Below are 60,605 nucleotides of genomic sequence, written 5' to 3'. Positions count from 1 at the left end.
ATCCTATTATTTCGATCTCACCAAAGCTTGATCCCTATAATATAGTTAGCTTCGCCCAAGTCCTTCATATCAAATTGGCTTGACAACTAAACTTTAACCGATGACATTACTCCTACATCATTTCCAATGAGTAGAATGTCATCAACATAAAGCACTAGGAATATTACTACTTTATCTTGATGTCTCTTGTACACACATGGTTCATCAAGATTTTGTTCAAAATCAAATGATTTGATTGCCTGACCAAATCTGATGTTTCATGACCTAGATGCTTGTTTAAGTCCATAAATGGACCTTTTCAATTTGCATACCATATGCTCTTGGTTCTTTGCTATGAAACATTCCGGTTGCAACATGTAAATTTCTTTTTCAAGATTGCCATTAAGAAATGTAGTCTTGACATCTATTTGTCAAATCTCATAATCATAATGAGCAGCAATGGATAAGAGAATTCTAATAGATTTAAGCATGGTTATTGGTGAAAAAGTTTCATCATAGTCAATGTCTTCTTTTTGTGTATACTCTTTCGCCACTAGTCTTGCTTTAAAAGTTTCAACCTTTCCATCTATCCATCTCTTCCTCTTGTAAATCCATTTGCAACCAACAGGTTTAATGTCATTAGACGCCTCTACAAGATCTCAAACTTGATTGGAATACATAGAGTCTAATTCAAATTTCATAACTTGGACCCAATGATGTGCATCTATATCATTTATTGCTTCATTATAAGTGTAGGGATTCGATTCAGCCTCTTCTAAGATAGCTTCATAAATTTCTCCCAAACCTATAAATCTTACAGGAGGCCGAACAATTTTCCCACTACGACGAAGCACATGTGTACTAGACATATCATGAGTAGTATCTTGTGATGTATCCAATACATCCACATCATCCCTAATTTCATCCATTGGTTGTTTAGCTACAGGTTCATTCATTTCAGCTAAGACAACTCTACTTCTATAAGTAAAATTATTCATATAGTCATTTTTCAAGAATTTGGCATTTGTGCTAACAAACACTTTATTATCCTTATAACTATAGAATAAACCTCCAACTGTTCCTTTTGGATACCCTACAAAGAAAACCACTTCTGTTTTAGACTTTAACTTGTCAGACTTTCCTTTTAACACATGTACTGGACAATCCCAAATATGGAGATGTCTCATACTAGGCTTACGCCCATTCCACAACTCTACAGGTGTTTTAGGAACAGACTTCAAATGTACTAAATTCAGAAGATATATTACAGTACTTAAAACATATCCCCAAAAAGAAATTGGTAGAGTCAAATAACTCATCATGGATCTAACCATATCTAAAAAAGTCATATTCCTTCTTTCTGCTACACCATTTTGTTGTAGAGTTCCAGGTGCAGTCAACTGGGATATTATCCCATTTTCAGTCAAGTAATCCTTAAAATCCCCAAGAAGGTATTCGTCACCTCAATCAGATCGAATGACTTTTATCCATTTACCTAATTGATTCTCAACTTCAGCCCTAAACTCTTTGAAGTTGTCAAAAGTTTTGGACTTCCATTTCATTAGGTACACATAACCAAATTTAGAATAATCATTAGTGAAAGTAATGAAATACTCATAACCACCTCTTGCTTGGATTGACATAGGATCACATACATCTGAATGTACTAATTCTAACAAATCTTGAGCTCTTCTACCTTTTGCATTAAAAGGTCGTTTGGTCATTTTACCTTCCAAACAAGATTCACAAACTGGAAATTCATCAAAGTCCATGGGCCCTAAGAGTCCATCTTTGATAAGTCTTTGAATTCTATTTGAATTAATATGACCCAAACGCAAGTGCCAAATATATGCTTTACTAGTAGAAGGAAATTTTCTCTTTAATGATTTCACATGTGAATTATTATCTAATTTAGAATTGTATAATTCATGCCTATCAGGAGTTAAAATATAAAGACTATCCACAATATTGCCAGAACAGATAAACATCTTATCCTTCTTTATTACAACATTGTCTTTCAGGATAATACAATACCCTTGTTTACCTAAATAAGTTGCAGAAATTAAATTCCTACGAACATTAGGTATAAATAGATAGTCTTCCAATATTAAAACCCTAGACTCAAAGCATAAATTAACAAAACCAACAGCTACAACTGGAACTCTACTCCCATCCGCTAAGGTAAGAAACAATTCTCCTTTATTCAACTTTCGGGTCTCTTGGAACCCCTGTAAAGAATTGCAGATATGATTAGTACAACCTGAATCCACACACCAGGTATCCATGGGATTCTGTACCAAACATATTTCAAGAAGAAAAGAACTTTTCATACCCTTATTCTTGGCAGCTTTAAAATTTGGACAATTCCTCTTCCAATGTCCTTTCTCACCATAATGAAAAAAATAAACATAAATATAATAAGTAAACTAGACATTAAAATTTAGCATATAAACATATAGTATGGAACCTTAATAAAACTATAATATAAAATATGCAACGACAATCCAATCCCATATTCAATATCCCTCAGCATAGAGTGAACATTAAATATTATAATTGATTGAAAATTATTCTCATTATTAGTGCTATCATGATAACTCTTATCAAACACTAATAATATACCGTTGAACATTTAGCCTCTAAGTAATAATAGTAAGAATTCAGCATAAAGGATACTATAATACTTAGTCTAGTGTATACCATTGTCTAGAATCATGTGTAGCCACATTTCATTCCTTTAACAGGCTCATTTTGTAGTACCATGATACAAAATACCCTTCGCATGGAATGCAAAACTCAAGACTAAGACAAGGTGTTTGATCAAACCACTATAAACCAGGAAATTCAATCTTGTAGGACTATGAAATAAATACTCTCCGCATGGAATACTAAGCTCAAGACAAAGACAAAGTATGTATTTCACAATACTATGAACTGATAATGGAGGCCGTGAGATGCAACCCTTGTATCTCTCTTCCACTAGATATTTTAAATTAAAGGTTTTTAAGATCAAGAACCATAATAATGCTAGAAACCCTTGAAAAATATAATCCTAATCTCATTAGGAATAAATTTCATCAAACAAGTATTAACATATATAAATATATATAATGTAATGAAAACCCATATTACATTTAAAAATCTATATTATATTATATATAATATAATATAAGGATTAATATATGTAATATATAATTATTACATTATATATTATTATTATATGTAAACTTATATACGGATTATACATGCAAGTTGAATCCTTGCTTATACATGCAAGTTGAATCCTTTATATTAATGCATGCAAGTTGGTCATCAAGGCAATTAACATTAAATGGTCTTTCTATAGCCAAGAGGTGCAAGAAAGTCCAACCAATGCAATTAATGGCTCACGCACTTGACAGTTATATTAAATACTCATATAGCCGTACAATAAGCCAAGTGATACATTAATAGTCCAAGCAATGCAATGACCGAAATCACGCACCTTGCAGTTATTGAAATTCAATAACTATATCCTTGGTAATGATAAGACATGGCACAATTCAATCCCATTTGCAATATATATATATATATATATATATACACGGATTCAATATGGCGTAAAGTGCTGAAACTTTAATGCATACGAACTCCATGAATATTAAAATCATGACACAGCACCATAACTTGATGCAGAAAATTGAAACACAAAGATAACAGTTTTCTTAAATTCTAAAATTCAATAACACGTTATACAATCATGAGATGAAAACCTGGCTCTGATACCAATTGTTGGAAAATCTGGTTTTGTATCTTATACAAAACTCACAGCGAAAGCAATAAACATGGATCTATTTCATTCATGACTGATAACATGCACTATGTAAATTTCAGAATTTAAGAACAAGATAGTGTATCTTGGTATGGTGAAATTCAAAACAAAATATTAGAAGTATTCGGGAACACTTTTAATCTTCACTCCAATTCCACTTTACGCCCAAGATGTGTGGTCTCTCAATCAGTTTTCAAAGGAGAATGATAGAGTGTCTCACTCTCACATACACACAATTTCACAATGATGTCTCTCTTTTTTTTCTCTAATAAAAAATTCTGTATGTTTCTCCCTTTATAACTAACTGATTATCTAATTGGGCTGGCTTATTGGGTCTTTTCAATTGAGCTTTAGTGTGTGGCTTGGAGTGGGACTAGCAGGGACCAAAAAGACACTAACTCCAATGGGCTTTGGGCTTTTCTGTCAACTCTTGACAAGTCCAAAGTTACCATTAACTATATTTAATACCACTCTATAAATATAGTTGCAGTCTAGGTCTTATTTATAAATTATATCCCAAGACTTTATTGTACATACAACTCTTTCATAAAATATTTGTAGTAACACAAAATCATGAATGTAGACTGCCACTTTGTAAATTACTACATCTTATCCTTGAGTACCCAGTTTAATCCTTTAAGTTATTCATCATATATTTAAAAATCCAATTTCATAAATATATACTCTAGTAACTTCTTACCAAAGTGGCTAAGCCTAACTCTCTGAATAATTGAACCCATTAAACTTATCTCAAGGGAATATTTTATATCTTCATCAAGAGACTATAAATTCCATCTTGAGAATATATGTTTCATCAATATTAAATGTGGCTGCTCAACATACTGAGGTTTCGACCGTTACTTTAGATCTCACTCCTGATATATCAAAACAACTTACACTTCATGATCAGGTCCATTATCCTCTCAAGATTAAGAGTTCATGTAAATAGAAGTCGTGAGATTTATTATTCATTTGACAGTCGTTAGAAGAATAATAAACTCAGAATTGTAGTTTGTAGTCGGTGATAAAATTGGGCATTTCATCGGAAAAGTCACAGAAAATATAAATCACATACTATGCATCTCATGGCCTATATGATAATGTCTAAATATTCATATTACCATTATTTTAGATAATAATAAAAAAACTTTATTAAACACAACATTAAGTCATACATAATGTCATACATAGCATCATACAATAGGATTTAAGGGCACACATCCTAACAACTGTCATCTCACCCCTCATTTTATCTACAAACTGGCATTGCCTTTCTCTTCTCTTCTTTCTCTTACTTCTCCTTCTATTTATTACTCTCCTTAGCCCTTCAGCCGAAACAACACTTCTCTCTTTTTCTCTCTTTTTACCTCACTCAAGTTAGTCCTTTGCTCATTTTAATGGATAATTCTGGTGCCACAACTTGTGGCATCAACATTGCTCCATTTTAATTCTTTGTTTGTTATGTTTGGCTAACATATTGTTGGAGCATTTTAATATTAAATAATTAAAATGAATAAATTTTATAACATAAATGTAAAGATGTGGGAGTGAATGTGGAAGATGAGAAGTTAGTAAAAATGTTTAATCCCACATTGAAAAGGAGATAAACTATTTTGTTCTTTTTAATTGTGGTGATTAATGGGCTAACATGAATTGTCTCAAATATTGGGCCAGATACGTGCGCAAGGGGGAGGTGAATGGTGGAGGTATCAAATTTGGAAATGAATCAGCACCTTGGATCCTCCTACTTGACAGCCCATTCAGAGTAGTTACCATATCCGTTGGTGAGTAAATGATCCGAATTAATATTCCATTTTTATTATGGAAAATAATGAGCCATTAACCCACTTAATGGATTATCCGTTTGGGCCTTTTCATTATTCAGAAAACTCCTTATCTCACAATTTATTATGTAACTTTAACCCATCAGAATAATATCCAATAATTAATCTTGTAACACCCACTATATCAGAATAATGGACTTAATTAATCAGATTAACTTGGGTAGTAATTTCGTGAGGCCCATTGAGCCTATAAATAGACACAATCCAAGTTACTGCAATATACACTAAAAAAATAGAGAGATTCTTGGCAAGGAAGGGTGTTCTTTCTGGTGGAGCTTTGGGCTTGAACACTTTGTGCAGAGGTTGTTCTAGCCATACGACACTTGTTGGGCTATTGTATCCTAGGGGAGACAAGTCAGAAACGGTCTGTACCGGTTACAAAGTTTAGCCAACCAAGGGCTTGAATCTCTTTAAAGAGAGCGAGTACCGCGCCTCAGTCCCAATAGTGTTGTGTAATCTCTTTCTTTAAACTAATAAAAAAATTCTGAAGTATTATTCAGTTTCTCTTCGTGTTATTTCCATTATCATTGTGTTTGCACCAACAATTTTAAGGAGATTGAACACATGGATTCTACACAAGAGAAACCAAATGAGCCTGTTGGAGATCTTAATAAGCCATTGCGCTTTAAGGGACCCCACTTCAAGAAGTGGAAAGGAAAGGTCCTCTTCTACTTGAGCCTTCTCAAAGTTGCCTACATCCTCACTGAGAAGAATCCGTCAAAGGTTCCTACCGATGAGATGAGTGACGAAGAATATATTTTCCATCAAGAAAAAATAGATAAGTATACAAAAGATGAATATAATTGTCGCTCTTATCTATTGAATTGTCTTGCCGATCATTTCTATGATTATTATGATACAACTTACAAGTCTGCTAAAAAAATTTGGAAAGCTTTACAAAGCAAGTATGATACCAAGGAGGCAGGTGCAAAGAAGTATGCTGCTAGTAGATTTTTCCGTTACCAAATGGTGGATGGAAAATCAGTGGTGGATCAAGCACAAGACTTCCAAATAATTGTAGCAGAGTTGAGATCCGAAGGCATAAAGATCGGAGACAATTTGGTGGTAGCTGGCATAATTGACGAACTACCACAATCTTGGAGGGAGTTCCAAAAGACTTTGCGGCACAAACAAAAGGAGACATCCTTGGAGACCTTGATCACACGCATCCGTGTGGAGGAGGAGGCTAGAGGACAAGATGCACTCATGACACAAGAGAGCAATGGTAATTCCACCACAAAGGTAAACCTTATTTCATCTAATAATAATATGCCCAAAAATCATTTTCCTAGAAATGGTCAATTGAAGCCAAAAAAGAAAGCCTTTAAAAATAATAATAGATCACCTCAAGGAAGGGGAAACCAGAATAAAAATTACAATAAGAATCAAGGACCCCCTTCACAAGATCAATTTAATAGATCTTGTTTTGTCTGTGGCAAGAGTGAGCATATTGCTCGATTTTGCAAATTTTGGAAACGTGAATCTATCCCACAGGCTAACGTAACCGAAGAGCCTTTAGTGGCTATGATTACAAATATCAATATGGTGCAATATGTTGAAGGGTGGTGGGCAGATTCTGGTGCTAATAGGCATGTCTGCTATGACAAAAATTGGTTCAAATTGTACACTCCTTTTGAAGAAGAAAAAACTGTTATGCTTGGTGACTCTAGCAAAACCAAGGTTCTTGGGAATGGTGAGGTTGAATTGAAATTCACTTCTAGACGTGTGCTGATATTGAAAGATGTACTTTACACTCCGTCCATGAGGAAGAATTTGATGTCAAGTTTTTTGCTTAATAAGGCTGGCTTCAAGCAAACTATGAAATTTGATAATTATGTAATCACTAAAAATAGATTATTTGTGGGCAAGGGTTATGCTTGTGATGGAATGTTTAAATTGAATGTTGAGAATAATAAAGCATCTACCAGTTCAGTTTATATGTTTTCTTCTATTAATTTTTGGCATGCTCGTTTGTGTCATATAAATAGTAAATATGTGGGAATCATGAGTAGTTTAGGATTAATTCCAAGACTGTCAAAAGATTTTGAAAAATGTGAAACTTGTAGCCAAACTAAGATTACAAAAAAGCCTTATAAAAGTGTTGTAAGAAATACCGAATTGCTTGAGTTAATTCACTCCGTTTTATGTGAATTTGAGGAAATTTTAACTCGTGGAGGAAATAGATATATTATCACTTTTATTGATGATTTCTCAAAATATACAACTATTTATTTGTTGAAAAATAAAAGTGATGCTTTTGAAAAATTTCAAGATTTAAGAAGTTGAAAATCAATTCGGTAGGAAAATAAAAAGAATAAGAAGTGATAGAGGCCGTGAGTATGAATCAAGTGCATTCAACTCATTTGTTCAGTCTTTGGAAATTATCCATGAAACTACTGCACCATATTCACCTGCTTCTAATGGTGTGGCTGAAAGAAAAAATAGAACTTTAATTGAGTTAACAAATGCCATGTTAATTGAATTTGGTGCACCTTTACATTTTTTGGGGTGAAGCTATTTTAACTGCATGTCATGTTTTAAATAGGGTGCCACATAAAAAGTCGCACACCACACCTTTTGAGATGTGGAAAGGACATAAGCCAAATTTGAGATATTTGAGAGTATGAGGTTGTCTTGCTTATGTAAGGCTTACTGACCCTAGAATACCTAAATTAGGTATAAGAGCTACAACATGTGCTTTTCTTGGTTATGCATTTAATAGTGTAGCCTATAGATTTTTTGATCTTGAGAACAAAATAATTTTTGAATCCGGTGATGCAATTTTTCATGAAGAAAAATTTCCTTTTAAATTGAAAAATAGTGGAAGTGAAGAAAATATTTTGTCACAACCTAGTTCTTTTACTGCACATTTACAAAATCAAGAAAATTTTGAAATGGAACCTAGAAGGAGTAAAAGAGCTAGAGTTGAAAAGGATTTTGGTCCTGATTATTATGTTTTTAACATTGAGGAAAATCCCCAAAAGTTAAAAGAGGCTTTAACATCACTTGATGCTATATTTTGGAAAGAGGCTGTAAATGATGAGATAGAATCTCTAATTTCTAATAAAACTTGGAATTAGTAGATCTTTCACCGGGTTGTAAAACCATAGGTTGTAAATGGGTCCTTAGAAAAAAGTTGAAACCGGATGGATCAATAGATAAGTTTAAAGTTAGACTTGTTGCAAAAGGCTTTAAACAAAAAGTTGATCTTGATTTATTTGATATTTTTTCTCCGGTAACGAAAATTACATCTATTACATTGTTAATTGCTATTGCTGCAATTTTTTATTTGAAAATTCATCAAATGGATGTAAAAACTGCTTTTCTAAATGGGGATCTAGTGGAAGAGATTTATATGGATCAACTCGAAGGCTTTGTAGAGCCTGGGCAAGAAAGTAAGGTATGTAAGCTAACTAAATCCCTATATGGCTTAAAACAAGCACCTAAACAGTGGCATGAAAAGTTTGATTCTTGCATGATTGAGAATGGTTATAAATCAAATGAATGTGATAAATGTATTTATTCTAAATCATGGAATAATTTACATGTTATTATTAGCCTCTATGTGGATGATATGTTGATTTTTGGCTCAAATATGCATGTTATAAATGAGACAAAAAATATGCTTAAAAGCCATTTTGATATAAAAGATCTTGGTGAGGCTAATTTTATTTTGGGCATGAAAATTACAAAAACATGTGATGGAATATATCTTGATCAATCACATTATGTTGATAAAATATTGAGAAAATATAATTTTCATGATCACAAAAGTGTAGCTACTCCTTTTGATTCTAGTGTTCATTTATTTCCTGTGAATAATGATGATGAGATTTTTAATCAAAATGATTATGCTAGCATCATTGGTAGTTTGCGTTATGTTACTGATTGTACTAGACCTGACATTGCATATGCAGTAGGAGTGCTAAGCAGGTTTACTAACAAGCCTAGTAAAGATCATTGGCTGGCTATTGAGCGAGTCATGAGATATTTAATTGGTACCAAAAGTTATGGCTTGTTTTATAAAAAATACCCTGCTGTGATTGAAGGTTTTAGTGATGCCGATTGAAATACTTTGTTAGGTGATTCTCTCTCTACCACTAGTTATATTTTTACCTTAGGAAGTGGTGCCATTTGTTGGAAATCTAAAAAGCAAACAATAATTGCTAATTCAACAATGGAAGCTGAATTAATAGCATTATCTTCAGCTAGTGAAGAGACAAATTGGCTTAGAAATTTGTTATATAAAATCCTACTTTAGGAAAAGCCAATTCCACCTATATTAATTCATTGTGATAGCACTGCTGCAATTGGTAGAGTTAGAAACCGTTATTACAATGGTAAATCCAGACCTATAAGAAGAAAGCACAGTACCGTGCGATCTTATTTGAGTAGTGGTATCATAATTGTGGATTATATTAAATCTAATAATAATCTTGCAGATCTATTTACCAAGGCCTTGGCAAAAGATAGAGTCTGGAATACATCAAGGGGGATGGGACTAAAGTCCATAGAATCATGAGCCATGTATGAGGATACCCAACCCAAAGACCAGAGATCCTGAGAATTGGATTCAATGGGAAAAACGAATCATACGATGGTCGTAAGAAATGCACAATTAATTTTGTTAATTATTTATTTTGTAAATAATTTTTTAATTGTTCATCCCTATGATGTAAGTGCATTTATCTTGTAATGTGGAGAGGTTGAGTAAAAAACTCTTAATGAAATTTGTAGTTCGTATGAGTGGGGTGTCAGAATTACAGGAGCACCTTTGACAAAATTTCACCTATGTGAGTGTGGGGGTGTGGCCACTCCCTATGAGATTTGGACTTAATCTCAAATACACTCATGAAACCGGGATCAGCATATGGCCGTAAAGTGCTAGCTATAAAAGCTCATGTCAACACCTGGGTTGTTATGTGTAAGCAGTGACGCTTAATTTCTCTAAAGCAGTCCTAGTTCAAGTCGGAGACCACTACGACTCTGGAGTTGAGATCGTTGTTTTACTAAGTGAATGTTCAATGCAGAGCACACCTTCATGATGCATAGTGACCCATCTTTGCCTAGTAATCTCTCTTTAACTAAAAATTTAATATTAAAATGAGTGGGGGATTGTTGGAGCATTTTAATATTAAATAATTAAAATGAATAAATTTTATAACATAAATGTAAAGATATGGGAGTGAATGTGGAAGATGAGAAATTAGTGAAAATGTTTAATCCCACATTGAAAAGGAGAGAGACTATTTTGTTCTTTTTAATTGTGGTGATTAATGGACTAACATGAATTGTCTCAAATATTGGGCCAGATACGTGCGCAAGAGGGAGGTGAAGGGTGGAGGTATCAAATTGGAAATGAATCAACACACTATATCAGAATAATGGACCTAATTAATCAGATTAATTTGGATAGTAATTTCGTGAGGCCCATTGAACCTATAAATAGACCCATTCAGACACAATCCAAGTTACTGCAATATACACTAAAAAAATAGAGAGATTCTTGGCAAGGAAGGATGTTCTTTCTGGTGGAGTTTTGGGCTCGAACACTTTGTGCAGAGGTTGTTCTAGCCATACGACACTTGTTGGGTTGTTGTATCTGGGGGAGACAAGTCAGAGACGGTCTGCAACCAAGGGCTTGAATCTCCTTAAAGAGAGCGAGTGCCGCGCCTCAGTCCAAATAGTGTTGTGTAATCTCTTTCTTTAAACTAATAAAAAAATTCAGAAGTATTATTCAGTTTCTCTTCATATTATTTCTATTATCATTGTGTTTGCACCAACACATATCACATGACAGATCTTTTTGTAGTTAATGGCTTTGAGTGGAATTTAAAAAAAAAAAATATTCTGGTTTTTCTCACTTAGTAGGTATGATATGAAGTTGGGCGGAGAAAGAAAATGAGTCTGAAACAGTTCTTAGGTGCCTGTCTACACACAAGCAGATCATATGTTGGAATGGGTGGACTTGGCAAAAAGGTATAAGAAACTTTCGTGTGCTGTATTTATTCATTTCATCCTGTATTTATTCATTTCATTTCAATTTTTTAGTAAGAATTTTTTTTTTTTTTTAACTTTTGAAATTCTATCTAAACAACTTGTGCTTGTTTGTTCCAGGATTTGATTGATATAAAATCAAGAGTGAAGGAGTAGGGGTTTTGAGAGAAAACTAAACAAGTAATCATCCAAAAGTCATTAGAAAGGAGAGTCTACCAAGGTCAGAGCACAAAGCAAGGTCAACATTGAGATCAAGATGATAACAAAAAAATAAAATAAAATAAATCTACAGTTTTTTATTTTTCATTTGTTGAATACAATAAAATTGTTTGTTATAGCAACCATAACTATATTAACGAGATAAATATCAAACGATTGCATAAATAACACTTAAATGAGTCCATTCACTCTTTCTAAAAAAAATGAGTCCATTCACTCCATTGCCTGACTTTAACGGAATATATTTTTCTAAAAATTTCATATCCAAGCCTTGGACAAAATGATCCTCCTCAATCCCTCCCTTGAAATTGTGTAAGTACGGCAATAATCTCATTCATCAATTACTTACACTTTCTCTCTCACAACATATCTGCCTAACAAGAAGATATATATATATATATAAATATATATATATATATATATATATATTTATATATATATCATATTTAGCTAATATTTTAAAATTTTATTTTTAAAACCATTAAATTTTATCACCTTAAGCCTCAAAATGAATTGAATCAACTTTTACTGCATAATTGTGGTGGCCAACATGTGAGAGAGAAGATATATCCAATTCACAAGATACTTCTGTGTATAAAACAATTTCCCTTGAACATTGTACAAATAAATACAAAAACCTCAATAAAAAAGTTTTCATTTATATAAATGTTTGGAGGGAGTGTTATTTCCAATAACCTCAAAGAGAGTTAAGTATAATATATCCTAAGATTTTTAGGTTCTGTTTGGATTGAGGGGAAAGGGAGGGGGAGTGAGGGGAGTAGAGCAGAGTTAACTGAAAATAAGCTAATTTTGAGTCAATTCTACTTTACTCTAATCACCCTCCCTCTCCTTCAATCCAAATGGACCATTAATTACATTGTTATTATATTTAAAAATGAACATAATTTAGATGTAATTTCTTAGCTAAGGTACTCTAAGTTTAATTATCTTTGTGAGAAGATAAAATTTTTGTATAGTATTGATTAATGTAGCCATTTAGTAGAATTGCTTGAATAACATAAGATACAACATCTAAAATCTAAAAAATTGTATATAAGCTTGCATTTCAATAAATTTATAAACACGATAAACTTTACACCTAATATGACAAATTATAATTAGTGCAATACGACATCACCTTCACATAAGATCACACTTGTAGAGGCACGAATTCTCAGTGGCGTAAGCCCACTTAGAATAGTGAGTTTGATGTTCCCAAACTCGACCCAAATCAATAAATTTTTGTAAAGAAAGTGGGATGAACAAGTTTGGGCTTCGCCCGAGGACACAGATAGAGAATGAGGAATCAAAAGTATAAGATTTAAATGTATATATGGATCTTTACAAACTTGCCCAAGGACAATGTTCTTAGTTGTGACATACACTATTCACTCTCTTTCTCTCAATTACTGTTCTAGCTCTTATCTTTTTTTCTTGATTTTTTCTAGATCCCCCCTTTATCTGAGAATCCATTTCCTTTATATACTCCATGGCTTCTTGCATCCTAGCCCTCCATCTTCAATCCTCCTAAATCTCCTTAGGACACTTGTCCCATTAGACTTTTGGTGAAGATGGTGGAAGGAGCTGCTGAGCTGTGGATCTACTGTTTAGGTCACTTCCTCATTAATGCAACTAATAAAGCTGTTACTAGCCATTTAATACGGAGGAATAGATGAGACTTTACAAGAAACCTCTCACAAATATCTTGCTTATCCCCTGAGGCGCCCATCTTCACCTCTTATTCTCCCCAAGGACACTTTGTCACTTCCCATTCTCTCCTCGGGCCATAAGTGCTTCTTCGTGAGGAACCATTGAAGGCTACAATGATGCTTCCAAACTTCGGTTCTCGATTCCCCACAACACTAATATCACTTCTATTGTAGATCAATAACAACTTTCTATCCTACCAAAAAAAAAAAAAAAAAAAAAAGGAGAAATTTCTTTTGAGAAAAAATTTAGCTCCAAACTTATTTAAAGTTATTTTGCTCCAACTAATGATGTGCAATAAAAAAAGCCATCATATATAATTTTAGTCACTTAACTTTATTACTGATCTACTTATTTTATTTAAATAAACAATTAAATTTCTTATAAAAATAGCTCCAAATTTTAAACTTTGTTTCATATGCAAGAAGGAAAAAAATTGTGAAATTTAATGGACATAAAGACTTTTTTTTTTTCTTTTAATTCTATATAAACTAAAATAAAAATTATTTGTTGCCTTTTAAAAGTTGATGCAACCAAAGTTTATATAATATTATAATTAATGGCTCTAGGTAGTGTATGACCTTAGAGCACCCATAACATAAATAATCTATTTTTTGAAACATTTTTATGAGGGACTAAAAAGACTATAAAAAAAAGTTAGTAAATTTTTTATTTTTTCATAATTTTTTATAAAAATAATTTGTTAATCTGTGCACACATTAATAAAACCCTATTATAATAGAGAAATGAAAAGTTCATAATATTTTCACAACAAATTTTTTGTTGCAATTTGTTACCGTTTGTTATTGGTGAGGTAGAAAATTAATTTCAATGATAGGTTAAAATTAAAACCAATAACAATTAACTACTTTTAATTTATTGTAAAAATATTATAAAAATATTGTGAAAGTAATATCCATCAGCAAGATAGATGTAAAGTGACAACTCATGGGCCCCGTAGATACTGTCTTTGAGTATTGTTGTGCCACACTCTTCTTCTTCTTCTTCTTTTTCTTTTTTTATAACAGTGCCACACTCTTCTTGAATCATCCTTAATATTTTACCATAAAATTGAAAAACTGAGGGTTCGTTTGGATACAGTTGAAAACTGAAAAATGAAAGCTGAAAGCTGAAAACACTGTAAAAAAATAATTTTTAAATGTGTAAATAGTACCGTAGGACTCACTTTTAATTAAAAAAATTTCTAAAAAGTACGTGAATAGTGACTGCACAGTATGTGCACACTAACTGCACAGTCATTTGTCCCCTTGAGATGAGACTTGCAGCAGGGAAAAAAAAGAAAAGAAAGAGAAAAACACTGAACGCGTTCAGCGCAATCCAAACCGCACCTGAGACACAAAAAGCAGAAAGAGATCTGTAGAGAGGGAAAATTCCGAAATTTAGTCGTCTACAATATCGATTACCATGGCAGCATCCAAGCTGCAAGCTTTTTGGAACCACCCTGCTGGCCCCAAAACCAGTTCGTAGCTTCCTCACATTTCCAATTTTACTTTTGGACCCTTTTATTTATTTATTTATTATGTTCAGTTTGTTAATTCAACTTGTATGATTTAAAATGAAGCAAATTTTTTTTTATATTTTGGCATCTGTGTCTTGTGTTACTAGTGCAAATAAATCATTTATTGTCTAATGGTGGAATGAGTCATTTTTAGTGTTTGTCTTTGGCTGAGTAAATTTGCTGAAATTGAGATAATAATATAGTGAGTGTTTAAACTGTTTGAGCTAGTATTTTGTCCTGAAGTCTACTATGTAGGAATTTACTTGCAATCAGTATTCTGATGCAGAATTTGATGAGTCTTAACGAAGAGTGGTGGGTCATTCTATATATGAAACTGTGTATTCATTGACTTCATTGTAAAGGTGGTGAACTTTTTTTTTGCTTGCAGCTGTTGATATAATGCATTGTTTAGGAAAATGTTTGAAGTTATACTCTATAAAGTCTGATTTTACTTTGAATTTTCTTGAGGATAATTCATGACAGTTCTTTTTCAGGCGTTGGTGTTTGTCTTTTTGCATTCTTTAGGCAGATAAAACTCCATTGTTCTGTTAAGGAAAGCACTTTTTCTTCTTAAAAAGATTAACTTCATTCAGAATTATTTCTTATTTCTTCCTGACTCTTGAGTAATCTCTGACAGCGGATAGTGTTGATAGGACTGAATACACATTATAGAGCTATAAGAAGTTTTGAAATATACCAAAGCTTTTGTTTCTTTGAGTTACCCACTTGATCTTGTTGACCAATGTTGAGTTGCTGCCTCTGTATTGCTTGTAGTTTTTGTTCTAATATGTTCTTAAGAGTCTCATAATTAATTGAAGTTCACTTTTGGGCTCCAACTTTTAAATGGGTCATCTCCATAGCAAACGTTGCAGACTTCTCAAAGCCGCCTGAAAAGATTTCTTATCCTCAGCAAATAGGTATGCATCTTATAAACATATGCATTGCAGAATTTTAGCTATCTGGTTTTTAATAAAGGATATGCATCTACTCTTTCTCCTAGTGCTTTTGTGCCTTATTGTCAAATTGATGTGTATACTAACCACAATTGTCATGCAGCTGTTACATGCACTGGACTTATTTGGTCACGCTACAGCATGGTGATTATTCCGGTATGGTTCCTTTCAAGCTTTTGGAGAGACTTAAATGCGGATGAATTTTTAACTGTTAAATCTTTATATATTTTTGCTCTGCAACATAACAATATAAGTTTGTTTTCTGTATACATTTTCAATAATATACCTTCCCTTAATGGTTTGAAGCTGGTTCACTGTTTGATTGTTGTTTCAATGAGATGGGTTAAATTTGCATGACATATATAATTTTATATTCAACTTTGCATTCACCATATTGTAAGCACAAAAAAATGTTGATGACTTTTACCCCAAGCATTCTATGTCTATTTATAAAACCTCCTGTTTCTTTATCATTAAACTTTTGAGCTCGTGTCTATAGGTTGTTAGGCATAATTTATAGGATTTAATGATTAATTTATAGGTGTTAGGTCTGTCTTTATGGAATATCTTACGCTCAAGAAAAATACCACATCTGAATTTAGATCTTACCCTTTGGGAGTGTGATGAGCGGAAGTTTAAGTTTCAAAATGAAGACCTAGGAGTTCAACTATAAGTTAATCAGGACATAGAAGCCCAAGCCTATGCAAATGGAGGTGGCAGTAAACGAGTGAAGCTAAACCGAGTATTAAAAGTTCATGATTGTTCATTAAATTTATTTTGAATACAAGCCAAGTTCGAATTCAGTACCAAATTAGATTACATTTTCTTGTCAAACAAGCTTAAGTTTGTTTACTAGCTACTTGATTAATTTATTATTTTTTTATATATATAATAAAGACTATGTCTAAAAAACTTTAATCCTTCACAAATATATGCTAATAATTAATAAGTATATTATAGTTGAAATTATTTATTATTTGAGTTAGATAGAAATATTTTCCACTTATAAAGTTATGAAGATTAGATTCACCAACCTTGTATTATTAAAAACATATATATTTTTACTACAAAATGGATTATTTATATTATCAATAAATTGCAAATAATAATTTGAAATCTATGAACTCATTTACAAACTTACAAAATCCAACCTCAAGACTATGTAAGTATATTTTAAACATTTATACATATAAACATATGATATTATAAGCCTTATGCTTGCGAGCTTATTCACAAGCACAATATTATGTTTGAGCTTGGTTTGTTTAATTTCTAGTCCAAACTTAGACTTGAATTTGACTTATTTGCTAAATGAATGAACATAAATGAACTTTTTTTCTTGAGCTGAGCCCAAGTTGTTTTTTTTTATAAACAACTCAGTTCATTTATAGCCCTAGATGGAGGTTCCTGCAGCTTCATTTTGTATTGCATATCATACTCAAAGTCATTGTGATGTTGCCAAGTCATCTTAAAGAAAAATTAATCATAAGGAAAGATGCTTGCGCATATAATCACTCGTGTAGTAGTGCTATTGCCTTTGTAATTCAGAAGTCTTTTATATATGAATCGGTGCATTATGGTTCTTATATTCTGATGCATATGTTTCTGAAGAAAAGTTTTCATTTATCATTATACAGTCCTTCCAAAATCTGAAGTCTATTTGGACTAAGTCTTGCAGTTGATTCTGAATTATTTAACTCCCCCCCCCCCCCCCCCACCTTTTTTTCTCTGGGTTAGCAATAAAAATTTCTTGATATTGCAGAAAAACTGGAATCTTTTTAGTGTTAATGTTGCAATGGCAGGGACAGGCTTGTATCAGCTAACACGCAAAATTAAGTAAGTAGTTATTCAGCCCAAAACTTCCTTTTGAGTTGGTGTCTGAGCCTGAGCTTGGCCAGCCCTGGGTCAGCTCTGGGTTGAAACAGAAAGGAGCTTGCTACAGCCACTGAAGTTTCAGTCACACCTACAAGTCTTTAGTGGTTCAATTTAATAACTCATGTCAACCTATCAAAAAAAAAAAAAAGTTTATAACTCATGTCTATGTTAACCAAAAACAAATATATCTATGCTTTTAGTAACTCTATCTTAATTTTTCAGGCATGATTACTTTTCTGAGACGGAAGCAGCTGTTGCAAAAGAATGATAACAAAAATTGTTGGAAATAAAACAAAATACTGATGGGCCTTTCCTCAGTTACTCTCACAAATATCCACACACTACTTAGTGTGTAGAAGAGACTCACACTAACAAATTAAATAAATAGAGAGAGAGTGGAGAGGGAAGAGTTAGAACTCTTTAAGGTTTTGTATTTCTCTTCAACTCTTTAAGGTTTTGTATTTCTCAACTCTTGCTTAGAACTTGACGGATGAATGGGTTTATATAGTACACCATCCAACCTTTAACTCTCACTACATTTATTTTCTAACTCTTACATTCATAAATCTCACACATAACTTAAATAAACTTCCCACTACATTAACTTATGAAACTCACTTATTTATGAAGGATTAATTACAAACAAGTTTAACTTCTAACATCCCCCCTTAAACTTGTTTTCTTGATTACTCCAAGTAAGGCTCGCAGCTTGTTGAATGTGTCATACTTGAGTGGTTTAGTGAGTATATCTGCAACCTGATCATGTGACTTCACGAACTCAAGATGAACTTCTTTTCTTGCAATACATTCTCGAATAAAATGATACCTTGTGTCAATGTGCTTGCTTCGGTCATGAAAGACTGGATTCTTTGCAAGAGCTAGTGCAGACTTATTGTCCACAAATATCTTCGTAGCTTCTTCTTGAAACATTTGCAACTCTTTCAATAAACTTCTAAGCCACTTTGCATGACAAACACTGGAGGTAGCTGCAACGTACTCAGCTTCACAAGTGGAAAGCGTCACGATTGGCTGCTTTTTGGACATCCATGTAAATGCAGTATTACCCATATAGAATACAAAACCAGTAGTACTCTTTCTATCATCCGTATCTCCGGCCCAATCACTATCACTGTAGCCAACAAGTTTAAAATCTTTAGAGGGTGAATACAACAATCCATAATCCAGTGTACCTTTTAAATAGCGAAGAATTCTCTTGGCAGTCTTCAAATGAGTCATCTTCGGTGCTTCCATGTAACGACTAACTAGTCCAACGCCAAAAAGAATGTCTGGTCTTGTGCATGTTAGATACCTCAGACTTCCGATCAAACTTTTGAAGAATGTTGGATTAACCTTCTCTTCATCAACATGCTTTGACAACTTCACTCCACATTCTACAGGGGTGCTAACTGGATTGGAATTTAGCATCTCAAACTTCTCGAGAATATCCTTTGCATAACCTTCTTGGGAAATAAAAATCCCATCCTCCATCTGCTTCACTTCAATGCCAAGATAATAGGCCATAAGTCCAATATCTGTCATTTCAAACTCCTTAGTCATTGATTTCTTGAAGTCTTCAAACATACTTGGATTGTTGCCTGTAAAAATCAAATCATCTACATACAGACAAACAATTAAGATATCTCCATTTGTATGCACCTTATAATAAAGCGCATGTTCATGTGAGCATTTAGAAAACCCATTAACTTGGAAGTATTTGTCAATTCTACTATTCCAAGCTCTTGGTGCCTGTTTTAGGCCATATAGAGCTTTCTTTAACTTCAAAACTTTATCTTCCTGCCCCTCTACAACATAGCCTATAGGCTGCTCAACATAAAGTTCTTCCTCAAGGTAGCCATTCAAAAATGCGGATTTTACATCCATTTGAAAAATTCTCCATTGATTCTGAGCTGCTAAAGAAATTAGCAATCGTATAGTTTCCAAACGAGCAACTGGGGCAAATACCTCATCATAATCAACACCTTGCTGTTGACTATACCCTTTCACCACCAATCTTGCTTTGTATCTCTCTACCTCTCCTTTTGCATTCTTTTTCAACTTGTACAACCATTTTACACCAATTGTCTTCTTTCCAGTTGGAAGAGTTGCAAGCTCCCATGTATCATTCTTCTTTATTGCCTTTATCTCTTCATCCATAGCATTTCTCCATTTTTTGTCTCGCATTGCTTCTTCAAATCCTGTAGGTTCACAATCAGCAAACAGCCAAAAAAGTGTTACATCATCAGTAATCTCTGTTGAATCATAAAGATCCTGGATACTTCTCATTTTTCTTGGTCTTTCACTAGAACTTCCTTCTAGTAAAGATGATGATGATGGACTTTCATGAATGGGAGATGATGCTGCTGGTGATGGAGGTGGAGTGGTAGGCTCTTCCTGAACTTCATTCCCTTGATCTTCCTCTTCAGATAGAGGAAAGAAATCATACTTCTCCTCTTCTTGGGTACTCCAATCCCATGTGCCTTCTTCGTCGAATTCCACATCTCGACTAACAATGACTTTTCCAGTACTCGGATTATAGAGCTTATAGCCCTTAGAGCTTGGATCATAGCCAATGAACACATACTTCTTGCTTTTATCATCTAGCTTGGATCTCTCTTGATCTGGTACATGTGCATATGCAATGCTCCCAAACACACGAAGATGGGAAACTGTAGGCTTCTTCCTACTCCAAGCTTGTTGTGGGGTTTTTCCTTGTACACTTCTTGTGGGGCAACGATTGGACAAATAGATTGCACAATCTATAGCTTCAGCCCAAAATTCTTTAGGCATTTTCTTGCTCTTCAACATGCTTCTAGCCATATTAAGAATTGAGCGATTCTTTCTTTCTGCTACACCATTCTGTTGTGGTGACCTTGGAACTGTTAGAGGGCGGCAAATCCCATTTGCTTCACAAAATTCTTTGAATTCATTTGATGTGAATTCGCCTCCTCTATCAGATCTTAAGGCCTTAATTTCATGACCACTCTGCTTTTCTACAAATGCCTTAAATTTCTTAAATGCACCAAATGCTTCAGATTTCTGCTTCAAAAAATAAACCCATGTTTTTCTACTAAAATCATCAATAAAGAGAAGAAAGTAGTTACTTTTACCAAGTGATGATGGCTTGATAGGTCCACACACATCAGTATGAACAAGTTGCAATGGCTTGGTTGATCTTGTACTAGCTTCTTTTGGAAAGCTTTTCCTTGATTGCTTGCCAAGGAGACATCCTTCACAAAGCTGGTTAGGATGCTCAATGTAAGGCAATCCTCTCACCATCTTCATCTTTGTCAACAACCGTAGTCCTCCAAAGTTTAAATGCCCAAATCTTAGATGCCAAAGCCAAGAAGAATCTTTAAAACAAGCCTTCAGACATCTAATAGCATCAGTTTGAATATTTAACAAGAACATTCTATTTCTTGTCATAGGCACATTAGCTATCACATTATTTCGATGATCCCTTATTAAGCAACTACGATCTTTCAACTGGATATCATAGTTTTTCTCAAGAAGTTGTCCTAAGCTCAAAATATTAGTTTTCATGCTTGGCACATAATATACATCAGAAATAAATTGATGATCTCCATTCTTTAAACGGATAAGAATTTTACCTATCCCCTTCACTGAAACTTTGGATGAGTCACCAAAGGTAACACTCCCGACTACCGATTCATCAATCTCCATAAACATCCTTTTATTCCCACACATATGGTTGCTAGCACCAGAGTCAAGATACCACGCACCATTTTCTTCTTTGCCTTCTCCTTTGTATGCCAACAACAAAGTCGGCTCCACTTCTTCATTTTTATCTTCAACATAGTTAGCTTTCTCCTCAATAGTGTTAGCGGCATTTTTACATTCAGAAGCATAATGCCCATACTTTTGACAATTATAACATTTGATATTAGACTTATCATACCTTCTTTTATATGGTCTTGAGAAACTTCCTCTTCCATGATCTCTTGTGGATTTTGAACTTTGACCCCTCTCTTCATAATTGGGAGAGTTTTGACCATTTCTTCCTCCAGATCCTCTCCCTCTACCACGTCCATGTCCTCGGCCTCTTTGGCTACTTTCACGCCAACCTTTCTCATTCAAGGTGAGCTTTGCTTGTAGGACTTGCTCCAAAGGCTCTTGCTTCTTCTTATTAAGCCTTTCTTCATGGGCTTGTAATGATCCCATGAGTTGATCAATGGTCACTGACTCCAAGTCTTTTGATTCCTCAATCGCCACAACGATATAGTCCAACTTAGAAGTTAATGACCGTAGAATTTTTTCTACCACACGGACATCATCCAAGTTCTCACCATATCTCTTCAATTGATTTACAATTGCCAACACCCTTGAAAAATAATCTGAAATAGATTCAGATTCTTTCATGTGCAAACCTTCAAACTCACCTCTCAATGTTTGAAGGCGAACTTTCTTCACTTTATCAACTCCCGTTAGAGAGTTTTTAAGAATCTCCCATGCTTGCTTGGATGAAGTTGCATTTGCAACTTTCTCGAACATAGTTTCATCCAAGCCTTGATAGATCAACGTAAGTGCTTGTTGATCTTTCTTTCGAGCTTTTTACAAGGCTTCCTTTTGGTTTGGGGTTAAAGATTCTTCATCTTGTGACTCCACATAACCTTTCTCCACAATCTCCCACACATCTTGGGATCCGAGCAACGCCTTCATTCGGATACTCCAATTTTCAAAGTTTTGTTTGGTAAGTCGAGGAAATTGGAATGACACCATCCCATTAGCAATAGCCATTCTCACCACGAACCAATTGGCTCTGATACCACTTTGTTGGAAATAAAACAAAATACTGATGGGCCTTTCCTCAGTTACTCTCACAAATATCCACACACTACTTAGTGTGTAGAAGAGACTCACACTAACAAATTAAATAAATAGAGAGAGAGTGGAGAGGGAAGAGTTAGAACTCTTTAAGGTTTTGTATTTCTCTTCAACTCTTTAAGGTTTTGTATTTCTCAACTCTTGCTTAGAACTTGACGGATGAATGGGTTTATATAGTACACCATCCAACCTTTAACTCTCACTACATTTATTTTCTAACTCTTACATTCATAAATCTCACACATAACTTAAATAAACTTCCCACTACATTAACTTATGAAACTCACTTATTTATGAAGGATTAATTACAAACAAGTTTAACTTCTAACAAAAATCTCCGATACATATATTAAGATGTTTTTGTGTTGCCAGCATTTGTATATTTTCAACTCAATTTCATGTTACATTCTCAACGGGCCACTGTTTTTTTTTTTTTGGGTGTCTTTCTGGTAATTCTTAGCTGTAATTGTAGTTAATTAGTGCTCCAGTTGGGCTAGCATGGAGGAATAGTCAACGATCTGATGTTGTAGATGCCTTGTTCTGTGTATTGTTTGTTGTAATTGAATTGGGTAGACAGGTTCCTAAATGTCTTGGTAAGCTTTGTATAGATTTGAGATGATGTTGAAAGATTTCCTATTCAAACTTGTAGTTTTTCATTTAATTGTGTTCTTTCTTCCCCCTTCCACCTAAATTTTTTCTTCTTGAAGGTTGAATTGTGGATGATAAAGGTCCAGATAGATTCTTTTTCTTTTATACATTTGCCATTGTGGATCAGCCATTTTGGGAAGTATTCTGATGTGCAACTTGATTGGAAATCAACAAGAGATGATTCATTAAATAACTTTTTCTGTTATACATTTGGCATTGTGGATCAGCCATTTTGGTAGTTTTCTGATGTGCAACTTGATTCGAAGTCAACAATAGATGATTCATTATGATAATCTTTTTTATTGGTAAGTTACCTATGTATGTAACATTGGTGGTTTTGTCCAAGACTCCCAAGATAAGCAACCTTCCTGATTGGTAGTGTTGTACCATCAAGGCTCCCCTAAATAATATATTCAATGACAATTTGTTTTCTTGGTCGTATAGACTATAGAGTTGCACCCTTTTCTTGAATCAGTCAGTTCCAATTGTTTTTTTTTTTTAAGGTCATTGTGAGTTAAAGTCGCTCTCCTTTCCCATAGTACCTGAGAAGCCACAAAAGGAAGAGAGATTGATCCCAATGGCGGGGTCCAAGCTACAATCTTTCTGGAATCACCCTGCTGGCCCCAAGACCAGTTTGTTCCCTCTTTTCTTTCTTATTCATTGAGTTCTGTCATTTTTCTTCATATACTTTCATAGATCAGTCACCAAATCCTCCGTGATGATTTTAATCATAATATTATTCAAGACTGGCCAAAAAATGTTACATTTTGGCAACTGGGTTTTGTGTGTAATTCATGCAAATAATCAAGGGTCCGGTTAATGTATGTCTTTAAGCCATACATTAACAAATCCGTTTTTGGAAAGTGTTTATCAGGAATTGAAAAAGCTGTCAGAAAGTTCGACAGTTTTTTCAACTTCCTATAAAATTTTTCCAAAAATGATTTACTAAGATATGCCCTAAAGGTATACGTTAGTAAAATCCAATAATCAAAATATCTAATGGTTGATAAGCCATTTTTACTGTAAAACTGGTTTTTGCATGAAGTTCTTGATATAATATTAAAGAGGATTTCTTCCTGTCACTCTCCCTGGAAACATGCAGTAAAATATATGAAATTATACGCTGTACTAATGTTACCAGAATGGTTGGAAAGCGTGTTAGTTCTCTTTTAGGTCATTATGGTAGTTAATTCTCTGTATTCTTTAGGCAGATAATACCACCATGTTCTAAACAGCAAAGCATTTTTTTTCGTATACAAGCAATTCTTTCCATTGAAAATAATTTCTAGTTCTTTCTAGGGGCAATTTGTTGAGAGTGTTGGAAAGGACTGAAGCACAGAGTTATTGTAGTTAACTACTAGCCTAATGAATTTCAATCTCAAGTTCGATTGCAATTTCTTTGATTCAAAACGCAGAACAATTTCATTACAAAATGCTAATAATAATGCAAAATGTCTGTTCTCTTTCTTCCTTTATATACCATTTCCCATTTTCAAAAAGGCAAAAAGAAATATTAGAATCTTATATATAGAGATAATAAACTTTTTCAGAAAAACTCAGCTACACTGTTAAGTCTTAGAGCAGCCTACACTGTTAACTTAAAACCTATTATCCCTTCATTACTACTGATTGCTGTCAATCCTACACTAATTATTCATTGATGCCTTATCCCAACCGTTTGATCAAGTTGCCTACTTAATAATGCTGACTGATGCTGAGATAGCTAGTTCAACAAAATAGAACTTCTGCCCTTCTCATTTGCCTTATACAGTGATTCTTGTCTAGTATGGTATAATACAGAGTCATTGCTTGTAATTTTAGTGTATCCATTCTTAAGAATATGTCATAACGATTGCAGTTTTCTTCTGGGCTCCAACTGTTAAATGGGGCATCAGTATTGCAAACATTGTTGACTTCTCAGAGCCACCTGAAAGGATCTCTTATCCTCAGCAAGTTGGTATGCACCTTATAATGTTGAATTAGCATATGCTGCATTGACTGATTTCTAATTTCATTTTTTTAAAAGATCTGGCCTTGTCCCAGACTTTTTGTGCCATATCACTAAATTGATGGCATATCACAACTCTTCTGCAGCTCTTATGTGTACTGGACTTATTTATTCACGCTACAGCATGGTGATTACTCCAGTATGGTTACCTCTTAGCTTTGAAGATACTGGATTCAAATACTGATCAATGTTTGAAAAGTTTTTCTCTTAAAATTGCAAAACTTTTTATTTGTATATTCTTGTTCTATAACATAACAATACAGCTTGTTTTCTAAGCAATTTTTTTGTAATATCCCTGTTCATAATGGCATGAAGGTGCTTTGCTCCTCAATTATAATAGCTGCTTCATGATATGGGTTTATACTTGATTAAGTTCAATTCAATCATATACTACCAGTAACCATTTGCCATATTCTGTGCAAATTGTGTCATTATCACTTTTCCCCCCAGGCATTCTATCACTTTAACAAGTTCTAGAAAACTTTTGTTTTGTTATCATGCATATTAATTGTTAAGCATAATATTTATTGGCCTCTAGGTTGTTTTGATTACTCTGAAATTGTTGGGCTGCATCTTTACAGACTAATTAATGTTTAAGATTCAAGAAAGTTACTGTTTTGGTTAAGATCTTACCCTTGTGTGTGTGATTGTCAGAATTTTGAAGTTCTTAAATAAGACCAGGAGGTTGAATCCAAAGCTATATGAGGACCTTGAAGCCCAAGTTTTTATACAGAGAGAGAAGCATTGGGAGGGAAAATTGGAAGGGGAGGGGGTGAGAGTAAGAAGAGATGAGTGATGGTTGTTCTGCATTGGCATTCTTACAAAAGTGAATAGATGCGGTACATTGAACCCAATCCAGATTTTCCCATCTTGAAGGAGGATTCAATTAGAATCTTCCGCTTGACATATATTGGGAACCAAAAGAGACTTTAGTAAGAAGGCTGTAATAATGATATCCCTAAAGATTGGAAATTAATCGGTTTACACTATGTATCATATTTCTCCACCGGTTTGATCTTCCTTTCAAATTTAAAAGATCTTTTTGACCCCAAAAATTAGAAGTTCAGACTTGCAGGCAAAAACATGGATTAATATCGATGTTCAAATGTCAGTGTGATAAAAAAATTCATCTTAGAATTTAGAAAGAAGACAGAACAACAATAGGAAAATGTTATATTTGTTAGATTTTTTTTTTTTTAAAGGTTTCTGAGGTTTTATTTTATCTTGAATATCATCCTTAAAAAATCATTTTCTTGTTGTTAAGTCATCTTTATAAAAAATGTGAGGGAGGAACAGGGATAATTACACAGGCAGTAATGCTTTAGCCTTGATCATTGGGAACATAGTGGTACTTATATTCTCATGCTAATTCTGCTGAAGACAACCCTTCATTTGATGCTTTTCTTTGTACTTTTTTTTCCATTAAGTTTTCCTTTCCCAATCCATATATAATTTGGACTAGCTCGTTCTAATTTATTCATTATACTGCTCTGATGTTACAGAAAAACTGGAATCTTTTTGGTAATAGTATTTTTATGGCGGGGACAGGATTGTATCAAGTAACACGCAAGATTAGGTAAGTATTTCAGTTTTCACATGTCAATTTTTCTATATATGGTTTAGCATTCTACTGTTATTCCAACGGTACTAGAATAAGTCATTTGAGTATGGTTCCTCTTAGAAGGCATTATATTAAAACAATCTTGGCACCCAAGAAGATTAAGAGCCTCATCTTGCTGAGACAATACAACCATATGGCCTAGTCAATGAAATTCTTTCAAAATATTTTGGAAGGCAAAATAACAGAAGATTAAGATCAATTGTTGCTTGGGTTCAGTGCTTGGAACTAATATTATGGAATAATTGGATGAAAATTTGGTACTGCCAATTTTATTCTGTCCAAGTTTAGTTCCTAGAGTGAAGTCAGGTATGAGACGGAACTCAGCCAGCTGCATCCATGACTTAGCTCCAGGTTGAACCAGAAAGAAGCTTGCTATAGCTGCTTATATTGAAGTTAATTAATCCTACGGCTACGAGTTTAATAATGGGTTTCAATATTTTATGTATTATATCTATGCTGTTGATGACCTCTTCTTATTTTTATTTGTATTCCTCAGGCATGATTACATGGCAGAAGTAACCGAGGCAAAAGAATGATGACAAAAATCGCTCTGGAGTCAGGACCTACATTGAAAATGGCTTGATTTTGCTAGCTTTCATATTTTCTCAACTCATTGTCAATCTCAATCAACCGAATGTGACAGAAGGGACTTGTTCTGTTAGAGTTCTAATAAGTTAATTAATCAAATGAATTGTAGCATCTCAAATGTAATTCTTCATTGTTTGTAATTCATTGGAGATTTTTTTTTTTTTTTTTTTTTGGTGAAATGGAAGTTTAAATTAAGATAAAAAAACAAGTACAGAACAATTTAGTGTAACTAACTAACTACGATACCACGCATCAGCTAGTAATTGGTTTACAATATAGTAGCAGGAGGGTTCAAATGCAACACGCCAGATTTCCTTTAATAACTTCCTACCTTTGCCAAAAGGCCAGAGTAGTGATTTCTTTCTCAGTACGTGTGGGCGGATGGATGGGGATGAAGGGTGTTTGATGCTGTGGCGGCTCCAGGAATTTTGTCCAGAGTGTTCTTATTTCACTTTGAAAAAAATTTGGGTCATTTCGGTCTATTTTGGGTGTTTCGGGACATTTCGATAAATACCGGCCGAAATTCAAAATTTGGCAAGCATTAAGTTTGTACTTAAAAAAAAAATAAAAAAAAAAAACTCTTAAAACCAAAACAAATTTGCATTCTGTACACCGAAAAACCTCAAAAGGAAAAAAAAATTAAAAACATAAAAAGAAAATGAATTAATGAACAAAGGTACCGGCACAATAAACTATAATTTCATTTGAAATATTAATAAAATTATTAATTATTGTTGTTTAGTTGTTTCATAAATTTGTTTGTCTTTTATAAACTATAGTTTGTTGTATTGTTGTTTCATTAATTATTAAATTATTAATTATCGTTTAGCCTAACATAATTTAATTTGTTTGTCTTTTATAATGTATTAGCTAATTAAATTATTAATTATTGGTGTTTAGTTGCTTCATTCATTTTTTTTACTAACTATTAAGAGTCTAGCACACATCTCACTGTGCGTTAGCACACACCTCATGTGTGCACACACCTCTGCCTCTGCATGCCTTTTAGTTCAAAATTTGTTTGGCATAAAATTTTTGAGGGTGTTCCTGATATTGCTTGAGGGTGTTCCTTTTTTTTTTTAAGGGTAAACAAATAAAAATAAATAAATTATTATATATAAAAAAAAAAAATTCAAGCTAGGGTGTTCCTAGGAACACCCTAGCTTCTGAGTGGCGTCGCCACTGGTTTGATGGAAGCTCTAACAAAAGATGGTACCTGCACACGTAGAGCAGGACAAATCTTGTAGGGGGTGGCAATGAGCACTTTGAAGATTAAGTTAGTAGAGGAAATGGATGCTTGAAGAAAGCTGAGATTTTCTAGAGTTTCATAGCTCAATTAAGGATCATTGGGGGTATTTGTTCCCCTGATTGGCACTTGCTTGAGCTTATTTTACCACCATTACATGCCCTTCCTGGCAAGCATGACGTGTCTTTATCGATTTTGCCAAGCTTGGGAATATTTTTAGATGGTGATCAAGACTTGAAACTCTCTCTTGAACCCCGATTCTTACTCCCACACCTCACAAGCATTTATACTTGTAGGGTGACCACCGCACCAAGAGTGCGCGGTGGTTAATCGCATTGAATACTGAGTAAGTGGTTGGGGCATAATTAATGCAATGGTAACTGTTTTGACGTTTTGATCTACCTTGTAAGAGAGATTTATCTAAATAAGCTAATGAGAGTGATATATTGGTAGAGATATGCTAATCCCAAATTGATCTTGGTGCATTCCGATATGTGCAATTACCATTTTACCCTTATTTATCCTTCTAACCTCCCATAGGCCATAGGCACATAGTATGTATGTTGAAGTTGCACCATCTCAAAACATGGGAGGAGCAATATGCAATTAGAAATTAAAGCACTATGCGGATAGGACATAAACTGATTTTTTTAAAAAAATTACTGATTTAAAAAAAAAAACCCAAAAAATTAATTTTTTGAAGAAATTAAAGTATTAGTATCCCAGCTTTTAATTTTTCATTTAAAAGGACAAAAGGTACTAAACATTTAATTTGGTTCAGATCTGGCTTGGAAAAAAATCTCTGTCAACAGATTTTTTTTTTGGTGAAACTTTTGGAAAGGAAGGCAATGCAATTCAGTATAAACAAGGAATTGAGGACATGCATTATATGATTATAAGAGTGCAAACATGGAGAATGGCATGCATGCACATGTAAAACTAAACCCCAGTTTATTCTACGGTGATTGAGGAGGGGGGTTCGAGCCCAATTATTATAAGACTGTAAACATGGAAAATGGCATGCATGTACATGTAAAACTAACCCCTCTAGTTTATTCCATGATTTCTTATTATTATTTACAAAAAATGGGAGAGGCGGATTAAAGCCAAGTTAAACTCTTGTGAGGGGGGTCGAAACAATACCACTGAGAACATTTTCTCTATCATTTTTTTAAATAAGATTTTATTTCTTAAAAAATGAATAGTGAGAATTCATCCTATTTTCTAAAAGGCAAAACTTAGATACTATTTTTTAGGTTTTCCTCTTAAATTTTAGACATCTGTCAAATTAGACAAAACAGATGTTATATCCCTCTGTTTTCTTTACGTTTCTTTCTTCCTAGTCTGCTAGAAAACAAATCCATTCAATCAATCTAGCTTCTTCTTCATTTTTTTTCATTTTCCTTCACAGATCTTAATTGAAGAAGTGCAATATGTTTTGTGCTTTCTCACGGGACAAGGGGAAAAAATTAAGAGAAGAAAACAGAAGACACAAGCATTTTGACGTCCGTTTGCTACTTTATCTTATTTGACAGATGACTAAAATTTAAGAGAAGAAATTAAATAACAGTACTAAGGAACTGTATCTAAGTTGTGCCCTTTCTAAAAATAGGCCATTAGACAATGTTGGTTTTGCTTTAGCAGATATTGGAAAGGGATTTAAATTATGGGTCCTATTAACCTATGTCTTTAGTGCATATATTAGTAAACCATTTTAGGAGATTTCTATATGAAAAAGTGAAAAAAGTGACTACCTTTTTTTTTTCTTTTCTCTTTTTCAATGAATACCTTCTAGTGACTTTCAATTTTTCACATATTGGCTAGCCTAGTATCACAACATTACAACTAGTTCTATTGGAGGTAATTTGTAGAATAGCATGATTTTGCCACACTATGTCATTAGTTAGCATGTGTTAGAAAGAATTGAGGAGAGTAACATCTTGAATCTTTGTGACTCGAGTTTTGACTGTTGAGGTGGAAAACTTTATCCACGTGGAACTTGAGACTCAAGTTCTATAGAAGTAGATCTACAGAAACTAAAAGATGAACAACTAGAGGAAGAGCAGTGGAAGATGATCTGGCTAGAGAAGAGGAATAACAGGGGAAGAAGAAGAAGAAGAAGAAGAACACTGCACGATCTGGTTGGAGAAGAAGAAGAAGAAAAATAGACATTGGGAAAGAAAATGGTGAAACTCGAGTCTCAAAAAGTCGAGTTCCACGTGGATTTTTTTTTTCACGTCAAATGCCACCACTTGCAACTCGAGTTTCAAACACTCAAGATGCTAGTTTGTTGAATGGTTTTGTAAACTAGACATCTAACTAAAATGTTACAAAAAAAACTGTTCTTATTGCCTATCAAATATCTTCCTTTTTTTTTTTCTTTCCTCACAACAAGGTGGGAGATGGTAATTCCAAAGTCTACATGATGATTTTTTTTAATTAGGTCAAGATACCCATTGGTTTTTTATATAACCAAGATTTGAACCTCAAATCTCTTATTTGAGATACAAAAAATTTTACTTGATGAACTAAATGTAACCCACAATGAAAATGTAAATATGATAATGCTTAAAATAAGGAATTGAAATTTTGAAAAGCAAAAATGACCTGCATATGGGGGCAAAAACTCCTCGCCTTTAGCATAGACTTCACCTTGATAAAATTTTATAGGATGGTGGTTGTTATTTTTCTTTTTTCTTTTCCTTTTTTTCTCTTCTTTTCCTTTTTTTTTTTTTTTTTTTTGTTGAAGAGTTTGATAATTAGAAATGAGGATTTGAACTTTAAATATTTTTGTTGAAAATATCAAAATATATCAATTAAGCTATAAGACTTTTGACATGATGCCACTATTATCTTCTTGTTACTAAAATGAGCTTTATTTTATCTTCTTTTCAATTTTAATTATTTACTATGTTATTAGTAAAATGATTTATATAAGAGAAATTATTCCATTCATTAGCGATATATATTATATTTTTCTCTCATATAAATGTGAGTTTTCGTGTGTACACCCACACATGAAACTCACATTTATGTGATAATAAAAATAATAATACTAATAATAATTTGAATAATTTCACCCATGACAAACCATTGTACAAATACCTTAAAAAAATACCTTAAACCATTGTACAAAACCTTTCCTTTCAAAAAAAAAAAATACCTTAAATAAATTAATAATTATAAAAACCCTTTTAAACGGTGCCGTTTGTTCTGTGCTACAAAAAATTGAACCACTTGATCGGACAACCAATATGTCAATGTGGCTATATATATTATCTTGTAACAACACAGACATGGAGTTACGAGTTACGACTTCCGAGTCTATCCTCATGAGCCACTGTTGTTCTGGACTCTGGAGCCTTCTGAAAGCCAAAGTTAAAACCCAATAGGACTTGACCTGCTAATATCCCAAAATGCCCCCCACCCTCGGTTTGCCTAGCAAATAATAATTAAAAACTCACCGTAGCCAAAGCAATATACAATAAAAAGAGTAAACATTCGGTCAGGCTGTGGCGTAAAACCATTGTTTTACGCCAGCCAATAAGAGGCTGTAACGTCATTTATTTTAATTTTTTTTTCTCTCTCATTCAATTCACTCCCTCACTCTCTCTGAACTCTCTCAAAGTCCCTCACTCTCTCTGAACTCTGTCTCTCCATTTCTCAGTCTCTAACTCAAGCTTCTCAATCCGACTTGTCGTGGAGCTGAAGAAGTAAACGAAAACCAAGCCAGCGAGCATGAGCTTCGGATCGTGAAGCAAGGTCTCGCCTTTGACGATCTTCTTGATCACGAAGGGGATCCAAATCAGGGTCGCGACCACGATGAAGCCCAGTTGCCTGGTGGAGAGGAACGGAGGCCAGTGAATCGGACCGACGGCGAGCTTGGTCTTGGCCTGGACGAAATCGGCCATCGACTCGACAAGTCGCGAGAAATCGCCCTGGTCCGATTCAGAGCTGGGTGGCGTCAAAGAAGATGAGGAGGTAGTAGGGTCTTGGGGTTTTCGTGGAGGTGAGGTAGCGAGAGACGGAGTGGTCGTCGAGGTGGATAATGCCCGATTTGGATCGGGATTGGAGCTCGGAGACTCGGTCCGAGTCGGAGGAGCTGGTTGAGGTTGAGATGAGAAGAAGGGAAATGAGGAGAAGGAGGGGGAGAGAGTGAGTGGGAGACATGGTTGTGGGTTTTTTGGGGTTACAGAGAGAATGAGTTTGGTTTGTTTTTGTTTTGGATCTTTGGATTTTTGTTGTGTGGCTTGATGATGGTGGTTGGATGGTTGGATGATGGTGGCTGTGTGGGTTGTCTTGGGTCTGTGAGATTAAAATAGGATATGATTTGCTTTTCAATTTCCCCTTTGGCTATAAATTTTGGCGTTTATGTCCATCCAAGATAAAAAGAAAAGGCACTTTTAAGTTCGCCACGCACAGCTCCAGCAAACTCGGTGTGTGGTGGAGGTTCAGGCAAGCTTCGGTCTGAGCTGTGAGACTAAGAAACAGAGAGAGAGTTCAGAGAGAGTGAGAGACCTTGAGAGAGTTCAGAGAGAGTGAGGGAGTGAATTGCATGAAGGACCCAAAAAAAAAAAAAAAGGATGACGTGGCAGCCTCTTACTGGCTGGCGTAAAACAATGGTTTTACGCCACAGCCTGACTGAATGTTTACTCCAATAAAAAACACAATCTTAATTCTAACCTTTAATAATAGTAATAATAAAAGGAAAAAAAAAATTAAGAATAGTTATACACTTATGCACATAAAATTTGAATCGACTTCTTCTTATCTTCATTCTAAACTTGTTCATTCCATATAACAATTATCAAATTGTCATACTTTATTGTTAAATGATATCACTAAAATGTTATCTTTTTTTAATCATTGATGGGTAAAGTGATTTTTTTTTTTTTTTTTTACCACAAGAGAGTAAAATGTTATGTTTTATTTTTACATGTGTATAAATTTCTAAACTTATATAAGCCGAATCTCATCCCTTTTGGCAAGTTTGAACAAAAATCTTATGTCTCATACTCATTAGAAGTGGTTCACTTGAGAGAGAGAGAGAGAGAGAGAGAGAGAGAGAGAGAGAGAGAGAGAGAGAGAGAGAGAGAGAGAGAGAGAGAGAGAGAGAGAGAGAGAGAGAGAGAGAGGGTTCAAAATTCAAATGAGCCCCCTGCTGGCCAAAAAAATATAAAACTATATATAATATTTTTTTGACCCCCCTTAAAATAAAACTTTGAATATCTTTATCTCGGATTTTTTTTAAGCACAACTAAAATAAGTTTGAATATAATCTTCTTAACAATATCTTAACATTTTTAAACACACAAAAAAACTCAATAACAAGCTAATTTAATTTAAAATTTAGACCACCGCACACTCTTGGTGCGATGGTCACTCCACAAGTACAAGTTGTAAGTGCACAATTGCACCTGGCCCCAAGAACAGTTATGGGCTCAGGCCCAATGAGCCTTAAATAATATGAATTTGTAGAGTGTGGGCTTGAAACCCAGGTTAGAAGTATGTGAGGATTAAATGACAAGCAAAAGACTAGTAATACTTGGAAACAACAAGGAATGTTATGAATCAACCTCCTCGGACGTAAGCCAAGTGCTGTTCTTAAACTATCTCTTTCTTTCTGTTTCTGTTTCTTTTTTTCTTACAAAAGAGTCCGTCCCTGTTTTTGTTCCAGGTTCCTCCTTAAATACTTCTCTTTTTAATACTTTATACACGTGTTGCCCCAACTCCTCCCTTATCCTAGATATTTCTTTTCTTAGTGCCTTTGAACAGTAACTAGAAGTTTCCCTTCTACTGTTCAAGTGTCACTTCCCCATTAATGCGGCCAGGGTGGTTGGTGCAGGGTCTTTAATGTGGAGGTAGCAGCCTTTATCTTTGATATTTCTCCAACATCGGTGCTTATAGGACATTCAAGAGTTCACTCCCTCTAACCATTGGTCTTGACGATGTCATTCCCTAACCTTTACCATGAAGTCCCGGGTTCTCCGGTGTCAGTCCGAGGGGAAAAATATCCTCGGCCGGATCCTCGGATCCTCGGCGTATGGGCCGACCCGTAGTACTAACAAGTCCTAAACCCAAGAGCAGGTCGGCCTTCCTTAGCAAGACCCAACGGCCCATATTCCCATCAAGGTCTTTTTACCCCCCACACAAGTGCTTATGGAGTGTGAGGGCAAGGGCTGGGGTTCAAGTCTCTAGGAGGGAGCTTCACACACATATACATTTAGATTAGGCTAGAGTAGAATTCTATCTTATATAAAAAATAAAAAAATAAAAAAAAATTATTTAGAAAAAAAATTAATAAGTCCAACAACATAAGTAAAAATTTGTTAATCTTAAACCATAGAGAAAACCCATTTAGATCTTAACAAATTTGAAATAAATTAATCAAATGGGAGGTCAATGGATGAATGATTATTTAGTTGTGTACATTGAAAAGATGTAATTCCTAAGATTTAAATGAAGAAATCATATAACGATTTCAAAACATGAAACATCATAAAAAGCAATTGCAAAATTTTATATATTTCGGTTTTTGTTTTTGTTTTGTTTTTTGTGATGTCTATATATTCAAGTTCTCTTTTGTTTTAAATTTTGTATAATTTATATTTCTTATTGATCTCCTAAATAATAATCCTTAAGCCACTACTGAGAGAGAGAGTATTTCACTTAATATATTGTATTGTCTTTTTTTTTTTCTTTTTTCTTTTATAACTTATTGAAACTTGAATTTGAATATGTGTCCTTAGTTTATTATAAACAAAGCATTTTTAGCTTGAAGGGTCATGGTCCAAAGACTTTGAGAAATGAGTTTGAACTAAAAAAAAAATTGTGCATGTGGGTAGTCAGGTTCTCAGACTCATGACTCTCTCGCAAATGACAAAACTTTTGTGCAAGCAAGACATAAATCAAAAAACCGCATTGCAAACTTTGATTAAAAAAAAAAAAGTAATTAGCTTTGATCCAAAAAGCAAGTAATTCATGAAACTAGACTAAATTATCACAACATAGTAGAGCTACTTTTCCAAAATAGCTCCAACCCTCAAAATTTTTCTTTAAAAAAAAAAAAAAAAAAAAAAGATTAAGTGCAAAGTGGATCCAAAATCACAAAATTGAAATTGATCTAAACCATACTATAATTTCTTAGCTACTTTATTTAAGTCATCTTAAAAAATTGTAACTAAGTTTTGCCAATAAATGGATTCTACCAATATATGCTTCTTCTTTTTTTAATGCACAGTGTATGTAATAGTCTTGTGTTACAAGTAAACATACATATAAATTATCCCAAAAAAAATGTAATAGATCTTTTTTTAAAAGCAAAAATTAAATAGATATAGTACATATAAAATAAAAAAACAAAAGTAAATATACAAGTGTCTTTTGTTTTGAACCTTTTGATCATAATAAACCGTTGTTGCAGTAATAACTAATAAGAATGAATTTTATTTCAAAAGATACATAGAATTTTTTTTTAATTGAAAAAAGAAAAATAATAAAAGGGCAATTTAGTCAACCAATAAATCGCACACCAAAACCCCCGGATTTTCCAATCTTGATTGTTTTCTTTCTTTCTCCCCAAGCACTGAACCGCTGTTTTTTCCGATACTTTCCTCTCATAAACCCTTCCCCAACACTCTCTCTCTCTGTTCCTAGAACCTCACCTCTATTTTCGTTTCCCATTTTGCCCTTTCCTCTGATTCATCTTCATCCTCCAGCCATGTTCTCTAGGGTTTTGTCACGCGTGCCCAGGCGCGTCGTCTCACGCGGCTCCCTGCTCGCCCTCTCCTCTGTTCCTCAAAAGCAACAGGCTCCGATCCTCTACAACCAACTCCACTCCCTCGTTCGTGCATCCCCCAACTTGGTACTCAATTCCAAACCTTCCTTTTTTTTTGTGAATAGTTGTAATCAGGGTTTTGCTAGGGTTTTAGGGTTTTTTCTGTAAATTAAGCCATTACAATTTACAACTGCCCCTTTAGATTCAAGTCTCATTTTGATGGTATTTTGTGTTGTTACCTTCTGAAATTTCATTTACCCAGAAATGAAAAACATGTAAATTTGTGATTTTATGTGCCTTATGGATCAAATTAACTGATTGGAGTTTAAAGTAGCGGTTTTTTATTATTTGGATGATTTATTTTTGTGCTAGCATGGTTTATTTTTGGCGTTTTGCTTACAATAGGTATATAGATGCTTGAATTTTATTGTTTATGTGAATCAGGGTTTTATTAGGGTATAAGGGTTCCTGTTATATTAAGGAGTAGCTGTAAACTTCTTTGTTCTTAGCTTTAATGCTAGTCTTTTTTTAGTGCTACTTAAATATTAGATTTAAGGTTTTTTGAGTTTTGGGTATTAAAAAGCTTAAACTTTTGGATCCTTTTTTATTTTATTTATCAGGTTTTAGCATTTGTAGATGTTCGGATTTGGTTTTCTTTATATTTGAAAATTGGTGTTTCGATTTGCTGGTTTGAATGTGTAAAAGACTAATAGTGTGTTTGCATGCCCCCATTGAGTTGGAAACACTTGGTACTGTTCTGCATAATGTTTGAAACGGGTATATTGTGCTTATGGTAGCATTATGTTTCAAGCACATGATTAGAAGCTAAATTTTTTTGGTAAAAATGGTTTAATGTTTGATTTGACTGTCTAATAAAGTAAAACTAGATTTTTTTTTTTGAAGAAATACATCTATTGCATCCTTAGTTACCTCAAATGGCATGGTCCTTAGTTGTTTTGTTGAGATTTCCTTTCATTTTTTGTTGATTTCTGTAACAACACCCACTCCCCCAATCCCCACTTAAAAAAAAATTTTAAAAAAAAATCTGAACACTTGAAGGCATTCCAAAAGCCATTCAGTTTAGGGCTTTGCAGTTTTATTTTTATTATGGGTACTGTGGTAAAAGTTTTCTATTATTTTATAGCCATCTTTACTTGGTTGCTTCTGTAAACTTTTGTTTTCTTATTTATAATAATTTGCGTTTGCAATTTTTTACAATGTAAATGGTATTCTCAGTGAGTTGCTCATATGAATTTTATTTTCCAGTCGGTTCCAGGTCAGGTGGCTTTCTTACATCATTCAGCAACCCGCTCCATCTTCCAAAGATTTGGAGTTTCTTCATCTGCCTCCCCTGAGCCTACTGACAAGGAAAATGGGAGTACTGTAGATAATAATGGTGCTCCTTCTAGTGGAGATGCTAAACTTGCCGATCAAGCTGAAGATTCAGATCCTGGACAGAGCAAAGCTGCTGGGGCAAAAGAATCAGGTCAATCCCAGTCTACAATGTCTGATTCTGTCAAAAGACAGAGAAAAGTTACTAAACGAACTGCATTTTCTGATTCAGATTCAGAGAGCGAGGGTGAGCTGTCCATGGATGATTTGGTTAAACTAGTGACAGAGAAGGAAGAACTTTTGAAGTTGAAGCACAAAGAAATTGAGAAAATGCAAGATAAAGTTCTCCGTACTTATGCAGAAATGGAAAATGTCATGGACAGGACAAGACGTGAAGCAGAGAACACAAAAAAATTTGCCATACAGGTCTGTATTTTTTTTCCAAGTATAATGGCTATGTACTTTCACTTGAAATTCTGGTTCATTATGCAAATTATTTCTTTATTTTTTTATTTTTTTATTTTTTTTATTTTTTATAAGTAAAATTTTATCTAGTTTCTTTGGTAGTCTGAACTCTGACATCCTCAGTAAAAAAAAAATGTCCAGAATTTTGCAAAGAGCTTACTGGATGTTGCAGACAACTTGGGAAGAGCTTCCTCAGTTGTCAAAGAGAGTTTTGCAAAAATTGACACATCCAAAGATCCATCTGGAGCTGTGCCTCTCTTAAAAACACTTCTAGAAGGCGTTGAAATGACTGAGAAACAACTTGTGGAGGTAAGTTTCCTATAAATATTAGTATGTCACCAACACTCACAACTGAGCCATACAGTTTCTTGATTGCACAAGAATTTGTTACTGTCAAACACTTTCAATCTTATGTTTTACCTTTATATATTTCGGAAATAAAAAAGTACAAACAAGAATCAGATTGTCATCTTTTTAAAAAATTTCTAATGCTGTAAATTTTTAGTTAAATATGCATTTCAGAATTTTAAGGACATTGTTATTAATTGTAAATTTCTTCTCTCTCTCTCTCTCTCTCTCTCTCTCTCTCTCTCTCTCTCTCTCTCTCTCTCTCTCTCTCTCTCTCTCTCTCTCTCTCTCAGCAAGCATAGTTTTCTTTACTCAACGTTTGCACTTTTATGCGATGTAGCAAGATAAATAAGAAGTTATATCTAATGCTTTGAGGTTTATGAATGCTTTTGCTTTCAGGTATTTAAAAAATTTGGATTAGAAAAATTTGATCCTACAAATGAGCCATTTGATCCAAATAGTCATAATGCAGTTTTCCAAATGCCAGATGCTTCCAAGCCACCAGGCACTGTTGCTGTAGTTCTTAAGGTATCAATTTAGTAAAGCCATTTATTCATCATGTATTCTTTTCAAAATGAGGAGTTATGCTGCTACATATTTTTGTTCTATTTGCATGTATAAAATTGGCAAAGATCTCTTAGCCACTTGATCTATTTTGATTCATATATCTTTTTGCTGCTTTGCTAAGTGTGACCTATTCCTTGAAAGAATGTTGTAGTTATAGCTTTCTTGTGTTTGAATTGCAGTCAGGGTACATGCTTTATGATCGAGTTATTCGGCCAGCTGAAGTTGGTGTGACTCAAGCAGTGGAGAATGATGCAACTGAGGATTAGTACAGCTCACAAGGGCTCTCAGGCTTGAAGAAATGACTCGGTGGAGTTTTTACTGCATATCATCAAAAATTTTGTGCATGTTTGAGAGAAGGATTAAATATAATGCTGTCTTGTTTGATTAGTTCTAGAAACCGTTTTGAGCACAACATATAGGACTGATTATTTTTTTCTTTCAGCGTAATTTATCCTTGTTATCTATAATTTTGTCAAAAAAAAAAAACCTGTCATTATCCTTTTTATTTTTTAATAATCGATATGGATGGCCATTTATGCTCTATTAGTTTCAGAGTAAAATATTTTCTAATGTAAAATATTTTATACTGAAAATATTTTCATTTTACAGTTTTTGGTTGTGCACTTGAAAATATTCAACGATTTATTTTCCTGTGTTTCTACATGATAAAATAAGAAGGAAAAGGTATTGAACATTGAAGGGCCTCTATGCTGGTAAAGCCTTAGAAGATCGGGAAAGATAAGATAGGTTCTTATGGGTTCTTATCCGTATGATAGAGACTTTGGTATGAGTTTCCATAATCTTCTTCTATCTTGGAGAAATTACCCCACTAGGTGCTGCTGAAGAAGGTGGGGCCAGTAATGCGTGGGAGAGAGGGATATTAGGGCTCTGTGTTGTGGAGAGAAAACTAAGAGCAAGAGAGAGCGTGAGAGGGGTATCGGGACTAAGAGCATTCACATTCATTTTTTCTAATTTTATCTTATTTTACCATCTAAAAATCTACTTTATCAATTATACCATATCATTTTACAATACCCCAACATCAAAATTTTTATTTTTCTATTCTACACATTAAAATAATATATCTTTACAATAAAATATTTTTTTCCTTTTTTTTTTTTTCTCAAATCTATCCTCACTGAACTTTTCACCTCTTCTCTTTCAGACTCCTCCATACAACTACAGATCGGCGAAACTTGAAAAAAAAAACCCACCACCTCCAAAGAAACCCATGCCGATCTGGAGCTTCGATTTATACTAGAAACCCACAACAAAAACCCACACGCCGATCTGGAGCTCCGATTCATACCAGAAACCCACAACAAAAACCCACACCTCCAAAAATCATACCAGAAACCCACAACAAAAAGTTATACCACGTCGATCGGAGCTCCGATTCAAACCATCGGAGCCATCCGCCAACCCATCGGAGCCATGCACTTCCACCGTTGAGCAAACCCACGGGGTTCTTGAGTCTGAACAGTGAGAGAGCAGATGAGAAAGAGAAAAGGAAGAGAAAGAAAAGAAGAGAAATAATGATAAGGAGAGAGAAATTCTCGGGGTAAAAGTGGAGAGAGATAATTAAAAAATATATTTTTTTTATCTCATTAGCTACAGTAGCATCTTACATTTAAGATGGTACTGTAGCTCAATTGTATATTTTTTTACAATTGTTGCAAAATACAACATTCAATGGAGCTGGAACTTTGGGCTAAATTGTAAAAAAAAATTGCAAAGAAGGGCTCCATTTGCCATTTGCCATTTGCCACATTCAATGTGGATGCTCTAAGAGGGAACAGCAAATGTAAAATGTTTTACTGAAATTTCAAGTGTAAAACATTTTACACAAATTTAACTAGGTTGATTTAGTTGATTGAATATATGTTACTGCAAAACAAACACTATAAAATGTGAAAATACTTTTTTTTTATAAATATTTTATGTTAAAACAAACAGTGTTAGATGCTAATGATTTTCACTTATCTATTGTTGCCAAGTCCTCTTACATAGGTTTATAAAAGAAAATTTGGTTTAATTCCATCTTGAAAGATAAAAACCTTGCAATCCTTGATATATTTGAAGCCTCAAGAGCAATAATTTCTTCTATTCTCCATTTAATTTATTCTTGGTGGTCAGTAAAAATATATCACATACAATATCTTTAATAGCAAACTGAGAAATTGAATTTTTTTTAATTTTTTTTAATTCAATAATTGGTAGAGGGAAGATTTGAACACCAACAAATGTCAATTGGTTGAGATATAGGACTCTTAACTGTTTTCTAATTATTTTAAGATTAAATTGCATTTTTTAAATTTATTAAGTCAAATTTAAATCAAATTTCAGATAGTGTTTTTATCTTTTAGGGGGAAAGATGGATAAAAGAAATTAGTGTAGATCCATATATTACATAATTGATATACCATTTCACTAGTGTCATGTTTTTGAAGAGATTGTTATATCAATCCAATTCTTGATGGGGTCTAAAACTGATACCAATTACATACAGTATCATGTTTTTGAAAGAATTGTCATATCTATCCAGTTCTTGATAGGGTCTAAAACTAATACCAATTACATGCAAAGTTGACTTTATTTTTGTGGACCTTATTCGCTTGTAGGATCCACACAATGTGATAGAGATGATACTTGTAACTTATACATGAGATACAACATATATACTACTTAAGATGACCCATCACACTCAAAAGTATGAGAGTCACATGTTCAAGTTGTGACAAGTTCTATTAGTGTTTAAGTGGTCCCACATTATAACAGAGTGTGAAAGTGTTACTGGGACAGTGATCATATCTATGAGTCCCCTTTTTGGGTTATCCAACAAAAAAGAGAGAGAGAGAGAGAGAGAGAGAGATACAGCATCAATCAATCATCAACAGAGTACAACCCACCTTAGCCTTAGTGTTCCCTAACCCTATGTTTGGATAAGGGGAGATGGAAGGAGACATCAATTATAAAGTCTCATTCACTGTAGCCCCACTGTAGAAAAGATGTAAAAATATTATAGGAAAAATTGCCCCAACAATTCATCCGTACTCCACTACCATTTAATGTTTATAACCTTTCACCTTGATGCGCCTCAACCTTGATCTCTCCCTCAAACTAGATTTTTTTTTTTTTTTTTTTGGGGGGTGGGGGGTAGAACTATCCATCAAAGTACACAATGCTACTTATAATGATTCTTCCACCATTGTTGTCTTGCAGACATCCCACAATAACACTAGATTCACAACCATGGCAGCAAAGAGAAAGAGGGGTTTTGTACTTTTTCTGTGGACTAAGGTACTCCATGGCATGAGCATAGAAGTGTTAACTAGCTGCAGAGGTGAACAACATATACAGGCAATAAAACAGTCAAGCCACCATTTGCTTTTCATTACATACTACTAAAACTTACTAGCCTAACTATATATAAGGTGATGCTGGATTTACCAAAGGCTGTGACTTAATTACAAGATTAACCAGTATCACGTTCATAAAGAGATTGTACGATAATAGTGCAGTGGTCACAAAAGTCTCCAAAAGCTGACTTCATGTTATTGCATTAAGCAATTTTTCAGGTCAGTTTTGTCTTCAGAAAATTCTGAACCTCAATGTGCTGAGCAAAACCACTCGAGCTGGCACTCTCCATTTGACTCTCTGTGTTCTGGCCAACAGAATCAACGTTGCTATTGGGGCCTGTTAAGCACAAACCCAAATCCAGATGGCTTATATGTGAATCCTGCAAGCCAAATAGATTCTGGTAAGATTCTTGCATTACAAGACAAAACTATTGAATTTTTGTCGCATGATGTCATGAATAAATACTTAACTAAAATTTTGTATTAAAATTAGTAAACTATCTCCCAGAATCATCAGACTAGCTAGAAAGGGGTGATAATAAGAAGAGTTTTCACTTTCACATTACTGTGGATGAATTTTAGATATCTGCATATTGGCTTCTATATGAGAACCAAAAAACATACCTAAAAGAATTTAATCCCTTTAGATAGTAAGTTCGTAAAATATGTTAACGAATTCAGTGGGGATGCTAGCATATAGGATGATACAGCCTCCAGAACAATTTCCTTGGTACAAAAACTCAAACAACTTGACTATTGCCTAGAGATTTGTAGTGCTATGATCTATAGAAAGAAGTGCCAGAAAGAAAATTGACGTGTAGAGGAATGATGAGTCCTGGTTGTAGGCACAATAGACCACTACACCTTCAAACATCTAGCAGAATTAGTCCTCATATCAATCTGTTGGCATGATGATCTTATCCATGGATCATAGATAAATTCTTTTTTTACACTTTCACTGAGGGGGAGGGGGGAGGGATGCATTTTCAATGAACTTCATGGAACATGCTCCCTCCAGATGTCAAAGGCTGGATGCCATTGCATCATTAGTTGCAGTCATACAATATTTACAATGCAACTACATCAGCAGAACCTCAATTGAGATAGTATAATATCTTCAAGCTAACCTAGAGACGCTATATAGTTGAGTTGTTTTTCAGCCACTTTTATAGTTCTGAGTCGCATTTGATGATCATCGCATAAGACTTGGTTTCTCTATACCAAAATTGTAAAAGAACCAATCTCAATGTTATCTCACAGTTGCTACATTGCCCCATAAAAGTTTTCTCAATAAATATCTCATTTGTCTAACAGGTACTTGAAACACTTGAAGTTGTCAAGTCTGCTGCAAACTTTTGTGGACCATTCTACAGAGCTTAACCCCCTTATGTTTATGAACGTATTACACTGCTCCTAAATTTTATTCTCAAACGAGTTTTGTCAAATGTTGTCGATCGGAAATTATCATATAAATGCATTGTCAAATTCAGAAATCCTAAATCTAACTGTATAAATCCCATGCCGTGTGGTTGTGTAAGAATTTAATATTTCTGCCTAGGATAAAACTTAGGTGCAATACATTAGGTTCCCAATTAAATCCAGAGACATGGTTGCATCGACCAATAAAGCACAAACTGTGTTATCTTTTCCAAGGAAACTTTAATTCAAAAACTTCAAAAAACATATATTTGTATTTTTTTCCCCCCCTCTTATTGTGTACTTTACCCAAAATATTAACAAAGACCAAACCATAATCAGTTATTCATTTCATCACACTTAATAGCTTTTAGTTGAGAATTACTTCCAACTTCCAAAGATGAGCCCTGAACTAGGAGAATATTCTTGACTATAATACAAGAAGAATATATACCTAAAAGCAAAGGAAAGAACTACTTGCACTAATTTTGGGGGGGGGGGGGGGGGGGTGTGGAATAATTGTAGAATAGAAAGAAGAATATGTGGATTTTTTTACCTTTATCCTTTATTCTCCTAAGGAAATGAGATATTAGAGAGACACAAAACTTAAATCAGAGTTTGACAGCATTACCTGAGTTTCTTCCTTCAAAACTTCATCGCTGTTCAGCCTCATAGATTGGTTGATCTCACTTGTGATAGCTTCGTCTTCAGCCTTTTTAACAACTGCCCTTTTCTGCTCTTCTAGCACCGCAATCTGTAAAATTGTCAGTCATTAAACTCTTGTACTAGGGACCCAACAAAGGAAAAGAGACTATGAAAATTTCAACTTTGTTTTTTATTTCAGAATCCCTAATGTCATAATGCAGCAATAGTCCAAATTACTTTTTGTAAGAACAGTCAATAAAGCTATATATATATATGAGTTACTGCTTCCATGATTTTGTTGTTTTGTAAATAATTAAAAACCAAGTAAAAGCATGCATTAGTCGAAATTTCTCATATTATTTTGTAAGCACTCTAAATAAAGCTCTAAAATTGAACAATCTACAAAACAACATCATGGAATTGAAACCACACTAAATGAGCGAAACGTCACAACAACTAAACCAAAGAAAGAATTTCACTTATAAACTCAAAACCCATATTCAAAATCATAACTTTAACTCAAAACCAGGTAAGAGTATTAATCTATGATTCAAAACCAAAGCATTAGACAAAATTTCTCGTACTTTTTTGTAACCACTATCGATGAAGCTCTTAAAACATCCCAGAACACACAAAATGAACAGTCTACAATACAACAAAATCACGAAAATGAAGCCATACTAAAAAGATTGAAACTTTACAACAACCAAAAGAAAAAGGAATTTCACTTATAAACTCAAAACCCATATTCAAAATCATAACTCTTAACTCAAAACCAAGTAAAAGTATGAGCCTATGAATCAAACCCACAGCATTGATTAAAATTTCTCATACTTTTTAGTAAACACTCTCAATGAAACTCGTAAAATTGAACAATGCAAATACCTACAAAATCATGGGAATGAAACTATACTAAAAAAGTGAAACTTTACAGGAACCTAACCCTTCAAAAAAAAATTGCAGATAGGAACTCAATACTCATATTCAAAATCAATACTTTTTTTGCTAAACTAAAACTACTAGCCTAAAGGCCTAAACCACACAACATATAACAAGTCACAGAGTCCACCTTTGCTCAAAAGAATCAAAACCCACTTTTTATTTTCACTGAAGAACCCACAGAAAGTCCTCAAACACAGACACAAACCCAAATCCCCATGTCCACAAACACATGCACAAACATATATACACTTACTGGGGTGTAGCGGAACTTTCTTCTGGGGGGCTCGTCAGCAGAGCCGGCGCCGGAGTCGGCGGTGGCGGCGGCAGCAGCAGCGGGGGTAGGAGAGAGAGGGGTCCACCGGCAGAGGATGAGGCGAGAGCCACCGTTGTTGGTGGTGGTTGTGGTGGTGGATTGGGAGTGTGAGTGGGAGTGAGAGTTGGAGTTGTTTTGGTAAGTGAGGGTGGATTGAGAGACGTGGACCCACTTCTTCTTCCACTTCCTGACTGGGCCGGTGAACACTGCGGTGGCTGTGCCGTACCGGGACGAAGCCCGGCCCAGTCTCGACCCGACTCCCTCCATCACGCAGAGTGAGTGTTTGTGCGTGTGTTTGTGCTTGTGTGTGTGTGTGTGTGTGGTGGGTAACAGCAGAGTGGCAGTAGTGGCAGGGGTACTAATAATGGAGTACCAGGTTTCTCTCTCTCACTCAAGACAAAAAGGTGTCATTGCTAATTGGATTTGGAGACCAAGTGGGCGACACTTAAAGAATTAAAAATTATTATAAACAATAAATCTATTAAAAAGTATTCCTTTGATGACTATGAGTCTATGACCACCGGTAAAATATTTTTAATTATAAAAATATTCTAAAATAATTTATAATTTTAGTATTATTTTTAATAATTTTATAAAAATTAATATTATATGAATGAGGTGTTTATTAGGGAATGCTTATTTTGGGTAGTTTATTAATTTAATGTAAGACAAAAAATTATAAATTAGATTATTATCAAAATGCTGCAAATTTATTTATTTAAAATAAGGTGAGACAAAAAATGACATAAGACCCACAAAAAGTACACAAAGCTAGCTTATAATAATTTCCCAAGTACAAACTAATGGGTGCCACTTATTTGGTAAATAACCCCATCATATTACTAATAAAAATTGATAGTAGAGTTAAATTAAAAATTTTAAAACATAAATAACCAAAATAAAAATAATCTTAAATTTTAAAAGTCAAAACTCAAAAGTGTTCTTTTACCCTAATAATAAAAAATTTTCAACTACTTTTTTTTGAATTGATATTACTAATAAAAATTGATAGTAGAGTTAAATTGAAAATTTTAAAACATAAATAACCAAAATAAAAATAATCTCAAATTTTAAAAGTCAAAACTCAAAAGTGTTCTTTTACCCTAATAATACAAAATTTTCAACTACTTTTTTTTGAATTGATATGGAGTGATGGTTACAGATTAAAATGATAATATAATTTATTCAAATTTAAAATAATGTTATTCTATCTTTTTACAATTTGTTATGCCATCAATTTTATATATATTTATTGAGTAAAGTATAATCTGATCCCTCTCAATTATTTAAGTGTCAATTTTGTGTTTTGATTTTCAAGACTAAATCAATTTCCTACTCTAATCCCTTGACTACTAACCTTAACAGAGAGAAAACTCAGGTATAAATTTGAGTTTATTTGAAAATTGATGGACTAAATAGACAAAACTAATTAAGAACAGTTCAAAATTTTTTTTTTTTTTTTTTTTATTTTGAGAAGAAGCACATATAGTAAAGACGGTAAAGTTCCATATAGCAAAGTTACTAATTTGGTCCATATAGCAAAGTTCAATTTGGTATTTTAAAAATAGTTGTGCTAATGGTTAAACCAGGGTGGTCGATACCGTACCGGTACCAGCCAGTGCACCGGTACCGGGACACTTCTATTTTGTACCGAAAAAAATACCGGCCGTACCAGCCAATTTCGAGCAATACCGGCCGGTATAGAAAAAAGCTTTTTTTTTTTTTTTTTTTTTTATAGTTTTGTAATTTTTGAATTTTTGTAAAGGCATAATGGTAACTTATTTACATTAACTTATTAGTATTATTTGTTTTCTTAGTATGCAATAAACAACTAAGCTCTCTATTTTTTATATTGTGTTTTTTTTTTCCTTTTAATTGATAGTAAAGTCTAAAACTATGAATAATTTGTTCTGAATTGAGGTAATGTTTTATGATAAATTTTTATATTTACTATAATATAAGTGAAATATTATATGTTTATAAACATAGTTATAGAGATTTTGGTGTGTGTATATAATATATATATATATATATAATAGCGGTAAACCCGAAACGGTACACCGGTATTGACCGGTATCCGAAATATATCGTACCAGTGACCAAACCGGTACAGCCTTCTGTACGGTATTGACTCCCTTAGGTTAAACACTTTAACTACTAATTTCGTACATATATTAAGCACGATTCAATTTGATTGCTAACTTTTTGTGGTGGTAGATTGTGATTGATAGTTTGATATAACATTGTTATCATATAACTCTGCCTTAACGTTACACTTATTATGCTCAGAGGCGGCTTAATGCATTTGGGGGCCTAAGGAGAAAATTGATTATCTTGTTTCATATGTAAAATTACCATTAATTAACATGAGCCATGTAAATTTTTTTTTTAAGTTTATAAATACAAAAAAAAAAAATTGCCAAAACTTTTTACATTTATTGATGTGGCAGATTGATAGTAGTGAGTAAAAAAATGATGTTAGTAATGAATCTAGTTGAAATTTAGTAAAAGTTTGGTAACTTGACTATTGTGAAAAATGTTGTGAATAATTTTGTGGATTGTTTTCTTTCTTTTCTTTTTTCTTTTAGAAGTGCTACATTTACAATGTTTTTCATAACAAATCTTAGGCGTTAAGTTATTTCTTGTTTTCTATTTGAACTTACCACTAAAATTATTTTTTTGTTGTCAATAATAGCCCTTAACAATCTACTATTTAAGATTTTTTTGTAAAAATATTGTGAAAAATGTTATGGACATAGCATTTCTTTCTCTTTTTTATTTGTTTTTTATTTGATAAGAAAATATTATTTTATTTATTTGTTAATAGTTTGGCTTAATTAATACTATGGGTTAAAATTTAGGGGCATTTTTTTCACTTGGAACCTTATGCGACGGCATCAATGACTTATACCATTGAACCGGCATTTATGCTTACAAGTTCACACCACACAAAAAAAGTACTACATATTGTTTTATGTATGATAAAAAGAGTCCAAAACCTCCAGAATAACACCCCCCTCCCAACAAAAAAAAAAAAAAAAAGTAGAAGCAAAAGAGCATCATCGAATTGATAATGCCTTATCATTGATTCAGCATTTCTCTGTTCCTGCGTGACTGAGAAGTTATCATTCAATCTAGCAAAAGTTGAGCTATGCCTTCAACCTCCCTGGTCAATCAGGTTTTGATTAAGGCTTTTTGTTAACGAGGTTGACTAAAATAGTAGCACCTTTTGAGCTAAGTGTTGTTCAACATGTAAAAGTCAGTTAATTTTTCTTGTTGAACCGGTCCCCACATGTACAATATATATGATTTCCCATTCTCAATGTTTCATAATGCTAATCAGGTAAACTCACTGGTGAAAGATAAAACAGCAGTTTATGATCAAAGGACCCCAAAGTTTAAAACTGATCACAGGTTTGTGCTTGGTTGGTTATGTATGAACCTGGCTTAAAGCCAGCTCCATCAACTGCTGTAATATCAGTGAGCGATAGGTCTAACTTTCAAGAGGAGCCCGTTTTCAAAATATTTCATGTACTATTGCACCTAAGTAATAATTATCTTAAGCATCCAATATATGCAGCATGTCTTAGCACTATAGCTGTGTATGACCGACATGCGGTGAAAGGCATGCTATATAGGCTGGATGCAGCAAATACCTTCTCCAACTGTAGTGTGTTTCACCGCCCTTTGCTTTAAGCAATTAAGGCTTATGAGAAGACTGATTAATTGAACTTCCTGAACCTGAATTGGTAAATGACTACTAAGTCAGAATGAAAATATGAGAAAGTGTGAGATGCAGGTATCGTAAACATCTTTACTGAATTACAGAATAGAACCCTATAAACTTGATCCCTGTTACCAAAATTTCAAGTGGCCTTCCTCGTCTGGCAAAACACAGCAATGTAGACATAGCATACAGGATAAAAAAAATTTAGGAAAGAGAGTGGACTTCTTCAAGATGGTTCAAAATTTGCCTCTTTGAAAATTTGGCCACGCTTTCTATGAAGGCTCCTCAATATCTACAACATTAAGAAAATCAAGAACTATCCATGGATTCAACAATGACAAGATTTTTGCACTGATCTTCTAAGGACATTTAATACCATGTATGGGAAAAACAAAGTGAAATTCTCTCATTTCCTGTGATGAAAAATGTCTCCGGTAAGCACTGAATGAAAAGTTTACCTGGTCCAAAATCATCTCAACTGAGTAGTCTTGGGGAACAATAAATGACTAAAGATAGATGTAAGCAAATACAGCCATTACCATCTGGAAATATGCATTACACACACAGTGAATAGAATACACACAGCAATAGGTGCACAAAATTCTGGCATCCCTATTGTTCAGATGCAAAACAAGGATGGATCAATGACTTAAAAAGATTTCCATACTTTGGAGTTCATCTGGAAATCCGTTCTGTCAGTAAATCCACCATGTCAAAGTATACTATCACCAAAATCCTGTGTATGAGAAACAATGAGAGTAAGAAGGGCATATAATTGAGTTCCATCAAGCTCAGAGAAATGTCTGTACAATTTTAAGTAGCTGGATAACAAACGAATACACACCTTAATTTTAAAAGCTCACTTAAAGCCACAAGCGAAAAAGCCTCCAAAGGGTGCTATAATTGATTCAAATAAACCCAAGCACAAAGCATGTCACTGCAGTGGCAAAACCGGTGTCTCTTTCCAAAGGAAATACAAGTATTACTAAAAGAAAGTTATTATCTTAAATTCAGCATACTTTAGACAAAATGGTTTACATAAATGACCTACACATGACTACATGTAAAGAAATTAGAGAGATCCGAATAGCTCTTTAATTTTATGTAGAGTTAATAGCATAAGTCTAAAAATATACAGGGATAAGGACATAAGGTGCAAATCTTGTTCCCCTAATGCTTTCCCTGTGGCTTTTGTCCTAATTAATGCTAGTACAGTGACTTTTTTTTTTTTTTCTCTATTTTGTTTTATTTGTTTAGTTTAATGTTTAGAATTTTATTTTTGTGTTTTCTTTCAATGAACATGAGTAGAAAAACTTTTATTTTAAAGTTCAGAATGAAACTTTGTTAAGGATTATTAGTACTATTATGAGATTTATTTTTTTCCCACAATAGTTGTTCTTTAATAATTTAAATTGTTCTTGCTTCATATTAATTGACAAAGATAATATTCTGAATATGAGTTCAATCATGTTTTTCTAATAATTTAGGATTTATCTTAATTGGTTAAATGCTTGGTTTATTATTTCTTGTTTTTAAAATTGGATATCTCTTATGAATTGTTTATTAACAGATACAATTGATGATTTGGTTTTATATTTAGGAAGCATATAAGAGCATGTTTTAGATTTTAAAACAAGGGTTTTAATGTTAATATCTTCCATGATAATAAAATTGATTTCTAGATTATTATGTAGTAATTTTGGAAAAATTAATAATCATGATTATATACTGATATGAATTAATAGGGTGGATTCCTAAACCTTAATTCTTTTATCTAGATTGTTTAAATCTCTTTACCGTCTTTTATTATCTCTTTGCTTAGATTAATTATTTTCTTAGATTTATCTAATTTCAAAATAATCAATTTTTATTAAACTGGATTAGGATTTATTTAGTCAAGGTTTAATTAATTTTTCTACATTTATAGAAGTCCTTGTGGGTTTGACCTTGCGCTTGCCAAGCTATACTTCAGTATGGTTCATGCAATTGCTAGTATTTATAAATTGCACAACAAGTTTTTGGCACTGATGCCAAGGACTTGGTTAGGAAAATAAATTAGATTATAATTGAATTTTTTCTTCTACTAGCTGTAGTTAAAATTACAATTTTCAAAAAATATATATTATTAGGTTTTTTTGTGGTGTATGAGAACTTGGACACATGATCAAAAACATCATCTCATTAGTTGTGATTTTCCATCCAAAATGGGAGATCCTGGGGATGATTTAAAAATTCTTAGAGAACTGTTCTCACCCATATCTACCAATCCTCCATCTTGTATAGTGTTGCATGCAACCATTGCCGCACACTTTGAATTGAAACCACAAATTATCTAACTCCTTCCTACTTTCCATGGGTTAGATAGATAAGATCCTTACATGCATATAAAGGATTTTGTTGATTTGTGTTACATGCAGGTTCTAAAACATCATTAATTATTTTGTTCACTTGCAATTGTTCCCTTTTTCCTTCAAGGATAAGGCAAAAGCATGGCTTAACTCTCTATCACCTAGATCTATCACCTATGGGAGCTTCTAGTCACAAAATTACTTCTAAATTCCCAATGGCCAAAACCAATGTTTTAAGAAAAGAATTTGCAAAATTTTATCAAGAGAAATATTTTGAGAGCTGGGAGCTATTAGGGTCCTATTTTTATGTAGTTAGCATATCCTATAACAAAACGCACTTTACTTGCATTTAGGTAGTTTTAAGTGGATTCAAGAATATCATGAAGTATGTTGAATAAACTTTACAAGTGGTAGTACTGAAGACATGAAGACTACACAAAGAAATAAGTGGTAAAAGCTGAATTTGCAGGTCCTGATACCTCCTCGATACCTGTCAATCTATCAAAAATTAATGAAGCTCAATACCTAGCTCTATACCTCTCGATCTATCAAGGTACGAGATTTAAGAATATAGCCTGCAATGTTTGGATTCTAATTGGCTATTGTTTTTGGGTTTGTGTAAACCTAATAGGAATGGGAGAGCCCATTTAAAATGCCCATTAAGCTCCTATATAAATAAAGTGGTAGAGAAAGAAAACCCTAACCCTAGAATGCTTTATAAGGTTTCTTATTGAAACCCTAATCTCCATCTTTTGAACCTGTGAATTTAGAAAAAAAGAGATTTTGCTATGACTCTTGTGCACCTTTGGGTTCTATACCAAGTCTCTGGCACCAACAATTGAAAATCTTACTGGTGTTTTTATGTGAAACTGTTGTAAATCAACTACAACAATTAAAAGGGTTGTTGCGGAGTTAGTCACGTACTAGGATTTGTGCAAAACTATTAGTCATGTACTGGGATCCATGCCAAGGGAAGAAGTCTCTACAAATCAAGTCCAATTAGTGATTGGCATAAGGATTCTATTGTAGGTAAGTACCTTGGGATAGGCCAAGAGGGTAAGATTTCTTATACTTGTAATCTCTTGATTTTGATTGGTGATTCTTGGGAGTGATAACCTAAAAATCACCTGGTGGAATTTTCGCCTTGTGAAGGTTTTTCCCATTAGTCAACAAATCACCGTATCAAATTTACTTTTCATTGCACTCTAGATTATCTGGTGATTTGTTCATGCCTCCATGCTATTACATGTAATTTGATTTAATTAATTCAATTAGTCAAGTTGATTAATTCAATTACCCAAGTTGATTAATTCAATCAATTTGGATAATTGAATTAATTATATCAAATTACATGCAAAATCGTGGAGGCATGAACAAATCACCAGATAATCTAGAGTGAAGTGGAAAGTAAATTTGACATGGTGATTTTTTGACTAATGAGGAAAACATTTGCAAGGCAAAAACCTCACCAAGTGATTTTCAAGTCACCACTCTCACAAAACACAAACCAAAATCAAGAGATTACAAGTATAAGGAATACAAGAATAAGGAATCTTACCATTTTGGTCTATCCTAGAGTACCTACCTACAGTAGAATCCTTACGCCAATCACCAATTGCTCTTAATTATGTAGAGACTTCTTCCCTTTGCACAAATCCCAATATATGACTAACAGTTTTGCACAAATCCTAGTATGTGACTAATTTCATAGCAACCAATTTGATTGTTGTAGTTGATTTGTAGCATCTTCACATAAAAACACCAATAAGATCTTCAATTGTTGGTGCCAAAGACTTTGCTTAGTACAGAACCCAAATGCGCAAAAGAGTTGCAGCAAGATCTCCTTCTTCCGTTTTTAAAACTCATAGGTTCAAAAGATGGAGTCTAGGGTTTCAATAAGGAAACCTTATGAAGCATTATAGGGTTAGGGTTTTCTTTCTCTACCACCTTATTTATATAAGAGCTTAATGGGCCTTTTAAATGGACTCTCCTACTCCTATTAGGTTTACACAAACTCATAAACAATAGCCAATTAGAATCCAAACATTGCAGGCTATATTCTTAAATCTCGTACCTCAATAGATCGAGAGGTATCGAGCTTCATTAAATTTCAATAGATAGATAGGTATCGAGAAGGTATCGAACCTGCAGATTTAGCTTTTACCACTTGTTTCTTTGTGCAGGCTTCATATCTTCAATACTACCACTTGTAAAGTTTATTCAAATACTTCATAATATTCTTGAATCCACTTAAAACTACCTAAATACAAATAAAGTGTGTTTTGTTATAGGATATGCCAACTACGTAAAAATATGATCCTAATATGAGCAATTTAAGGACTTGATTTTATAGTGTCCCCACCATGGTTTTGAAACATAGAGATTGGTACAACATTTTTATAACAATTTAACTTAGATGAACCATAACATGATTGAGTTCATGAATGGTGATAGTTTTTTTTAGTCTTACAGATCGGCTCCTGTAGTTAAGAGATGAGGATTTTATGAAATTAGTGAAGACTTAGACATGAAAGCAAGGTTAGACAATTTCACCCATAAGGATGAAGCTTTGGCTCTAGGAAGAGGGAGGTTAGACAAATTCTTAGAGAGCTTCAACCTTACAAGTGAGATTGTCTAACCTTGCTTTCATGTCTAAGTCTTCACTAATTTCATATAATCCTCCTCTCTACGGTTGGAAAAATCCCATTGTTGGGAACTCTATGGTAAATCCTCAAGAAATTTATATGCCTCGTCATCTGTAAGACTCAAAAAACCACCACCATTCATGGACTCAATCATGTTACGATTTGTCTAAGTTAAACCAATTATAAAAATATTGTACCAATCTCTATGTTTCAAAACCATGTGGGGACACTTTAAAAAATCAAGTTTTTAAATCTCTCATAACTCTCAAGAAATTTATATGCTTCATCATCTTGATAAAAATCACAAATTCTCTCCTTAAAGCATTGATCTTGGCCATTGGGAAAAATTTAGAGAGGAATTTTGTGACTAGAAGCTCCCATAAGGTGATAGATCTCGGTGATAGAGAGTTAAGTCACGCTTTTGCCTTATTCTTCAAGGAAAAAAGGAACAATTGTAAGCGAACAAAATTACCAAGTGAAGTTTTAGAACATGCATGTAGCACATATTTCAAGAAAATCCTTTATATGTGTGTAAGGATCTTCTTTATCTAACCCATGAAAAGTAGGAAGGAGTTGGATAATTTATGGTTTCAACTCAAAGTGTGCGGCAGTGGTTGCATGCAACACTATACAAGATGGAGGATTGGTAGTTATGGGTGAAAACAGCTCTCTAAGAGTTTTTGAATCATCCACAGGTTCTCTCATTGTGGATGGAAAATCACAACTAATGAAACGATGTTTTTGATTACGTATCCAAGTTCTCATACACCACCAAAAACCTAATAATTTTTAAAAAAAAATTGTAATTCTAACTACAATTAGTAGAAGGAAAAAATCAATTAAGATCTAATTTATTTTCCAAACCAAGCCCCTAGCAACCGCACCAAAAACTTGTTGTAAAATTTATAAATACTTGCAAGCGCACAAACACTTGTATAAATGTAGGAAAATCAATTAAACATTGACCAAATAAATCATAATTTATTTTAATAAAAGTTGATTATTTTGAAATTAAATAATTCTAAGCAAAGAGATAATAAAAAGCAATAAAAAGATGTAAACAATCTAGAGAAAAAAAAATTAAGATTTGGAATCTACCTCGTTAATTAATATCAGCATATATTCCTGATCATTAGTTTTTTCTAAACTACTACATAATAATTTAGAAATCAATATTGTTGTGATAGAAGAAATTATCATTAAAAAATTTATTTTAAAATCTAAAGCATACTCTTCTCTGCTTCCAAAATATAAAATCAAATAATCAACTGTATTAGTTAACAAACAAATCACAAGAAATATCAAATTTTAAAATCAAGAAATAATAAACCAAGTATTTAATCAATCAAGATAAAACCTAAATCACAATAAAAATATAATTGAACTCATATTTAGAATCTTATCTTAGTTAATTAATATGAAGCAAGAACAATTTAAATTATTAAAAAACCACTATGCAAAAAAAAAAAAAAAAAAAAAAACTCATAAAGTATTGTAATAATCCTTAACAACGTTTCATCATCAACCTAAATTAAAATTTTAGCTGCTCATGTTCATTGAAATTAAGTAAACACTAAAATAAAATTCTAAGCATTAAACTAAACAAATAAAATAAAGTGGAGAAATAAATAATCACTGGGCTAGAATAAGGAGAAAAGCCACAGATAAAGCAATAGAGAACCTTATGCGGCATGTTTACACTTTACACGTTCAACCCCTCTGTCTCATCTCTCATGTTTCGTATTTAAGTTTCTGTTTGCTCTTTTTTTTTTTTTTTTTCTTTTCATGCATGCCGAGTTGCCGACTTAAGAATTTCACAAGACCAAAACCTGAAGTGGCCCAAAAGTGATAGGGAGGCCCACCAACAAATGTTTATTTAAGACCTCAAACCCACATATCTCTTCCACGTAAACAAACTTCTCATCAATATTTTTTTTTTCTTTCTTTACTTTTCTTTTCTTCTTCTTCTTCACTAATTCTCACACAAATTATCTTCATGAATTAGAATCCATCCTCATGCCTTAAATAAAGCCCACTAGTATGAAAATTCTTAACTAAATATAGATAATTCAAAATTAGTCATAAATTAACGTAAAAATAAGGTTAAATATGTAAATATGAAAATACTTTATTTTATATATTTCATAAACGTAAAGTAGTTAAAAAAGTTAGAATCCTTATACAGTTATATATATATATATATATATATATATATATATATATATATATATATATGTGTGTAGTTAAAAAAGTTAGAATCCTTATACAGTTATATATATATATATATATATATATATATGTGTGTGTGTGTGTGTATTAAAATTTTTCTCATTCCAAACTTAAATAAAATACAAAACATAAAAATCTAATGATAAAGAATTAATGAATTATCATCAAAAGCGGATGCCATAAGTTGACACTTTCTAAAAAAAAAGATAACGCAAAAAGCATCTTTTGTTTGTCCTTTTATAGGTTAAAATGAGGCGCAACATACTTGAGGTACTATCATGATAACATATAATGGTCACTTGAGGATATAATGGTCGAGCAACTTTTTTTCCATATTAAGATTGCGTTTGATATTGACTTAAAAAACTAATTTTTTTTTGCCATTTAGTTTTTTTTTTTTTTTGCTGCTATTCATAGATTTCATTTCAATTTTTGGTATTATTTATGAGTCCTACTGTACTATGTTAGCTACTTTTTAGTTTTATTTACAGTACCTTCAGTAAAAAGTTTTTAATTTCAACTAAATAAGTTGTTCCGAAATAGACTCTAAAACTGTACATTAGCTTTCACCCATTCTTTTGTCTTCCTCTACTCTTCATTTATCAATCACAACATTTCAATATCTCCCACTCACCCATTGAAAAATCCATCGTGGTAATAAGTGATACTCTGACTTAAATAGTGGACCAGGATCACAATGAAGCCAACAAGTCAGTATAACTTATAAGTCGCTCATTTTGAGCATCATCAAAAATAGCACAAGCATGTTTCTTTGACTGCATTATAATAAGTTGAACACTCACCTTTCTAGGACATGTGAGCCACTGAAAATGGCCCAAGTTGTTCTCAAAATCCATTAAAAAATGGCAAAAATATCATGCTGTTGGGTCTCCAATTTATATCTCTATGTCACAACTCACAAGACAAAAAGAGTTCTCAGCATTCACGACCTTAATCCTCTGGTGTTGAACTGTGCACATTGAAGGAATCAAGAGATAACCAGGCAGCTTTTTTCTATGGTTTTATTTAATTAAGTAAAACTCCCAGCTGAAATGCTCAAAGCATGAATTATGAATAGCAAAACAGAAAATTCTTTTATGAAAATAATAGAAAACCAATGATAAGGGCCGTTACAAACAAGGCTAACATGGTAAACTCCAAATTTTGATGAAATATACTTTAGAGATCACTAATATCTCTAAAGACACAAAAATTACTCTTCAGAACCGTCCCTTGAGAAGTCAGGCAGACATTGCTCTTCAAGAAAATTACATTTAATACACTGATGACATCTTTTCATCTAGAATTGTGTTGCCTAAAAATTACATCAGCTTTGGAAAAAGGCATACAGTTTACAAACAGATACTTGATTTTTTAGCATTTTGCACCAAACTTATTCTAGTACACTACGTATTCTCAGCAGAGTTAAAATGTTTTGACTTGATTTAACTCCCAACACAATCCTAGCTCCGTTACTCTAGACAATGATAGGACACTCATGACAACACTACATTTAGTCTCCGGCTCAACAGTCCATGGATCACCTATACAGAACAAAAATAAGCGTCAAAGATACAGAAGGATCAGAATAAACAAACTTCCACAAGTATGAATCCTCAGATTCAGAGTCAGAATTTCCATCATAATTCAAGAAAACTTTGTTTGTGACAGTTGAACCATCAGTACTCATTGAGTAAATGGGCTAACCGCAAATGCTGAAATCATAGTTACAACTGAAGCTCCAATAAATCCTCCCATGTTTTCTCTGAAGGCAGTTTGATTAGGGGTGTTCTCCCAAAAAAGAAACCGAAGACGCATGCAGCAACATCATTGATAACAAGAAGTGTTGCTGGGAGAAGAAACCTGCATCAATATGTAAACTTATTGAGTCCCAACAATAAATTTTTTTTAAAAAAATCATTAGATTTGTAAACTAAATAAATGCATGAAAAGCAAAATTGAAAATTTCTTGGCAATGCCAATATCAACAGGCCAACCCAGCTTAGATAAGAACACCACCTGTGACTTTCCATGTACCATAGACCAGCAGTTCAAGCAATACTTTAATTTCATCAATAAAGCTATTTCTTTTACAATCTATTCACATTATATCATCTCCAACCTCATAATAAAATCAAGTACAAATTTAACACTGATATGACAAGAAATATGAACATAACACGTTGTAAGATATTATAATAGAAGCCTGGTGAAAATAGCGTTACTCTATTCAACGGGAACAATGTGATCACTGGCTCCACTTGACTAGGATTGTCCTAACAAAGTTGACACAAAAATTGCCAAACAATGCTAGCAAGGCACTTGTCTACCCAAATTTAAATCCTTTCATAACCATTCTATGAATGTGATGAAAGTTTGATATTTTATGAGGTTATATGTGAATTTCATAACATATGTAACTCCTGGGTTTTGATTCAAGATTTTCAATCACTTAAGAGTGTAAAACTGCACTATGAACTTTCATACAATCTAAAAATAGAAATAAAATATGAGTACATAAAAAAATGGGGTTCTTACTTTGAATCTGAGAATTTCCAATTCCTTTGACAAATTATCAAAGTATCAAGTGGGACTGGTTTTGTCTTTTGCCGTCCCTGGTTCTCTCACATATTCAAGGAAATAAGAAAAAATAAAATAAAATATGGCTGGAATATTTTTTGGACGTGGCATAGCATATATGAATTACCCTCCAAGTCAAAGAGCTAAAACGTGGATAGTTTCAGTTTGGGTCGGGTTGGGCAGATTGAGGCTAGGTTAGCCCACATTCCAGACCCAACATGAAATTTTAAGTTAAATCCAATATGGGTTTTCATTGGACTGGTTTGGCCCATTCTTTTCATTTCTAACACAAAAATAATAGTGCTACACATTTAAATGTCAATCATTCCTTGGCGTTCACTGTTTTATAGAAGAAAGCTATCATTATAGCTCCCACAACAAAGGTTTCAAATAAAAGACCATGTTTGTTTCATCCAATGTGAAACCTTGGAAGTAACAAAAACTTAAAAACAATTCAACTTTCTTATGTGGTAAAATTAAATTAATGCACGAAAGAGCTTTTTTATAAAGTATTGAAAACTTTTTAAGAGTTTGCCAAAGCAAATTTATAGCTAGCTTCTCTGTTATCTTTTATTAACAATTTCATTGCATGCCTTTTGCAGGTAGATGGGGGTTTTTTTTTTTGGGTATTGAAAATGGAATTTGGCATGGTGTTTAAGAGAGAGAAATTAGTAAACTATTAATTTTTAAAGCAAATAGAGAACAAATTAAAAATAAAAGAAAAACAGAAATGGATTGACGTATAGAACTTTTTAGCAAGTGCTTGAGAGCCAGCGTGTCTCGTGGCTTTGGAACTCAATGGTCTGTCACTTTGCTCGTACTGTATTTTTTTTTTGGTTTTTAACTTTTAAGTAAGTAAAATTTTTTGTTGGCTAAAATATTATTTGGCCATTCTAAGATTATGGTCGTTTTTACTTGATTAGAAACAATTGACTTAAGTATTACAACAATATCAATAAGTGTAGTCGATTCTGTACCGGCCGGTATGTATCGTACCGGTACGTATACCGGTATTGAAACACCAACGTTTCGTACCGGTTTAAATACTGGCTATA

At 33.4% G+C, this 60,605-nt stretch overlaps 3 protein-coding genes across 6 annotated transcripts; 2 read left to right on the top strand and 1 right to left on the bottom strand.

Annotated features, from left to right (window-relative positions):
• The first annotated feature begins 14,978 nt into the window (after positions 1–14,978).
• On the top strand, positions 14,979–27,790 carry LOC142641266 (mitochondrial pyruvate carrier 4-like). 3 transcript variants are annotated; one of them, XM_075815663.1, is made up of 6 exons: positions 14,979–15,037; positions 15,895–15,993; positions 16,133–16,185; positions 25,253–25,351; positions 26,905–26,978; positions 27,520–27,790. In XM_075815663.1, the coding sequence occupies exons 1-6, from the start codon at positions 14,983–14,985 to the stop codon at positions 27,557–27,559; spliced, it is 420 nt and encodes a 139-aa protein (XP_075671778.1). In that variant the 5' UTR covers positions 14,979–14,982; the 3' UTR covers positions 27,560–27,790. The 3 variants fall into 3 exon arrangements, with proteins under 3 accessions (XP_075671778.1, XP_075671779.1, XP_075671780.1); XM_075815664.1 differs by lacking the exons at positions 25,253–25,351; positions 26,905–26,978; positions 27,520–27,790 and adding exons at positions 17,792–17,865; positions 18,127–18,273; XM_075815665.1 differs by lacking the exons at positions 14,979–15,037; positions 15,895–15,993; positions 16,133–16,185 and adding exons at positions 23,889–24,026; positions 25,489–25,541.
• Positions 27,791–36,396: 8,606 nt separating this feature from the next.
• On the top strand, positions 36,397–39,956 carry LOC142640851 (grpE protein homolog 2, mitochondrial). 2 transcript variants are annotated; one of them, XM_075815150.1, is made up of 6 exons: positions 36,415–36,721; positions 37,901–38,120; positions 38,199–38,392; positions 38,573–38,740; positions 39,179–39,307; positions 39,526–39,956. In XM_075815150.1, exons 1-6 carry the CDS (start codon positions 36,578–36,580, stop codon positions 39,610–39,612), a joined length of 942 nt encoding a protein of 313 aa, XP_075671265.1. In that variant the 5' UTR covers positions 36,415–36,577; the 3' UTR covers positions 39,613–39,956. The 2 variants fall into 2 exon arrangements, with proteins under 2 accessions (XP_075671266.1, XP_075671265.1); XM_075815151.1 differs by having other exon boundaries at positions 36,397–36,721; positions 37,901–38,392.
• A 2,703-nt stretch (positions 39,957–42,659) lies between these two features.
• LOC142641491 (uncharacterized) lies at positions 42,660–46,433 on the bottom strand. Its single transcript, XM_075815931.1, has 3 exons — positions 45,962–46,433; positions 44,753–44,875; positions 42,660–43,085 (listed from the first exon to the last, which is right to left on the bottom strand). The coding sequence occupies exons 1-3, from the start codon at positions 46,286–46,288 to the stop codon at positions 42,921–42,923; spliced, it is 615 nt and encodes a 204-aa protein (XP_075672046.1). The 5' UTR covers positions 46,289–46,433; the 3' UTR covers positions 42,660–42,920.
• Between the last annotated feature and the right edge of the window lie 14,172 nt (positions 46,434–60,605).

Source organism: Castanea sativa, chromosome 6 (assembly GCF_040712315.1).
Source record: "Castanea sativa cultivar Marrone di Chiusa Pesio chromosome 6, ASM4071231v1".
NCBI classification, from domain to species: domain Eukaryota; kingdom Viridiplantae; phylum Streptophyta; class Magnoliopsida; order Fagales; family Fagaceae; genus Castanea; species Castanea sativa.
The sequence above is the reverse complement of the archived record's forward strand: the minus strand, read 5'-3'. Positions and strand labels throughout refer to the sequence as shown.

Coding starts and splice junctions, on each gene's coding strand:
- LOC142641266 (XM_075815663.1), top strand. CDS start 14,983: ATGGCAGCATCCAAGCTGCAAGCTTTTTGGAACCACCCTGCTGGCCCC. Junction 15,038..15,894: donor CCCTGCTGGCCCCAAAACCA/GTTCGTAGCTTC, acceptor AATTAATTGAAG/TTCACTTTTGGGCTCCAACT. Junction 16,186..25,252: donor ACAGCATGGTGATTATTCCG/GTATGGTTCCTT, acceptor TAACGATTGCAG/TTTTCTTCTGGGCTCCAACT.
- LOC142641491 (XM_075815931.1), bottom strand. CDS start 46,288: ATGGAGGGAGTCGGGTCGAGACTGGGCCGGGCTTCGTCCCGGTACGGC. Junction 44,876..45,961: donor GAAAGTTCCGCTACACCCCA/GTAAGTGTATAT, acceptor ACAATTTTACAG/ATTGCGGTGCTAGAAGAGCA. Junction 43,086..44,752: donor TTTTGAAGGAAGAAACTCAG/GTAATGCTGTCA, acceptor TTTGGCTTGCAG/GATTCACATATAAGCCATCT.
- LOC142640851 (XM_075815151.1), top strand. CDS start 36,578: ATGTTCTCTAGGGTTTTGTCACGCGTGCCCAGGCGCGTCGTCTCACGC. Junction 38,393..38,572: donor CAAAAAAATTTGCCATACAG/GTCTGTATTTTT, acceptor AAAAATGTCCAG/AATTTTGCAAAGAGCTTACT. Junction 39,308..39,525: donor CTGTTGCTGTAGTTCTTAAG/GTATCAATTTAG, acceptor TTTGAATTGCAG/TCAGGGTACATGCTTTATGA.